The sequence below is a fragment of the Podarcis raffonei genome, chromosome 13 (genome assembly GCF_027172205.1).
Source record: "Podarcis raffonei isolate rPodRaf1 chromosome 13, rPodRaf1.pri, whole genome shotgun sequence".
Taxonomy (NCBI): domain Eukaryota; kingdom Metazoa; phylum Chordata; class Lepidosauria; order Squamata; family Lacertidae; genus Podarcis; species Podarcis raffonei.
In genome coordinates this window covers 3,708,045-3,768,992 of record NC_070614.1, presented here as the reverse complement: position 1 = coordinate 3,768,992, position 60,948 = coordinate 3,708,045, and the positions used below count along the sequence as shown (strand labels likewise).

General features: G+C 43.8%; 1 protein-coding gene across 1 annotated transcript; it reads left to right on the top strand.

The window, feature by feature from the left end:
• The first annotated feature begins 3,730 nt into the window (after positions 1 to 3,730).
• TPPP (tubulin polymerization promoting protein) lies at positions 3,731 to 56,805 on the top strand. Its single transcript, XM_053361495.1, has 4 exons — positions 3,731 to 3,859; positions 21,674 to 21,988; positions 50,150 to 50,300; positions 55,429 to 56,805. The coding sequence occupies exons 2-4, from the start codon at positions 21,678 to 21,680 to the stop codon at positions 55,621 to 55,623; spliced, it is 657 nt and encodes a 218-aa protein (XP_053217470.1). The 5' UTR covers positions 3,731 to 3,859; positions 21,674 to 21,677; the 3' UTR covers positions 55,624 to 56,805.
• Positions 56,806 to 60,948: the final 4,143 nt, after the last annotated feature.

Genomic DNA, 60,948 nt, shown 5'->3' with positions numbered 1-60,948 from the left:
AGCCTCTTGCCCTGCCCTCATCAGGGTGTCCCACCTTTACCTGCCACACAACTGGCATTTTACACATTATCCTACTTGTGTAGGGCAAGTGAATGTGGCCTGGGATGGATCCATGGAGCAAATTATGACTTTGGATAGGACTAATTCAGTCCACAGGGTGGCTTTGCCACACTGGTGCCTGGGATATGCCTTGGAAACTGTGTATCTAGATTAAGGAGGCAATAAAATGGGACACCATTTTTATAAACACCATGCTCGTGTGCATGCAGGAGCCAGACTGAAGGCACATAAACTGTCACATGGAAGCACCCACAGATAGTTATCAAGTGTTAACTGGTTTAAATTGGCTCCTGATAAATGAAGTAAAGCTTTGGGCAGCAGCAAACAGGCCTCCATCACCCAGCAGATGAGCCAGCTTAGAATGCAATGGGCCTTTTGCTGGTCCAGCTCTGCCCACTCCCCAACTTGTTTCAGTGGTTAATAATGGCTTTTGTTCGTGGGGATACCCCCAACAATAGCTTCCACCCACCATTCCAAAAACTGCAGCAAGGAGGGACAATTCTATCTCATCCAAACCTGTTCCAACATTTGCTCTACCCATTAAAAAAACTCATTAAAACTGTGCTTCTCTTCAGATGGGACAGAATCCTAGCTTCTTTTTTTTGGGGGGGGGGTGTCCTGTGGTGACTGAACAGAAGCTTAAAGAGTGCTAGTAATCATCATCATCATCATCATCATTTATTATTTATACCCCACCCATCTGGCTGGGTTTCCCCAGCCACTCTGGGCTGCTCCCAACAGAATTAAAAGCACAATAGAACATCAAACATTAAAAACTTCCCTAAACATGGCTGCCTTCAGATGTCTTTTAAAAATAGGATAGCTGCTTATTTCCTTGACATCTGATGGGAGGGCGTTCCACAGGGCGGGTGGGCGCCACTGCCAAGAAGGCCCTGTGCCTGGCTCCCTGTAACTTTGCTTCTCACAGTGATGGAACCGCCAGAAGGCCCTCGGCACTGGATCTCAGTGCCCGGGCTGAACGATGGGGGTAGAGACGCTCCTTCAGGTATACTGGACCGAGGCCGTTTAGGGCTTTAAAGGTCAGCACCACCACTTTGAATTGTGCTTGGAAACGTACTGGGAACCAGTGCAGATCTCTCAGGACTGGTGTTATATGGTCTTGGCGGCCACACCCAGTCACCAGTCTAGCTGCCGCATTCTGATTTAATTGCAGTTTCCGGGTCACCTTCAAAGGTAGCCCCACGTAGAGCGCATTGCAGGAGTCCAAGCGGGAGCATGATAGCACTTTTTTAATCAGTTGCCTCCCCCTTGTTGCTGAGGATTATATGGTAAACTGCCCCATGATCTTTGGATGAAGAGCAATATAGAAATTAAATAAGTAAATAAAATAAGATTGCTCTTCAGTTCCATGTACAGGAGGCTCCCTGTTTTATACCAATGCAAAACTGTATCTGTCTTGATGTCTTCACAATAGCTAGTGCCAACAACTGGGCAAAAAGCATCCTGCTTTAGGATAACTCCCATGAATTTTTATGTATTTCAGAAGTGTTGGTAAGTAAGTAGTAAGCAGAGCATGCATTATGGATGAACTTCATTAATGTTTTCTAATCCCAATGGACCACAGTGAATTGCACAGTTAACAGATGAGTCACAGCAGGTATGGAAAACACTGATCAGATTTTTGTTTGTTTTAGTGTGTTTTAGCGTTCTCACTTTGTATTTTTATGTTGTGAACCACCTTTTGATCTTTGGATGCAGGATGGTGTAACAAACAAGCAAACATATACTGTAGGTACAGGCAACGCCGTTTTTATGCCAAGCAGGGAAATTGGCATTACTTCAGGGAAAACTGAATACTGGCTTATAGAAAGTAGGCATCGTGGCCTACCAGTGGCATGAATGAAATTATGTTTTAAATTTTGCCCTGTTTCCAGGAGGAAAACACTAAATCATGTGAAGCCTGTTATCACTCCTCCCACCCCCACCACACACCACTGGATACCCTTGTTTAAAAGGTAGAAGTGATTCTGGCAAGGATTCACAGGAGGAGGACACAGTTTTTTTAGTTTTTGTAGAGAGGTCCCAACTGGTGGCTACTTACCATTTCCTGCCTCCTTTCCCACGTGTGTTGATGGCAGATTAAAAACCATGTTCAATTGGTTTTACAAAGTCAATAAAAGTACACCATGTTGCATAGAACCTGTAGATCCCCCCCCCGCTCCCCACTCGGGACGTTCGCTTTGTTTGTCTGGACAAATTAAGTGTTTTGCAATGTTGCATTCCTGCAACCTGAGAGATTTCCATTTTTTTGCTACCACTAACTTAGCTGCTGTTAGCAAGTGTAAGAGAAGATCTTTCTTGCTTGAATAAGAGAGGCGGTTTTGGATCTGGGCTGTCTTGTCGTCAGGCTGGTTTTTGCGGGGTGGACCCAGTGGCGTAGCGTGGGGGGTGCCAGGGGTGCCGGCCGCACCGGGCGCAACATCTGGGGGGGGCGCGAGTCCAGAGGGAAGGGACAAGTTCCTTCCTCCGCCGGGCTCCCCGCCACCACCGCCAGCCTTGCGCCACTGCTCGCAGGAGCAGCCGCTGCAGCAGCGCCGACGCCGCCACCGACGCCTGGCCGGGCACGGGCAGCCTCCGCACCCCGACGCCGCTGCCATCCCCTCGGCCCAGCCACAGGCGGCGGCTGCTTCTGCAGACTAGAAGGGAGGAGAGCTCCGAGGGGCCTCGCCGCGCCCTGCGCTCCCCAAAACCCTCCAAGAGGAAGCCGGCGGGCGGGCGAGGGTCTCCCGGCGGAAGGGGGCGCCGCTGGCTCCGGCTCTCAGCGCAAGTCTCAGCCACGGGGGGAGGCGCCCGAGGGGAGGGGGCTTCGGCTGCCTCGGCCCGCGGGGGCTCCGCAAATAATAAATTTAATAAATTCCTGCTGAGCCTTTGGGGGGGGTCCTTGGCTCCTTCGCTCGCCCCCAGCCCCAGTGGTGTAGCGGGGGGGTGCGGGGGGGGGCCGGGCGCAACATCTTGGGGGGGGCGCGCTCGCACTCGAGTGCTAAAATCCACAGGTTAGGGGGCGCAAATTACTTGCCTTGCCCCGGGTGCTGACAACCCACGCTACGCCACTGGGTGGACCTTCCCTCCAAAGGGGATGGCCCAATGGTTGCCATCGGTTTGACTTGACTTAATTTTATAATGAATGATTTTAGAGTGTTGTACTGTTTTATTGTTGTTAGCCGCCCTGAGCCGGCTTCGCCTGGGGAGGGCGGGATATAAATTTATTATTATTATTATTATTATTATTATTATTATTATTATTATTAAATTCGGGGCTGCGCCACCACGCAGGAAGCCAAGACCCAGGTAGTGCGGTATGCAGGTATGTATGTCTATGTAGTCTACCGCCCTATCCTCATAGATCTCAGGGCGGTTCAGGACATAAAATTACAATATAAAACGCACCCCCAAACCTTCTTGGGCCTGATGGCTGGAGAGACTGGAGACGCTCCGTGCCGCAGCCCCCTGCTGCCCGCGGGGAGAGCGCTCCGGGCCGAGCTCCCCTGCCCGCCGGGCCGCCGGGGGCCGCGGGAGGGCGCGCCGAGGGCCACGGCAGGCGCCTGGCTGGGCGGAGTCCCGCGTCCGGCCCCTCGACGGCCCTTCGCCAATGCCGGGCGCGCAGGGCGGAGCCGGCCGGCCGCCTCAGAGCCGCGCTCGCCGCGCCTCGCTCAGCCGCCGCCGCTGCTGCCGCGGACGCTTCTTCTGCCGGGGGCTCCGCGCGCCCGAGTCCGGGGCCGAGAGGGGGCAGCGCGGACGGGCAGGAGCCGAGCGGAGCGGAGCCCGTCCGAGCGGAGAGGTAAGCGGGGCGAGGAGCGGGGCTCGGCGGGACTGCGCGCCTCAGGCAGCGCCGCCTTCCCAGGAGCGCCCGCCAGTTCCGGGTCCCCGGTGGCCTTTTTTGGGCTGCGGCGGCGGCGGCCAGGCAGCCGGCCCCCCACAGCTCCGCGCCCGCCCGCGGAAGGCTGCCGAGTCCGACCGGCGGGCGGGCGGGAGGGAGAGGCGCCGGCAGCCCCAGCGCGCGCGGGTTGCGCCGGCTGCTGCTGCTGCTGCCTCTGGGCGCCCGCGCCTGGGAAGGCGCTGCTGGCTGGCCGCCTCCCGGGCTGCAAAGCGAAAGCGCCGAGGCGTGCCAGGGCCGGCGAGGGAGGGAGACGGCGCTTCCCCCTGCTGAAGTTGGCGTCTAAACATTGCCGGGCTTTGCCTCTGACCGCCCTCTTCGAAGAGAAATCCCGGCTGCCTGCTCGCTGCTGCAGCCCTGCCGGCCCCGGGCGAAAGGCTCTCGGAGCTCGTGGAGCGCTCGAAACAAACAGGCGCCTGCATGCGAGGAGAGAGATGGCATTCTTTGAAATTGCATTTAAAGGGACGGATCCCTGTGGACCTCTTGCTCGGAGATGTGCACCCTTCTGCTCTAATAGATCTTGCTTTAAAAAACCGACTCCCTTTCTGCCCCTCAACCCCAGAGAAATCTGAAAGATTTTGCTGGCAAATAAACAGCATCTTCCTGCAAACAGAAGCTGCACACCTACACGAGGGGGGTGGAAGGTGGCACCTGGGGGGGGAATGTGTGGATGTGAAGGGGGAATCTTTAGGTTCTTCCTAGTTACGGCTTCTAGATTTTTCTGGTGTTTTTCTAGGTGCTTCAGTGTTACGTAATAGATCTTGAAAACTGGAGTCTGTGTCAGACTCGCTGAGGACCCCCTTCCCTTTCCCCTTCCATTGCAGTGTTTATCTTTCATTTTCTGGGGAAGAAGGTTCCTGAGAAGCGGTTGTCAAGCAATAGCTGGGTGGCGGCAGCAGCAGCAGCAATTGAGGATCCTTATGCATGTGTTTCACTAGGGAGAATAAATTATGCACCTTCCCTGACGGTAGCAGGTGCAATGGAAATGATTCACACTGGATCCTTCGGTTCCACTTTCTGATTTCATTCCCGCCAGAGGGAGAGCAATATTTACTCATTTCCTCAGCATGTTGCTGTCTGTGCACAGCACCTGATCTGGCCTGCAGTCCTCAAACCTGGCCGTTTCAGAGCAAGCCCCTTGCGTCAGGCAGGGAGATTGCAGAGAGAGGGAGCTGGAGGACTGGGACAAACCCCCAAAACACAGGGGCTCAGGTGGTCTTGTGTCCTCTGCAGGGGGGGGGGAGGCAAGATCTGTCGGCACACAGTCCCTGAGGCCCCTTCCCTGAATTTTCCGCTTTCATTCTTTTACAGCCTTTTGATTTACACAAGTCAATACATAGAAGGGAAAGGCAGGCAGGCAGGATTCTACCTTGTTATACGGTAACACCCCCCCTTCTGCCTTCTAGTATGCTGACCAGTGAGGACAAAAGTACCAAGGTGACTGGAACTATATCTTAGTAAATAACTGTAAAGGGTAAATATATCTTGTGTTTTGATGTGTCATGCCCTATCTGGGCATGAACCAAACCACAGTAAGTGTGTGAGGGGGGCTGCACATGTCTGCACTGTGTCCCAGCAACCCCCTCCCCCCAAAGTGCTGTCTGTGTCTTCAGTGAGCAGCCATGTTGGGTCTGACCCTCTGACTTGGAGGATCTTTGCACAAGTAAAATAAACGGTGGCTGGTTGCAGTGATCTGGGTGCTAAGGAGAGCCACTCTGTACAAGCTCAGAATCTTTTTATTATTATTTCAGGACAGTTGCAGCACTGGAAAACCTCTGGAGATTAGATTATTTTTATTCTGCCTGTTACAGTTTTGGCCTGGTTCTTGCTAAGGTGGCGAAACCTGTGCCTGAAGGGTACCATTTTATAGTGTAGGTGGAGGCTCGTTAGAAGGAATGCATTACCTGCACATAGAAAACTGGTATATCAAGGAGAAGACTAGCCTAGAGCCCTTCTCTCGTTGGCATGTTGGTTTTCTGTGTGCTATTAACCACCTGCTTGGTTTGTTCATAGGGAAAGAAGAGCAGTTTCTCAGAACTTTGTAAAATTAAAAACTTTGTAGTTGATGAATCTATTACTAGGGAGATCTAAGTAACCAAAATTACATTCTTATGCCATTTCCATATGATCTTAATACAGATTAGTTTTTGTCTACATGGACAAAGTGGTTCCTCCACTCTTTCAAATGACACTCAAGTGTGGTAGTTCTGAGTTCTATTGTCTATTGTGTTCCGAGACAATAGTTATTTCAGAGAGCTGAAGAGTGATCTAAGATAGGCATCATTGCCAATGGTGTGCATGCTCATCCCACTGTAATGTCTCTTCATAGGTTTGTAACTTTTTGGGGGGTAATTCAGAAACCTGCAAACTCTTTTTAACCAGAGACAACACTGGGTGCTTCCATGCCTGCCTTTCATGTGAAATTGTTATATGTACTAACTTTTAATGAAGTATCCACACAAAGCCTTCATCCAATCATTGTCTTCCTTCATTTTCCCATGGTGCTTCCACCTTTTCCCAGGCAGAAGAAGGTCCTCCTTTTCCCAGAATGGAAGAGTTTGTGCTGTTTACGCAGTTCTGGATGCCTTCAGTGTTACTCCTCCATACTTTTAGAAGGGGGGTGACACATCCAGAAAGGGGGCCTATTGCAGCTCAGCACACATTCATAATAGGATTTCTGGCAGGTGCCATTTCATGACTGTATCTAACTAGGCCTAAACGCATACCTCTCTGGTCTCTTTAAATGAATGAGAAAAACCATAATGCCTTCACATTACGGTAGTGCACTTGTGTATGTGAGTTTATTGTGGGTTTGTTGCCACTCATGCTTGCAATTTAGTTTTTGCAGCATCTCTATGATGTCCTGCTCATCAAAACGCCATCCCACATCTCCTCCCTTTAATTCGGATTTATCATTTCTGCAGGTTGTTTTTTAAAAATGTGTTAGGTATTCCTCATATTTCAATGGGGAAGAAAATGGGGTGCCATTTTGATGAGGGTGGTACTGTGTGGACACTGCAAACAAACACGACTCCAGAGTACTGATGAATCAACAATAAACTGACATAGCTGTATTCTTATTTTTATTTAAACTATTTATTCCATGCTCTTGGGTCCATAGCTCCATCAGTGTTGGTGCTGAGTCTCAGTGCCACTATAGAGAATGCCCTCTCATGTCACCTTGTACTGTATCTCAGGGGATAGAGGTGCAAGCTTTCAATCTCCTCTGGCAAGCAAAATATGACGAACAGCACATGCAAGCTTGTTAATGTGGTGGGAATCCATAATCTCCCTGAAAAACTGATCCATAGGCCCAGGAGCTGCTTACCCACAACTCTCCTCATCTGTGGCCGTTGGCCATGCTTGCTGGGCAGCAACATCTGAAGAGGCAACTTAAGTACTGGCACTTAGTGAGACCATATGAATGTTTGGGCTCACACCCGCTTTGCCCTGGCCAGTCCTTTTTGCTGCTGCGCTGTGCTGTACCAAGGTTTGGCTTGGCTCATCTTCCAACTAGGATTCGTGGTTAAGCTCTTGCCTCACTAATTGCAAGCAAGAACAAACGTTCACAATACTGTCCAGCAGCAAAAAGGACTGGGCAGGAGCAAAGTGCCTGCAAGCTCCCTTCCAGGAGTCCTCATGCTCCTGTAATCTTGCTAAGCTGCAGTTTGGTGTAGCTCAGTGTGCAAAACAAGCCACAGAGTAGCTATAAGGATAAGAGGAGAGATGCCCACTTTGGCTGCTTTGCGCTTTATGGTGGTTACCTGGAACATTATTCTTTGCTTGCTAGGACAATGCAGACTACTATTTTGCTTTGAAGTACTCGAAATGAGTTTTTGCAGGAGCCGAACAAGCGTTGCCTGGAACCAAACACAGGATGTTAGCTCTGTACTGAAGATATTTTGTGCTCTGTTATCTCAGCCTCAGAAAGGCACCCAGCTAGAGAGGATGGTTATGTAGGAGGGGAGAAGTGATGCAGCATGTGAGCATGAGACATGTACAAACAAAATTGTTTAGAGAAAGCTGTCATGACGAGTTCTCCCGAGAGCAGGGAGCCACCTACCTGCCCATCAGCTGATATAGAAATAACGTCTGATGACTTTCCTGTCCTACATGTGTCTTGCATAGTGCTCTGTGAGACCCTCTGAAGAAGCCCCTTTCAAAGGATGGCAGAAGCACTCTGAAAGGGGCTTCCCAAATCCCACCCCTTAATTGTAGTCTCTTCCTAAGTCCCTTTCCATCTTGGCCAGCACCTTGAAAGGGACTTAAGCAAGACCTGACAACCAGCTGATCCTAGAGAATCCACTCTCCATTTCTCCCCCTTGTTTTGTGTCTCTGTGTGCATCTTTTTTCCTCATTGGTTATCTTGGTGCTGAGATTTGCTAGGTAGATGACTGAATATGTAATTAGGATTGGTGTCTTGAACTGCAAAACATGGCTTGCATATTCTGCATCCCACTGCAGCTCAGTGCACCATTTGATTCCTGTTTTCTATAAAGTCCTGAAACATTTAACGCTATCCTATATTAGAATGCTAACAGTAGCAGTTTGGAGACTGAGGTCACATTTACCCCTGTGATATTGGTATCTATCACAGGATAGATGATCCATCTGTACAGTACTGTTGCTTGTCCTCAGGCTTGCAAATAACCACTAGCCTGCCTGCCTGCTGGAGTGAAAGAATATTTTCCAGCCAACCAGGTTGGAAAGCTTTTGCAAATGAGAGGGCAGTTTATTCTTCTTTTATTTCGGGCTGTCAAAAAGACCCAGCATAGGTGTGCATGAGCTGGTGTGCTAAGAAAGCTGCCTTGTTCCTTTGCATTTACTCCTGAGAAGAGATGCAGGCCTTTGCTATGTTTTGCTCTACCTTGGTCTGACCATTGGAGTTGTTTTATATGTCATTATCAGCACCATTTCTGTTCCTCCAAGCAGCTGAGAATATATGGTCAGGTCAGCTGATTTATTTAGGCAGTTTGAGCTTCTTTCCTCTTGCCTCAGAATAATTCCTGTGAGTTTTGGAAAGAGGCCAGTAAAGCCCATATAGCAAATTGTTTTGATGCTGCCATTTTTACTCTTATTTGCAGTGTCCTTTTTAATTTACTTGATATATTAATGTGCTTTATGTATTATTAGCTTGCTCTATCTGAAAGATACTTTTTATAGGCATTTATCAGCATAGATACTGTATGGTGGAGTTTATGTAGGTTGATTTTTTTTAATTTTAAAAAACAACAACATTTAACCTGAAATTGATTCCACAGATTTTGCATGTAAATGTGTTATATAATTTCAAGTTTTAAACAACATTTCCATTTCTATTTTGTTGGAGGCCTATGGGGAATGTGTAGCATTTGAACAGTAAGTTATTTATTTTAATTTTCTAATAATTTCTGTTACAAAAATGAGAGAAGACTGGCCAGTTTTTCAAGGAGTCCTGTAGCGCCTTGAAGAGTGAACATTTTTTTGTGGCATAAGGGTTTTATGTTTTCTACTTGTAGGGTAGAGTCTACTTCTTAGATGCAGCTTTTTCCAAGCTGAATCAATGAAGCTTCTGACTGTGGTTTATTTTTGATCAGAATTCACCACAAGACCACATTTTAGGCATGTAGGCTCCTTGGTTTAAGATAGTGACTTGTTTCCTATTTCCTTCAACAGCTTTCATGACAAACAATCTGGCATGATTATGCTAAAACAAGAAAAACTACTTTGCTCTTAATGCCTAATGAAAAAACCCAAAATTTGGCAAGATAAAAAGTTCATGTGGATTGTTCATTAACACTTCCATAAGCTCAAAAATGTTGGGGTTTTTTAATTTTAAAAAATGAACAAATGTTCACAAGGGCAGGTTGTGGAAATGCTTGTGTGTGAAATCATATGAATCACCTGAAAACTACATGGATTGGTAGGGTAGCAAGCTAGCTGGGCCAAATCCTTATTCCATTTGCAGACAGGAGATACAGAAGAGCCCTAGTGACCACAGTAAAGCTGAGGTCCAGTTCACACATTGTGGTTTTTCTGGTGTACACCTAAGATGCTCAGACTGTGCACCTATTGCCTGATGTGTTTCTGCAGACACATATGTCATACATTTGTCAGATTGCAGCTCCCTTTTGAGCGGCAAATCCAGGTTTGTTTCTTTGTCAGACATGAAGCTGCCTTGAGTGTCCCTATCGGACTTCCAGACGTAGATACCAAACAAATGCCACATCCCCTGGGACTGTAAACATCAACTATTCAGCAGGTTGGATTGTGACAACCAGTATACTTATCCAGTGGCCACTGGTCACAGACCTCATGCAGTCGAACCCATGAAGAATTTTGGCCTCCACCAAAGAATGGCTCCCTTCACTCTTGCTTGCAACAGCCGTGCTCAGCACAGAGTGAGAGAAACATCCCAGGCAGAGGCAGTCTTCTCTTAAGACTATAGGAACTTCTTTGCTGGATCACATCAAGGTGCAGCTTTGAGAAGAGATCTACTTTCAGCAGTGCCCAGATGTCTAGATGCTCACAAGCAAGGCCTCCACTTACTGCTTGCCTTCAGTATCACCCCTGAAGATAAGTCAGGCATGTCCACTTTCAACTTGGCAGCTGCAAGAACAAACAGGAATAACAGACTGACAGCATTAGCTGGGTTTGGATTGCAGGGACCAGACCTGAGAGTCATCTACCTCAGCCTTGGGTCATCTGGAAGGGCCAAATATTCCATCAGGTGATAGGCCACCAAACCATTAGAAACATTTCCCCATCTGACATTGTCCCACAATGTGGTGACTCTGCAAAACTGACTTCTCCCTTGGAAAGCTGGTTCTTCACCCTGGGTTCACCCCAAGGCACCCTTCATGCAATCTTGTCAAGCTTCACCAAAATTTAAATTTGGGTATCAGCAGGACTTTTTTCAGCCCAAACTCACTGGAAGTCAGTTTGGCACCTTTCAGAGAAAAAGGGAGTCAGTCATGGTGAGTTTTGGCGTGTCTTTTTCTAGAAAAATAGCGCTAGATATCAGAATTTTATGGTTTTTAGCCCCCCACCTCAGCTCCACAATTAGAAAAAGGCTTGCAAACAGGCACTTGCCTGGTCACCTGTGGTGAGTAAGGATCAGTGGCAAGTACACGATCAGGCAGGGAAGTGCTGCAGATATTGGTGGCTCTTCTTCTTCAGGCTGATTAAGGTAATCACACTTCAGCTTTGTATTCATTTCCACCTCAGTGTTGAAATGGGATAGAGCACAACTGTTTAATTAACTTGTAACAATATTCCATAGAACTGAATTTAACAAGGTGGGGACGGAGTGGGGGATTAAACGGTCAGATTGCAGAAATTCAATAGAGCCAGGAAAGTGAAATTGACACCCTGAAATCTCTCTCTGATGTCTTCAAGCAGTCACCACCTCTTCAATTTGCCTCTGACACACACACACACACACACACACAAATGCAGCAGCTGTGCAGCACCCTAGAGCTGTACAGGGCAGCTGTTCAGAGCTCACTAAAAGAAACAGTGATCCTTTTCTTTATCAGTGCTAATGTTTACTACGAGACCCAGGGATGTGTTTAAAGTCATCCATGTAAATACTGATCCTTTGTGACACCATTTGGCTGCAACAGGGGATGATGGCCTGGCTGCTCTTCAATAGTCCAGGGCACACACAGCATCTAGTTTCATGCAGGATTTTCAAGCAAATCCTGAAGGCCTCTTGCTGGTTCCTTTCTAATTTGCCATCTAATAAAAACCAAAAACAGATTATGTCCAGTTTCGGCAATGCCTTTATCTAGAAGCTCTTGGGGGGGCTGTGTTCATACAGAATGAGTGACCAGCCTTCCCTCTTGGAGCTGGGCAGGGTTTACTTGCTGCTCCATTCGTCTGCTGCCATTCCTCCAAGGAGCGTGCACATTTCCCCCCTTTCATTCTCACAACAACCCTGTGAGGTCGGTTAGGCTGAGACAAAGTGACAAACTCAGCTTTACAGTGGTACCTCGGGTTACAGACACTTCAGGCTACAGACTCCGCTAACCCAGAAATAGTACCTTGTGTTAAGAACTTTGCTTAAGGATGAGAACAGAAATCGTGCTCCAGTCGCGCAGCAGCAGCAGCAGCAGCAGGAGGCCCCATTAGCTAAAGTGGTGCTTCAGGTTAAGAACAGTTTCAGGTTAAGAACGGACCTCTGGAACGAATTGAGTTCTTAACCTGAGGTACCACTGTACTAGCAAGTGACATGGTTAAGCAAAGATATTAATCCTGCATTAGCAAGCATCCGCACTGGTCTGCAGTAGCTCTCAGGATCTTTCGTTAAGACTGGTCAGGTTGTTTCTTATTGAGCAAATCTCAGATTCTTTGCCTTATAGGCACTTAGGCTTTTGTCACATTCTGTTTGGTGCTATTTGCTAAACTGCATGGACAAAAAGACTATTCAGACCGATCTCAGATGGACCACAGTTTATTTGCACAGATCAACCGATCCTTTTCCCTTGCATGAAGCACCTCTGTTAACGCCACATAGGTAGCTCTCTTTTTTTTTTTTTTTATAATATTTTTATTGAACAATTTTTTATATAACAGAAACAAAACATACATGAACAAACATTCAACAATAATAAAACATAAAACAAGTACCATTTCATAACCCAATTTCTAAACCTTACTTCCTCGACCTCCTCTTACTTCCCGTTTCTGTATTCCAAATTCTTACAATTATTCAGCGAAATCTTGCCTTATTTTATTATAAATTTATGCTAATCACCCTTATTCTCTTTGTCATAACCATTACTAATAGTAACCATTTGTTTTAATCCAACATCATTCTAACTGTCTCCAATTTTATAATATTTCTTTAAATAGTCCTTGAACTTTTTCCATTCTTCTTCCGCCGCTTCTCTTCCCTGGTCTCGGATTCTGCTCGTCATCTCTGCCAAGCTCATATAGTCCATCACCTTCATCTGCCATTCTTCCAGTGTGGGTAGATCCTGTGTCTTCCAGTACTTTGCAATAAGTATTCTAGCTGCTGTTGTAGCATACATAAAAAAAGTTGTATCTGTCTTTAACACCCCCTGGCCGACAATACCCAAGAGAAAGGCCTCTGGTTTCTTGGGGAAAGTATATTTAAATACCTTTTTCAGTTCGTTATAAATCATTTCCCAGAATGCCTTAATCTTCGGGCACGTCCACCAGAGGTGAAAGAATGTACCTTCCTTTTCTTTACATTTCCAACATTTATTATCAGGCAAGTGATAGATCTTTGCAAGCTTGACTGGGGTTATGTACCACCTATAAATCATTTTCATTATATTTTCTCTTAGGGCGTTACACGCCGTAAACTTCAACCCGGTGGTCCACAACTTTTCCCAATCAGCAAACATGATGTTATGACCAATGTCCTGAGCCCATTTAATCATACTTGATTTTACCATTTCATCTTGTGTATTCCATTTCAGCAGCAGATCATACATTTTTGACAAATTCTTAGTACTGGATTCTAACAGTTCAGTCTCTAATTTTGATTTTTCCACCTGGAAGCCTATTTTTCTGTCTAGTTTAAACACTTCATTTATTTGGTGATAATGTAACCAATCTCTCACCTTCCCTTTTAATTTTTCAAAACTCTGCAATCTCAGTTTGTCCCCTTCCTTTTCCAAGATTTCCCAATATCTTGGCCATTTCGACTCCATATTTAGCTTTTTAACTGCCTTAGCTTTCATTGGTGATAACCATCTTGGAGTCTTATTTTCCAGCAAGTCCTTATATTTAACCCAGACATTCAGCAGTGCTTTTCTGACAATATGGTTTTTGAAACTTTTATGCGCTTTAACCTTGTCATACCACAAATATGCATGCCACCCAAAAATATTGTTAAATCCTTCCAAATCCAAAATGTCTGTGTTTTCAAGAAGCAGCCATTCTTTTAGCCAGCAGAAAGCTGCCGCTTCATAGTACAATTTAAAGTCTGGCAGGGCAAACCCCCCTCTTTCCTTTGAATCCGTTAATATCTTAAATTTTATTCTGGGCTTCTTGCCCTGCCAGACAAATTTAGATATATCTTTCTGCCACTTCTTGAAACAGTCCATTTTATCCATTATTTGTAATGTTTGAAACAAAAACAACATTCTTGGCAAAACATTCATTTTTATAACTGCAATTCGACCTAACAAGGAAAGCTTCAAGTTTGACCATATTTCTAGATCTTTTTTCACTTCTGTCCAAGTTTTTTCATAATTGTCTTTAAATAAATTCACATTCTTAGCCACATAGGTAGCTCTCAGGGTACTTTGGGATGTTTAGCCAGGTATGGCAATGGGAACGTGCAGTCACACTCACAAAGTCCCACAAGCTTCAGTCTTGTCTCCAACCTTTAGCATCTCTATGACGCTTCTGGGTGGCGGGGGCGGGGCAGAATTGAAAATTGAAAATAACAACAACGGTGTTGTTGTTGTTGTTGTGTTGTTTAGTTGTGTCCGACTCTTTGTGACCCCATGGACCAGAGCATGCCAGGCACTCCTGTCTTCCACTGCCTCCCGCAGTTTGGTCAAACTCATGCTGGTAGCTTCGAGAACACTGTCCCACCATCTCGTCCTCTGCCGTCCCCTTCTCCTTGTGCCCTCCATCTTTCCCAACACCAGGGTCTTTTCCAGGGAGTCTTCTCTTCTCATGAGGTGGCCAAAGTATTGGAGCCTCAGCTTCAGGATCTGTCCTTCCAGTGAGCACTCAGGGCTGATTTCCTTCCGAATGGAGAGGTTTGATCTTCTTGCAGTCCATGGGACTCTCAAGAGTCTCCTCCAGCACCATAATTCAAAAGCATCAATTCTTCGGCGATCAGCCTTCTTTATGGTCCAGCTCTCACTTCCATACATCACTACTGGGAAAACCATAGCTTTTAACTATACGGACCTTTGTTGGCAAGGTGATGTCTCTGCTTTTTAAGATGCTGTCTAGGTTTGTCATTGCTTTTCTCCCAAGAAGCAGGCGTCAACAGTGTTACCAATATGCAAATGACCCCCAGCTTTATGCCAGCATTTCATCAGAATTAGCAGATGCTGTTGAAATGCTGGACCAGCTTCTGGTCTCAGTTATGGGCTGGATGAGGGTCAGTAAGCTGAAAGTAAATCCCAGGAAGTCTGAGGTTCTGTGGATCAGTGGTTTATAGGTTTGGGAATTAGGGAGTTGGTCAGTTCTGGATGGAATAGCGCTTTACCTGAAGGACCAAGTTTGCAGCTTGAGAGTGCACCTTGGTTACACATTATTGCTGGAGGAATGCCTTCCCATATCCAGCTGGTCTGTCCAGCTATAGTCATTCCTGGAGTAGAACATCTTGACCTCAGGTACCCATGTACTAATATCCTCCAAATTTGATCACTGCAATGTGCTTTACGTGGACTGCCCTTTCTGGCTGCTTGACAATGTGAGACAGGGCATTGTTAGGGGTGGCCCCCTGATTAGGAAACCATGACCTCATTTAGCACAAGATGAAAACTGTTTTGTTTACCCAGGCCTTTGAAATGTAATCAGCCTTATTGCTGACAGTGTTACTAGGAACATAATCAGCTGCCTCCTGTAGAGTCGGACCATTGCTCTGTTTGGCTCAGTTTTGTCCACACTGAGTGACAGCAGGTTCTTCAGAGTTTGTGACTGGGTTTCCCCCCTGTGCTGCCCAGAAATGCCTAGGATGAACTGTGTATAAAGTAGATGGTCTACCATTGAGCTATGGCACTTCCCATCATGCATGTTGTTTTTGTGTTAATGCTAGTTTGTATTGTTGTTCTGTGTTATTTTGTGCAACCGTTGGGAGAAAGGGTGGGAAATAAATACATCTCTTGCAAAGCAGATAGAGTTTCATAGTTCTTTTTTGCAGTGTAGGGGAAAGCATGTTATGTAGCATTTTCTTATTTTTGATTACTCTCTGCAAATGTCTTATAGAGAACTTAGGGCAGCTGCAGAGCTAGACTTGCTTTGCCCTCCCCAGAGTGGTAACAGAGACAAGGCAATTTGGAAAGAGGTTCTGTATGGAACTACAAAACCCCTACGTAAACTAACATGTTGTATCCCCCCCCCAATCTGCCCTCTGAAAAATCAGTAAATTCTCTTTAGGATTTCCTTTCCTAAAGGCAGCCTTGGATAACCTGTGTTCTGAGAAGAACTGCAGCAGCTGACAGTAAAATCAACTGTGTGTGTAGCGTAGAAACATGTCTCTTAATTCAGCCCTGAGCAGAACTGAGAAACAGGCTGCATTAACGCTGATTCTTACTGATGCTTATAAAAATTGGGCCAGAGATGCATTCACAGTGATGGCCTTAAGCTAATCATCATCTGAATTAAGAGAAAACAACTATTCTCCTGCGCCTGCCCAGCCCATCCAGTTTTTCTGAGTATGCTTTGTCAAAAGATGGAATGAAAATACCAATATACTGTTGTTGTTGTTGTTGTTGTTGTTGTTTAGTCGTTTAGTCGTGTCCGTCTCTTTGTGACCCCCTGGACCAGAGCACGCCAGGCACTTCTGTCTTCCACTGCCTCCCGCAGTTTGGTCAGACTCATGTTTGTAGCTTTGAGAACACTGTCCAACCATCTCGTCCTCTGTCGTCCCCTTCTCCTTGTGCCCTCAATCTTTCCCAACATCAGGGTCTTTTCCAATATACTGTAGGATACTGTTATCAGGAAATTTCTCTGTGCAAGACCTCTATAAAATGAGCAGGAGCTGCTGCACAAGGACACACAAACGGTTGCTGATTGAATTTGATGCCCACATCTGCATTGGGTGGGAATGTCTGTTCCCATTTAGTACTGCAGGAACACATACAGTAGTAGTAGTGGAACCCTCTCCCCCCCCCCCCCGTATTCTCAGCAGCCAAAGCAACGGTGGGAGTTTTCACTGGAATACGTGGTCCAGGCTTCCTGTGTGTTCGACCACAAACTTGAGGGGGAAATTGCCAAAACTGAGCAAACTGCTCATTTTTCAGAATTCCCCATCTCTCCCGCCTTTGCATATTGCAGAACTGGTACAAATCAGGGTGCAGCTCTTATTCTCATAGATGTCTGATATGGAACTTTCCTTTATTGTGCATTTCCTGGTACGTTCTTGACTATTGCAGACTGACATTGAGGATGGCAGTTCAGAAACTTCAGCCGGCCCCAAATGTAGCAGTGTGGCCTTGTCAGGAACTATCTATAGAATCATAGAATCATAGAGTTGGAAGAGACCACAAGGGCCATTGAGTCCAACCCCCTGCCAAGCAGGAAACACCATCAGAGCACTCCTGACATATGGTTGTCAAGCCTCTGCTTAAAGACCTCCAAATGAGGAGCACACTAGTGAGTTGTGACCACAGAATAGGATTATAGGTTTGGTGCTAAATTATAGCATCTGAGGCACAGTTGACCTGTTCCAGAAACAAACTTAGTTTGGAGGCGGCTCCCCTTCTTGCGAGTACTTTCCCCAGAGTAGATTTCCTGGTTGATTCAATTAGTGCTTTAAGAGAGACATTAAATGCATTTATTTTCTACCAGGCCTTTTAAGATTTCAACTGAGTATTAGTTTTAAACATGGGATTTGTAACAAATATTGGCATGTGGAGTGTTCCTATTCAAGGTTTCCTGACAGTGAGCCAGCCCTGCTCTTTTCCAGGATACCCTTTTTTCTGTGTTTTGTGGCCAAAGCATGCTCAGCCCTCGTGGGTCGCTGGGGTCTTTTTGCCCCCTTAGGTCACCCCAAAAACTTTTGCACTTCTTCAAACCTTGGAGTTTCCCTGAGCCGCCTGGTCTCTTTCTTAGCTAAATAATAATAATAATAATAATAATAATAATAATAATAATAATAATTTATACCCCTCCCTCCCCAGCCAAGGCTGGGCTAAGGATCCACACTCAGAGAATGTGTTTGCTACTAGCATATACAGGATCTCCCGTTTTTATGATATATAGTGTCCTTCCAGCTGCATCGTTCGCTGCTTCTTGGCAGTTTTTATTTGTATTTTATTGTGCTTCTTTTTATCGAATGTTGTGAGGCACTTTGAGGACCTTGGCTGACAGAAGGTGGAAATTAAAACCTTTGTATATGAACCATTTCACTTGCAAAGGTTTGTAATTCTTGTTGGTTGAGTAATACTGGGGAGAAAATTGTGTGACCCTAAATTGCTGCAGTCTCAGCAATTGACATACATTGTGCTTGATGAACCCTGGCTGGAACAAGTATCTGTTGTACAGTGACTGGAATAAATTGTACAACCACTATCCTTACCCGGCCGTTACCCACTTCCACCCTTATCTGTCCTGACATGATCTCTGTAGTTGAACTGTTGATGGACTGGTTGCCCTCTGTGCCTGTCTATGCTGAAAACAAGACTTCCATTGTACTCCTGACTATGCTATGTCTGCTCTGTCTAAAATGGAAGCCTGTCACTTGACAGGTGTCATCAGACGTGCCATCTGAATGTCTTCTTCTTGGGCAGAATGCTTTGGGAGGTTTTAGGTTTTAGGCACCAGGAAACCCATACTGTTGAACATTAGGATTACTTCTGTTGCTGGTTGTGCTAGCAAAGATGATGGCAACAAAATTTAAAAGCAAGTGTCATGGGAAGATAATGTTGCACACTTCTTTTCATGCCTGACGAACTTCTGGGATTTAAGGACACCAAGGACCAGAGAGCTCTCTGGGCCAGATTCCAGCCTCAGACCCTGAGCTCCTCCTCAGAAGCCCTGGCTGCTGGACAGGAGGTACATTGGGGAGACAGAATCTTCCATGGGTGATAATTTCTAGGATGAAAAGCTCCTGGAAGAAGTAGCAGCTATGGTGAATCAGGAGTACACCATTCATTATTAGAGCAGAGAGGTGAATTAGAGCAACTTCCGAGAGTTTGTGGGAAGAAGAGTGATAATTACCGTAATTTTCCGTGTATAAGACTAGGTTTTTTTCTTTTTAAAAAATGTTTAAAATTGGGGGTCGTCTTATACATGGATACAATCTTCTCCCATTTTCTTTATTTGGAGACCCCTAAAACAGGGCATGTCTTATACACGGGAAAAATATGGTAATTGTGGTTGATAAGGTACAGAGACTAGAAAAATACACCAGGCCTATAAACATACTGTAATTTTAAAAGCCTAAATAGCTAAAATAGCCATGCAGAATACTTGCAGTAGGTGCACATACGTTTTTCTTGCTTGCCAGATATAGAGGAGGGAAGAGTAGCTCAGAATAGCCACTTTCAAAGTGGCTAGAGTTTTGGGGAGGGGTTTCCAAAGCAGGTGGGGATGTTGTGTGGCTCACCTCGTAAAACTGACCCCTGCTTAGCAAGGCAGATTGCATAACGGTGGTTTACCTGAAGATCATAATTGTTCTAATGTTGGGAGACACTCAGGTGTAAGTCCTGTTGAGTTTTGCATGGTGTACTCCCTTGGATGTGTACCCAGGATAGTAGCACCTACAGTTTTTGAAATTTGCTGGGGATGTCGGTGGACCACTTAAACTTTTCGTTGTTCAAAAAGATCAAAGTACAGATCCAAGTACATGCTGTACATAACACACTTTCCCACCCCACTCCTTCAGTGCTGGCATTGTCAAAACTAGTGATGCTTTATGAAAGTGTGGGCTGGTAAATGCTTAGGGAGAAATTGGCAGACTGTTCCAGTGCCATGTTATGAACATGACAGGCCATTGCCAGGACCTTGACCTGTATTTTCAGAAAAATGAATTAAGTGAGGGCAAAGTGCACATATTCTTGACTGTTCTACAGCCTTCTTAGGTTCCTGAATAGAATTTGCAGGATAGAGCTTGCTTGAGAACTTCTGCTTGAACATAACTAGTTTGAGACAGTGGTCAGATTGCTGAATGTTGCCTTCATCTCCCCTATGGTTTCTTGGGCAGTGAAGCATTTTTAATGGGCTAGTAATGCCTGTGGATTTATTTTCCAGGCTATCTTAAAAAAGAATAACATGCCGATGGTAATCTTACTGTTGCTCAGATACTGGTATGAATAATTTGATCCAAAAAAATTATCCTTTTTTATATAAAAAAATACATTTCTTGTAAACAGATTTTGTGGTTTGGACAGCTGGCATGACTGCCTCCCCAGAGTCATTCAGTGCCACTGTCACCTGTATGGGTGGCTCTCACTGCCACCGCCTCCTCCTGCTGCTGCTGCTTTTGCTGTTCCCTACTTGTCTGGGAAAGGCTGCTGTGCCATCCATGGCTTCCCCCCTTGTATTTGGAGAGTACAGGATGAGACCCCATGGAGCAAACTGGGAGACGGAACAGGGCTTCCCCCTCCCTTCTGTTCATCTGCCTCATGGGCCTTTGCACGGGCCCCTATCCTGCACTCCCCCCCCCATATGCTGTTGCTCACACTGCCTCACCTGGTGCAGGCGCCTACTTAAGACTGTTTGCTTGGGCTTACAGAAGTAGAATAACAATTCCCTTGAAAGGAGCTATTGAAATTTTTTAAAATATGAATCTTTTTCCCAAACTGCTAATGATGTTCAAAATTTGCCCTAAATGCCATCTTAGGCTTGACACTCACACATACATACTTTGCCTGATCTCTCCTTGCTTGAGCGCTCAAAGCTTCCTGGTTGGCACTTGAATGAAAAAAGGAAACTGAAAAGCAGATAAGAGATATGAGAGTTCTGTCCATGGTGTTAGGTCTCTGAAGGCTGAGGCCTAGTCTGCATATCTGGCCAAATAAACTAGAAATGAAGATTTTAGCCAGGGTGTGCATGCCTTTTTTATGTTGTTATTTTTCAGATTACATTAAGTACATTTGAGAAAACAGCTGTTCCAACAGTATACAACGAACAACTTGACCTGGTCTTTTTACAGATTTGTGTCATGCTGGATAATAAAGTTTCATCTGATTATTCTAAAAGGTCACACCATATTTTTTCATGGGTAGTGCATGGTTTCCTGCCACAGTCCAAATAATTACCCTATTCAATAAGTATTTGCCATGTCCTGTAGAAAGAAAATGGATTATGCTTGCCTCTGGCTGCTCCAAGTTGTCATGCCAGCTTCTCAGCCAGTGCTATGGACCACACTCCAGCATACCAAGAGCCCATGCTGCTCTCAGGGAGTGTGACCGGCGCAGTTGTACTGGGCATGGTGCTTCTGAAGCACCGGAGAGGCTCCACCACTATTGCTCCAATGGGAGGCGGAACAGGGGCACCAGATTTTGGGGCTGCACAGGGTGCCTCTGAAATTTGAGACGCCAAGGTCCGCCACAGAGACCAGTCCCAGTTCGCCAGCATCTGGCTATCTCCATTTGTGCTGCTGTTAATAATAATAAAAAAAGGCTAAGAGAGCATTGTGGGGGTGGCGGCAGCTCTGGATGTAGAAGACTAGCCGAGTAGGCAGCAGCCTAGTTTAGGACATTTTGCGCTTGATATGCTGGTTTTCTTCTGCCTGAAAGTTTTTACACAGGGAAGTATGCAATAATGTCCTTCTGTACTGGCATCCTGAAGTGGTGCAGGCCACTCTACTACCTCAGACTGCAGCATGTGTAGACTGGGCCTCATTCACTCATGCCAACAAGCCATCCCTCACCTGACGTTGAACATCTGTTTTGGAATTAATACTTTTCAGTTGTGAGAGCAGTTTAAGAGAAACAGAACAAAAAATTGCATATTGGTTTATTTTCTGAAAAGGCCAAAAGCAGGGCAGTTCTGTTTAGATGTGGTCTGGTTTTTGTTTTAATGCAAGCAGTGGCCTACAAAGAATCAACTTCCTCTTCTCCATCTTCTCTTTAGCACAATGGCTGACAACACAAGTAAACTCACCAAGCATGTGAACAAAACACCTCCAAGGTCTCCTGCAGATTCCGCAAAAGAAAAAGCAGCCAAAAGGTTATCCTGCGACTCAAACAGCTCCCACGACGGGGCCAGTGGGCCAGAGCTAAGCGCTCTTGAAGAGGCTTTCAGAAAATTTGCTATCCACGGGGATACAAGAGCCACGGGGAAAGAGATGCATGGGAAAAACTGGTCCAAGTTGTGTAAGGATTGCCACGTGATTGATAGCAAGAACGTGACTCTCACCGATGTTGACATCGTCTTCAGCAAGATCAAGTAATTTCTCCCTCTGATTCTTCAGCCTTATCTTACATCTCCCCCCCCCCCCTCCGATATTTGTATTGCTTAGTCTGTTTGTGAGTAATAATAGGTGGAATATGTTGGTTACATATACCCCAATTACATCATAAACATTGTTTTTAAGTTCTGTAAAACAGGGGGAACACCATGCTATCCTCAGATATTGTTGGACTTCATCTCTCTCCAGCCCCAGCTAGCATGGGCAGTGATCACAGGTGATGGAACTTATAGTCCAGCAGTATCTGGAGAGCACCAGGTGAGCTCTGCCATGCTTTACAAGTTTAGATTGCACACCTGAGTTTCTTTTTCTGTACTAATTAGCATTCACAGGTTACACATTCCAGGCTAAAATACATTGAGTGATAGCCAACAGTCATACTCAAGAGTCGACACATTGAAATTAATGGCCTTAAGAAAATTAAGTATATTTTAATTGACCAAATGTATGTACTGTTTTAATTAATAACATCAAAGCATAGAAGCATATTAAATTATTCATTAAAATACCAATGAAATCAAGCATTAACACCATGTTGGCGTAACATTTATTAAAATATAAATAAAATAAGTAGTTTTAAAACAAATGCACAAAGTTAAAATTATTTGTCTGGATAGACTTGTCTTTAAAAATGCTTTTAAGAGGTGCCAGAAATAATTCTCCGAAGTGTAGTTGCTGCTACACTAAAGCATCAGTTCCTTGCAAGTGAGGAACATTATGTGGCAGTTGTAAAAATGTCAGTTCTGCAGATAGAAGCAGTTGAGCGGGTGCATACAAGGTAAGGCAGTCCTTCAAGTCAACTTAAAGGCTTTATATACTAATAGCAATATCTTGAATTTGACTTAGAACTTTAAAAAAAAATTAAATTCAACAAGACTAAATATAACTAACCTTGTATATTGGTCATTATTAGCTTCACTTCTGAAAATCTCCCTAATACTATTTTTATTCTGGGACAATTACTGTGCACTGGATATTTGTGTGAGAAAAACTGTTTTGCAGATTAGATGTATGGTGCCTGGTATGTACACTTCTGAAATGTTTTGGAGTCTGGCTTTTGCTGAATATTGTTACCTTTCTTTAAAAGAAAAGGAGAGATAGTGAGAGCCTGGCTACCTGATGCCATGCAGAAGGAAGGGCAAGGGGAGCCCAGCCACCGCCCACCCCTTCTTCTGAATGCGCTACTTGAACACAAGGCCTGGTTACAGTCTGAAGGTGCTTGATGGAGCAACCTAGCTGAAGCTCAGCAGGCCTGACTTTGGACAGGGCCTCGATGGGAGTAAGTTGGGGGACTGTAGCTTAGCAGCAGAGCAGCTGCTGGGCAGGCAGCTGGTATTGGGTTCAATCCCTGGCAAGTTTCCAGGTGGAAGGTGAAAGAACGTCTGAAGAGGCTGCTGCTGCCAGCCAGAGAAGATGGACCAGTGGCAGGGCTCCCCCCCCCCCCCAGCTGGAACTCAGTTCTGGCACCTCTCAAGTGGGCGCCATTGCCATTCTAAGAGAACAAGGGAGGTACTTGTGGCAAGTTCCAGCACTGACCAGTGTTCTGACCAGCTTCCTATAAAGGAGAATGAGGTAACAAAATGGACTGTGCTGCCCCTGGCTCTGTGCTAGGAATGGGTTGCCTGGATCCCATTTTGCCATTATAATAAGAAATTGGGGGGCAGTAGGTCCTTGGGCTTATGGTTAGGAAATAGTTCCTTGGGTTGAAACTTGGCAGTGTAGGAGAGGCGGGTTGAGAATGGTCCATGCCAAACTTGGGTAGGACATGACTTATTCTGAATGAGCTGAATGTTTGATGAGTGATTCTGGCATTTTGACGGGTGATGTCCGTTTCTGCCCATAGAGTTTGCTGAGGTGGACTTAGGAGAAAATGTCTGTGTTTTTACTGGGTCTTTTGGGGAAATGTTTTGTAAGGTCAAAGGGGAACATTTGGTATGTGCTGTTACCTAGTAGCAGTATAACATATTTGTAGTTTTTATTTAAAAGGTACTTTCCCGGCAAATGTTACTCTATGCAGGCAGTAAGAAAATTCTCACACATGCTCAGTATGAACCAGTGTGGTCTTGCAACAGCATATACTTCTGAAAATGGAAATCTGAGTCAGATTTCCTCTCAGAGCTAATGCCTGTATTTCACTCAAGGAAAGCTGAATTAGGGAACTCCTTGCTGCAAGGAAAACACTGTTTCACTTCTCACACCTTGTCATGAAATTTGTTCCAGGCTCTGTATACCCTTATGCTTTTTCCCTTAGCCTGTTGAAGATGATAATATGACGGAGATCAGGATTGCAATGAGAAGTTTATTAAGATAAATGCTTGCTGCTTATATAAAAATATGCAGTTGTTTGGAATCCCTTATACATATATTGGCTTACCTAATTACTTAAAAGGCAGGTGTTTTTACTAAATGCTAGTGACATTGTGGGTTAAACCACAGAGCCTAGGACTTACCGAATCCCCACGATGGTGAGCTCCCATTGCTCAGTCCCTGCTCCTGCCCACCTAGCAGTTCAAAAGCACGTCAAAGTGCAAGTAGATAAATAGGTACCACTCTGGCGGGAAGGTAAACAGCATTTCTGTGCGCTGCTCTGGTTCGCCAGAAGCGGCTTAGTCATGCTGGCCACATGACCTGGAAGCTGTACGCCGGCTCCCTTGGCCAAAAAAGCGAGATGAGCACGCAACCCCAGAGTCGGTCATGACTGGACCTAATGGTCAGGGGTCCCTTTACCTTTACCTTTTAGTGACACAAACTAACACTGCAGTATTATGCAGAACTACTCTGCCTGGACTCCAGTCCTTCCATAGTTTGGCTTGTAGTTAACTAAGTTTGCAAATAGTTACAATGCATTTCAGCAACCTATTAAGTCCAAAGCATGAATCCTATCTGTGCCATAAGCTCAAAAACTGTTTAAAAGGAAGGCACTCTTTTTCTCTCTTTCGCTGATTCAGCACTATGGAAGAGTATTAACCTACTGGACAGGATTTTTGTTTCACGGTTTCAAAACTAATCACATCCCTGTGTGGGAGAGGTACAGGAGGAGTACAGAGGAATGTTTCACCTGCGGCTGTCCTCTACTAAAGCAGGGGGCTGGGCTAGAATCACTAGATGGCCATCAAGATCTTTCCCACCTTACCATTATATGTGGATGGTGGTTATTACCAGTTAGGCGCCTGCAGCATGGAGAGAGTGGCTTCAGTTGCATGGGCTCAATGAGTTAGTGCAGTGAAGAGGCAAATCTGGGACTTGAGTTCAGTCTGCCACTATCAGCCATCTAGCTCCAAGGTGGTACAGAAGCAGGAACTAAACACAGGCCAGGACATCATACCATATCTCCTGAATAACGCATTTTTCTGTAATTTCCCACCATTTTGAAACAAAAACAAAGAATATATATTAACTAGATGTTGAAACTATGAATTCGCATGAGTCTCCTTTCTCTCCTATTGTAGTTACTCCTTATATGGTGAGAGAATCACATGCTTAAATGCCCCTCCCATGGAAAAAAGCACTGCACATTGAAAACTAGCCTGTCAAGAGGGGGTGGGAGGGTTCTGGCCTAGTCTCTATCCTGACATGCTAGCTTTCTATCTGCAGAGCCCTTTTATATGTGGAGAAATATTCAGATATACCTACAGTGTAAAATGGCGCAGCCCAGTAACAGCTGGTGCATATGATTCGCCGAAAAGGTTATTTTTTGCTTTACTCCTGCCCTTCCTCTTGTCATCCAGTGTGTAGTAAATAGTTGGATTATGTTGCCATCCTCCGTTTAACAGATGTCAGCAGCCTGGATTAAGCAGTCTCAAAAAAGTGTTAAAATAGCCGTCTGTAGCGATCAACAGATTGAGGTCACATATTTTAATATTACACCATTAGTGCCCCATTAACCAACTTCATCCATCCATTGTAAGATAACACAGTATATGCTTCCATCATTTCCCCTCTCTTAAAGCAACAGTCAATAAAACCTCACTTTGGGTTTTCTGGTTTTACTCTGTGGAAGGAGAAATAGGCAGAATCCGACTGGGTTTTTTAAAATAGTTGTCAAGGAATAGCAAGGAGAAGAGGTTAACAAGGTAATACACAGCAGATTACAGGTGATTTGTGATGTTGTGTGATGCTGAATGAGAACACCTGTGCAGGAGAAGAGAGGGCCACCCAAAGTTATTCTAACCCTATATGCCCAGTGCAGTCCTGTTGCTCAGAAACAAGTGTGTAGACAGTATCAATAAATAGTTGTGTCAGGGTGGAGATAGGAGTTTCCTGTTACTGTTCTTGTTTAAGAGAGACAATAAAGTTCTTGTTCAGCTTCCTCACTGGTGTGTCCTCTAAATCTTCCATGACAGTAAATCCTCCTTGTTCCCTGATAAGTGTGCTTATGATTGCAGACTTCGTTGTTATTTTGATTGTGCAAACAATGAATTTGGTACTAGAGAGAGAACTAGGCATCCTAAGAAACTCAACTTTCCTTAAAAATAATATAAGTTTCTAGTCCCTAAGGTTGCAATGATGAACATTTGACCATATCTGCTGCTCTCAGAAGGAAGGAGATGACTCTGCACATCTGGAGGGCACTGGCTTCAGGGTTTTACATGGTTCTTTCCATCCCATAACTAGCAAAATGTGATACAAATATTGCAAAACAAAATATGTACAGACACAAATGTATGGAAAACTTCATGCAGGTTGCCAACCAAGCTTTACTCAGAGTAAACCCATTGAAATTAATGGAGGTGAATTAATTATGGCTATAAATTTCAGTGGGTTTACTCTAAGTAGGACTTGCATACGATACAATCCTCGGCTTTCCTTGACTCAGTTGTGCACCCCTGATAATACACTGAAACTGACCATGTGTGTATTTTATATCCTGATAGGGGAAGGAGGAGCCAAAATTTTCTAAGAATAGATACGAGGAGCCTATGACATATTGCTTTGGGCATATAAATTTTCCTTTTTATCGGGGTCAGCAACTGTTTGCGGGAATTTGATACTGCAGATATGCCATAAGTCATGTTGCCTGGCTGGTTGTAGTAATCAAATAGCCTCCTGTATAAATACTTTTTTTATTTTCAAAGCCACAGCCATGGTGGATGCCACTGAAAAATATGGCCATAAAGTTACTCATTTGATGCCATTCCTTGACAGAAAAAAATCCAAATATTGCTGCGCATACTGGCATGTTGCTATGGCCACAGGAGGCCTGAATGACATCACGCCCTGGATCTCTTGTGAGCATTTATTTAGAAAGATGTCTCCATAGAAACATTTGTTTGTATATGTGTTTTTCTCTGATGTTACCAAGTGTTACATTTTAAATGTGGGTTTCTGTACCAGATTGCTAGCAACATTAATGTTAACATAAAGAGACACTATAAATACACTTAGGTCTCTTCACACCCCAAATTAGATAATTGGGGGAAAGAACCCATCAAAAGAATAAATACTGGGGGTTTTTGGGGGGGGGAGAAGTAGTTGTTGGTTTTCCATGGAGTGCTCCTATGGCACACTGTGTCTCCACTTGTGAAAACTTCCACCCATGTTGTCAACAACTCAAGTTCCACTTGCCAGCTGTTGTAGCCTGGTTCCCACTGTACAGGTCACACGGGTCTCTCATGTGAGAGGCAAGCATGTCTGCATCATGCAAGTAGCCGCAGCAAATCAAGTAAGCCAGATGTAGCCGTTGTCCCTGACATCTGGGTAGGTGGATTTTAGGCAAGGAAGCCTCTTCTGCCCTCCTTCTATCTTGTTGCTTAAGACTTCAAAGGGGTGATCATTTCACACTTGCCATTCCTTTAAAACAAGTCCTTTATGAAATTAGTTGTTTGAGGAAAGCTGTGCTGGTTGAATGCTTCCTTATGATCTCTGGAAGCTCTGTAAATGCTTCATCTAATAGGGTGAGCTTTTCTTGTGGCTAATTGACATACACTTTCAGCTCTTGAAATGATGTGCTAACAATGTTTTCGGTGATCAGTCACCTGGCTTTCAAATCAATTGATCATTAAACAGATAATCAAAATCTTAGTAGAAATGCATTTTTAAGGAAGCATGAGAAATACTTTGGATGAAGTTGCACTATACCTTTTTAATGTGTTGGGGCTATAGGTTTGTTTTTTGTTTCGGTCTTCTTTTTATTATGTATTTTGAGTTCTCATTTTGTATCTTTATGTTGTAAAGCCACCCTGTGATCTTCAGATGAAGGGGGTATACAAACCTAATAAATAATAATCATATCCCTGAAAGATCTGGTCTGAGATTGGGGGTACTTTTAGAAGCCCAAATGGCCTGAATAGCTGCGGTTTTTGCACCAGATGTGGTTCTTCCTGAGAAAATTGGATCTTGCCATAGTTATACCTTTTTGGCAGGGCCGGTCCGCTTGTGAAGCAAGGTGAGGCAACCGCCTCAGGTGGCAGGAACCTCAGGGCGACAGATCTGGCCTCAGCTTCTGTCATGGTGGCAGTGACAGTTGTGGCCCGAATATAAGCCGCACCCACAAATAAGTCACACCTTTAAAATTCGGGGGGGGGGAGAGAAAAGAGACAATACCTGAATATAAGCCGCTCCCTTAAAATTGGGTTACAGGCTGAAAATTGCTGCGGTTGGTAGTATTGTAACTCTGAGCCAATTTAAGCCTTTGATCTTGCAAGCCCGCAAAAGTTATCGTACAGTCGCTAAAATCGCAAATTGCTATTCAATTGCTACAATTCCACAAGCACTCACACCCGTAAATGGCAAACGAACAGTCTCAAGCTTGCAAATTGGCAATAAAACATTACTACTACACAGTCCGGTGAGATCTTTCAAAAGCTGTTAGACAAATCAATGGGTGCGAAGTCTCTCAAAAGCGATTTGCCATGATAGGTAAATGGAACCTTCAGGTTCAGAGGCACCATATCTCTGGGTGGGCGCTCTCTAGTTTGTCTCCAGAATCTACTAATCTCCTTTACATCCTGCTAGTCAACCTTCCAAGAGTATCTGGTCAGCGGCTCTTGGAAACAGAATTCTCAAGTATCTGTGTCTTAGATTTGATCCATCAGGAAAGTTCTCATGTTAAGGAATGGCTGTTTATAATTAATTTTTTTATTTCTGTATTAAAATGGTGCTAAAATACCCAGTAACCCTGGCCCACCTCCCAGCTGATCAATTTAAAGCCTATAGCTCTAGTTTTAATCCCAGAGATCCTGGGTGATCGTATACTGCCTTGCTATAGTTGGCACCTGCACAGCATGAGAATTGCTTTTGTGTTCTAACCTTGGGCTATACAGTAAATAGATGAGAAGAAGGCAGTGCGTCTCTTGAGAGTGTTTGCCTTTTGTGCCAGATACTAAGTGGACTGTCTTTTATAGGGTCTATATTCTCTCCTGGGCTGTGTCTGGGATACTGATGTATGTTGACCTGAATCCGGGAATGTCTGTGATGCAGCTGTTCATGCTATCCAAAGCTGTTTCATGTGCATATAAATCAGGCCTGGATGATCTGAATGCCTGAAAGCAGAAAGCAGGCTGGTCAATTTGCAATTGGTTTTCCCTGCTGTAACCAAGTATATAGAGAACTAGTCCAATGCCAGTTTTCAAACACATTTGGAGCGCCTGAGCATGGGGATGCCAAGGAAAAATATCCCCGACTGGCATATTTGCCAGTTCCAGGAGAGGGTCATTAGCAACCAAGGCTGCAGTCAGCCCCAAATTTTGTTGCTGGAAAACAAACTGCCTGGACTTCCACATGTGATGACAGCAGGTTCTGATGCTGCGGTCCAGCAAAATAAGTGCAACATAAAGAAGGGTATAAATACAAAATTTATAGGAGAATTACCGTATTTTTTGCACCATAACACTCACTTTTTTCCTCCTAGAAAGTAAGGGGAAATGTCTGTGTGTGTTTTGGAGGGAATACCTACGGGTGGCATGCCTACGGATTTTCCTCCTCTAAAAACTACGTGCGTGTTATGGTCGGGTGCGTGTTATAGAGCGAAAAATACGGTAATAACAAGAAGCCAGCCAACCTTCAGCCAGTGTACCGAATCCTTTGCTAAAAGGCTGGCTGTGCCCTGGAATGGGTAGGCTTCCCTCACTTTTTTGATAAATTTTCTTCCACACTATTTTGTGGATGATTCTGAAGAACTGCACTCATTTTGGGAGATCTGTTTGTTGGCTCACAGCATTAGTTCTTGGACAGAACCTGGGTTGTAATACTGACCATGGAAGCTCAAATCAGTTTCCCTGTCTTCTTGTATTTTTTAGAGTTTAAAATCCATAGTGGGTGCATTGGAAAGGATCACAAGGGTCATTCTAGTCCAACACAGGAATCTTTTGTCCAACGTGGGGTTCAAACCCATGACCCTGAAAATAAGAGTCATGACAGAGTTACTCTAGAGTTACTCGTAGTCACTCTACTGTGACAAGTATAATTGGGGTGGGACTTTTTAATCTTTTGCTTTTAGTTTGCAGATGACAAAGATGTATGTGTGGACAAGCTGGCTAGTTAAAAAAACACACAACACCTTGTATGTTACCAACTTTGGGGGACTAATTTGTGAGGCTTCCAAAGAGCTTTGCTCAGAATATCGTGGGGGTTGCACATTATACTGGGTTTTTTGTATCAGTGATGGCCAGTTTTATTTATTTGCACTGCTGTCGTTATTATGTGGTAAAGTGAGGTGAATTGGATTGTGATGTGCTTCTTATTTTGCAGCATATTTCAGTGGGGGGTAAGGGAGCATGAGTTGTTCAGACCAGCACATCAAAATTGCTTCTACTCGTGTAACATTTGCCCAGCAAATGTGACGCTGTGTTGTGGATACAGGTTGACCTGAAGGCTGCTTTCAACTGCAGAGAGAGTATCCATTAATCGCGATGCTAGGCTGCAACAGCTACATGCCAGGCAAACAGAAATCCTGAGAGTAGAGTTACGGCACAAGAATGGAAACATTGGCTTGTTAAATGCTAACCAAGCAACAGATGAACTGAGCACTTGGAGCTGCTTGGGACATGATTAAAAGAGGTAGCAAGGGATCTGGGCCAAAAGAGTACAGTGCAACTTATTAATTGCATCTTGTTACAGAATGGACTGCCATCAAAAAACAGTCTTTGCATGCTTTGACAGAGACGATAATTGGTGTGAAATTTATGTACTATATATAGATAAAGGGAGACTTGTATTGCTAAAGGAGCCGAAGTTGATGTTACATGAAACCATTCCTCTTTTGAGTTTTCACGTTGACTTCAATGATGTGGTTAATATCTAGGATTTTATTTTGTTTTTAACTCCGGAAGGGGTAGGAAATGCAGGCATGCACCTCTCGCCCTTTTTCATCTCTTGGTATTTTACTTATCCCATTTGAAAGTTGTAGTGATGTGGGAACGAGATTTTAACTTCTAAAACTATGTACGTAGCACAGAAACTTAGTTTTATGCACTAAGGCCTATTCTGAGAAAGAATAGTAAATAGGACACCTCTAAAATATTGTCCAATTTTTGCCATTTCTACTTGTTGGGCAATTTTGTGAAACCCAGGTCCTCATATGTAAGATATGCAGAAGTAGCCCATAGATCAGACCGTAATCCCCTGTTGCTCTCTTCTTTCTGCTGGGTGCTGGTTTGCATAGGCAGTAATTGTGCCTGGGGTCCACCATTGGCCAGGCTGACCAGGGTTGCTGGCAATCCAATGGCCACCCCTACCCTAGAGCACCACTTCAAGACCCACTGGAGACCAGGGTGTGTGGGGTCTTCACTCATTTTCAAATACAGTATCCTATTTCCCTGACCTCCAGCTGTGGACACCAGTGAATGCTGGAAGCTCTCTTTGTTTTTGTCTCTGTTTGGACTTTCCAAAGAATAACTATGTGGGGTTGGGTGAGGTGAAGCTCACAAGGACATGATTTTTTATTTTTTTAAAGAGCTCTTTAATTATAATCATGTTTCCTGCAAAACACTCCCCTGCAGAACAACTGTAGAAAAATCACCATAGCGACCAGTGCCGAGGTGAATTATAGCATCTGTTTACATTTTTAGGTTGCTAAACAGGAGATTAATATAGGAAGTGAAGGAAGCATGGCTGAACTTTTCCTCAGTGGGAAAATGAAGAGGCTGAATACAACAATGGCAGAAACTGAATTTAGCCAGGACACCTGAGTTAGTTTAACTTCCCTGTTTCCATCACAGCATTTGCCTGGAAACAAAAGCTTGAGGATCTGAATAACAACACTATTGCCTAACTTTTTATGGGCAAGGTGATTTTCACACTACAATGCACTGGTAATATTTGAGGGCTTGTTCATATTATTAATGGTGTTGTTTTTTAAAAAACCAACAAAAACTTACGCAACTTTCAGTGTTGTAGTTGAATATTGTTTTTCTCTAGAGAAACCATTTGGTTTGTAAAAAAATGTTGTTTCACATTCTCTACTTCCCTGAGGGACAGGAAGTTTCAGTGAAGCTGTTTTAGAGGCTCAAGTTCCTTGTGAGGACTTTGTTCTGGGACATGTGCTGCCTTTTGTTATAAACTACTTATTTACAAAATGTGTGGGTCTCTCACATGGGCAACTACAAGTTTCAGAGCAACACCAGCCAGCTTGCTACCCTAATGTTTCTAGAAGTGGTTTTTGCCCCCCACAGGTCTCTTGGCACCTTTAATAAACAAGCTTTACTCTCACATTACTTTTGTTTGTTCCTGCCTTGGAGTCAATTAATAATTTACTTTATTGCAGGAACAAGTGACAGGAAAGATGCCAGTTTGATCCGAACAACCCTTTATGTGTATGCTTTATGTGTTTTTATCTTAAGCTGGTCTATCATAATTGAGAGAATGGGTATTTGTACGCCCAACTTTTACAGTTGCCCTATTGACTATTTAGCATGTGCTACTTATGGATGTAGGGACGTGGATGGCGCTGTGGGTTAAACCACAGAGCCTAGGACTTGCCGATCAGAAGGTCGGTGGTTCGAATCCCTGCGACGGGGTGAGCTCCCGTTGCTCTGTCCCAGCTCCTGCCCACCTAGCAGTTCGAAAGCACGAAGTGCAAGTAGATAAATAGGTACCGCTCCAGCGGGAAGGTAAACGGTGTTTCCGTGCGCTGATCTGGTTTGCCAGAAGCGGCTTAGTCATGCTGTACGCCAGCTCCCTCGGCCAATAAAGCGAGATGAGCACTGCAACCCCAGAGTCGGTCACAACTGGACCTAATGGTCAGGGGTCCCTTTACCTTTACCTTTACTTATGGATTTAGGTGCTTTTGACAGAATGTCTCCTGATACAATGGGGCAACTCTTTGGTGCAAGATTAGCTGCAGGTCTCTAATTGCCACACTTTTACCTTATGCTGACCTATGGCCATAATAAAGATTTCTCCTCCTCTTCTTTCTTCTTCTTCATCTTTTTTTAATGCTTCCCCAATTTAAAGCACACATGCGTGTGTCCGTACACCCTTCATGTAGAAATTTATTAGACCAAGTAGAAGCATTATTGTAATCCTTAATACGCTAGTTTGTACATAAGAAAGGTTTTCATACTGTGTTCTCTCCCCAGCTTCCCGCCAGCCTGAAGTGCACAGCCAGAATTTTGATCCCTCCTTTAGCACAATTTGTAGAATGGCTCTTAAAATTTCCAGGCCCCTGCATTGCGACATTGGCAACTAACTCTCTCATCTAGGCCTGCCTGCTAGAATACTGTGGGTCTGGTTCACTGCGCTCCATTTTTAATCTTCTGGGTGTTATAATTTCACTGGCCTGATAGATGTTCCTGCCCTGTGGGTTCGTCCCACTGTTATGGCTCCACTATTTTTAGAAGATGTCTGAGGCTTCTCTTGGTGTTTCTTGCTGCTCAGAATGGATGAGTACTTGTCTTCTAGTTGTTTGCAGATTCTTCCTAGGCTCCAGCTCAAGATTAGGATGCAGCTGGCCTGGTTTATGCTAGGTTCTTTCTGGGCTCACTTAATAATGCTGCTCTCTTTAATTAACAATAAAGCCATACCAGCTATGGTACCCTGCAAAAGTTACTTGGCATCCCCACTCCAAAACAAAAACCATCCAGGTATTCATATATTTAGAGAGTCTTTAATTAATGTTCATTTTCCTTTCCTCCTTATTGGAGATGTCTTTAACTGCTACTCACTATGGCAAATGAGGAAAGGTTTATAACCTGGAAAAGATTCCAGTTCTTCTTTTATTCTTTTCTAGGCTCTCAGTGTGCCAATGATATCTGACATATTTATAGGTTAGCAATGTTTGTGGATTCTGGAGCACTTTGCTGTTTCACAGAGGAAACAGCCCTATGTGTGCTGTCATCAGCGTATTATATCTCATGGCTTCCTGAATATGTACCTCTCCAATAAATGTGTTTACAAATACACCAAGGGTTTTTGGAAACAAATATTGTATTTTAGGTGTACACATAAAGCATTTAGGATATGTACACCTTAAAAAAATGTGATGTGCAAATCAGCTCTTATCCGCAAGATTGATGGAGAGGCTCAGGAAAAAATAATGGGTCTAGCTCAAGAATCAACATCTTTAACTCGAAGGGCATGTTGGAACTGTTAGCGTGATGAGTACAAGAGGCTCAAGCAAGTTCCTTGGAACACTCTCATTTGACATTTATGACCAAGAGCTCCCCAGGTTTTACAGAAATGAACTGCCCTCACTGTTGGAGGCAGTATGCCTCTGAACTGGGAGGGAGGAGAGCGCTGGGGCACAGACATCTGGTTACCGCTGTGAGAACTGCCCTGTGATCGGACCAAGGGCGGTATAGAAATGAATTAATTGAATTAGTTAAATAAATACTGGACTAGATGGGCCTTTGGCCTGGTCTAGCATGTTCTTTTCTTCTCAACTCAAAATTTTATATTTATTTCAGAGATTTATATCCCACCCCAGGCAGCTTCTACAACATGGTAAAACAATGGAAACAGAACAAAATGGAAAACAGAACAAAACCCATGTATGTTTGTAAACACCCCTGGTTTGAAATTTTCTGCTGCTCCACAGAATAATGTGCCTTTTGCTCAGCTGAAACGAGTGCCAGCTTGTCCCATTTATGGAGGCTATCAGCTTGTGCTAGGTAGGCATCTAGCATAGCAGTAAAGTGCTGTTCCTTGCAGTGATTTGTGGTACCAGCCAAACGTTCATTTTTTTATTCTGATACACTCAGCTGTAAGGATTGTAGGCTTATTAAATTAAAGAAATCAGTACATGGATTGTTTTTTTAGTCAATGGCAGCCTTTTTCTTATTCGTTCATATTTAATATCAATAGAACTCCTAATCTAATGTCCCACAAGATAATGCCTCTCTTACGAATATATAATAATAATAATAATAATATAAATAAATAAATAAATGGAAAGATGAAAATGATGAGCGAGTGGCCTTGTAACAGGACAGCAGGTCATTGTGCTGTTGTTAATCCTGTTCAATTGCTGACTTGCTCTGTGCTTAACAATAGTGGGAAACTATGTTGTTTAACGAAATGCTGCGTTGTTTGGATGTACTTCTCAGTAAACACAAGAGGCCACAGGGCAGTGCATATGAGGCATGGCTTGGACACTGTCAGCACTCCCTCCACTGGCCTGAGAAATGGCTTCATAGCAGGAAGACGGGCTGGCTGCCACTTGGATGGTAGCTGCCATCATCAGTTCACGTGCTGTTGCATCTTACAAAGGGATGTGGCAGAGAAATGTGAAGGGGAAAGGGTGCGGTGGGGGTGAGTTAGGAGGGTCAGGAATGGATTGTAGTAGCAGCTTTCCCCCCACTTCCTTCCTCTCAAGGGGTGCAAATAGCCAACGGCCTATAACAAGCCAGTAGTGAGCCACAAAATTCCCAGTTAGGAACAACCTATTTAGATATAAAAACTTTATCAAATAATCGTTATGCTAACAACAACGATAACATGACTGAAGACTCTGAAATAAGATGTAAAAAGTTAAAGGTAAAGGGACCCCTGACCATTAGGTCCAGTCGTGACCGACTCTGGGGTTGCGGCGCTCATCTCGCTTTATTGGCCGAGGGAGCCGGCGTACAGCTTCCGGGTCATGTGGCCAGCATGACTAAGCCGCTTCTGGCAAACCAGAGCAGTGCACGGAAACGCCGTTTACCTTCCCGCCGGAGCTGTACCTATTTATCTACTTGCACTTTGATGTGCTTTCGAACTGCTAGGTTGGCAGGAGCAGGGACCGAGCAACGGGAGCTCACCCCGTCGCGGGGATTCGAACCGCTGACCTTCTGATCGGCAAGTCCTAGGCTCTGTGGTTTAACCCACAGCGCCACCCATCTGCAAACTCCACCATGATTAGAGTGTTTTCAGTACTAGAGTACCTGAGAGCAAACCATTCATCTGAGAAAGTGATTTCAAAAATGAAGAAAGTATGGATAATTTAAGAGTATACAAACCAAAATATGAGAGCAAGCCTGAGCAAATGAGCTCAATATGTTGGACATATTATTTCCATAGAAGTCTGAGAGAAACTCTGGAAGCAGTTCTCATTTAAATGCAAGCTTAACAGAAAATTGCTTTAAGGTAATGTTGAAATGGTACCTAATTCTAGTAATGACCAATAGAAGAAATAGCAACTATCTAAAAACATGTTGGGAAAGAAGCAGGAGGCTAATGTTATATGTGGTGGAAATGCTGTAGAGTGCAGAAATATCTAACAGGAATCAGAAGTAGGGAGAGCGCAGATGAATACAGGTCCTGCTTGCAGACATCCCGTAAGGATCTGCCGTTGGCCAATGGAGAACAGTGGTCACTGGAGAACATCCTGCTCGACTGGATGGGCCTTTGGGCTGATTCTTCAGGGCTGTTCTTAGATTTCTATGTTCCCAATGCACGTGTTTCGGATAGAGCATGTTCCACCTCCTCATGCACTTCCAGAATGGTTGGTTGATTAGGATGGGGAGCCTGTGGCTGGAATACATTTCCTAACATCCCTGACCGTGCTGGCTGGAAGTTGCAGTCAAGCAACATCTGGAGGGCCACTTCTGGAGGGCCATTCCTGGCTTGAGCACTTAGTGGCACAATGCAACAGAAACAGGCAATATCCATCTACAATGCATCTCTAGACTTCCTGCTGGGAGCCCCTTTCGTCCTCTGTTGGGCTCCCTCTGTCGGCAGGGCCCACCTGACACCCGAGCCCCACTGGGGCCCTTGCAAGAGCAGGAAGCCCTTTCCACCTCCCCTCCTCGCAAAAAACCCTGTGTTGCTGCCCAGTCCTGCCCTGTGAACGGCTGCTGCCCTCAGCCAGGGCTTGCTTGGAAACCTCTAGTCCTGTGAAAAATAAACTGGGCTTATTTACTTCTGAGTTTAAAAATAAAAATAAACCTTGCCCTCTTCTTTAAGCCTCTTCCCTCCGTTCTCCCCTTCTGCATGTTTGTGTCTGTTTATGTCTCCCTTCTCCCTTCTATAGTTTTGTTCTGTAAAATTTTATCACATTCTTTCTGTTTGGCTTGGTTTATAAAAGAAAATAAACAATCAAATAACTGGTGTTGTGGGATATACACACACATTCAACTAAAACTCGATAGTGAATTATATTTAAATATCTAAAAGCACCACACAGAATTGGCTTCTTGTTTAGTAATGTAATTAAAGTTTTAGGGAACATCCTCTTACATTAACTTTGATATCTGTGCTACTAATTACTTCTGCAGCTTTAATTTTAGAGAAAATGTGTTAATTTAAAATTATCTCTATTATAAAATTACAGTTGTAGTAATATGCTAAAGGTAATTTAAAACATTATCAGTTTTAGACTCCTAAATATTAGCAGCTGCCAAAATATTACCCTGTTCTACATAGATCCATCCTTATTTCAAACTTGTAATATATTGGTATATCACAATGTTTAGCAGGTGATATACAGTGGTACCTTGGGTTACAGACGCTTCAGGTTACATACGCTTCAGGTTACAGACTCCACTAACCCAGAAATATTAACTTGGGTTAAAAACTTTGCTTCAGGATGAGAACAGAAATCGCTTGGCGGTGGCGCAGCAGCAGCGGGAGGCCCCATTAGCTAAAGTGGTGCTTCAGGTTAAGAACAATTTCAGGTTAAGAACGGACCTCCAGAACGAATTAAGTTCTTAACCCAAGGTACCACTGTATCACGATGTTGAAAACCAGACATTGCTCAGTCCTAGCATGAAATACGCGTTTGTGCATTTTGGCAGATGTTTACTAATAAACAGCTGTGGTGCCTTAATAGCAGCAAATGCGTTGCAAGTGAATGTCAGGGTCTCCCCCCCCCCCATGTCATCTCCCCCTCCTCCTTCATTCCTTTCATGTTCCTCCAGCAAATTATTTCTCTCCTCCTCCTCTTCTTTTTTAAACACCAAACAATGTGGCTTCTGAGGAGCAAAAGCATTGAAGTTTATTGAAGCTCTAAACATTTTCTCCCCATGGGAACCAAACTGACTTCTTTGTCCTTTGACAGTAATTTATGCAAATTGCCACAGAGTTGGACATGATCTGTTTGTGTATAAACTGGGCCTTTAACGTTATATTTATGAGCGAAATGAAGTGAAGTTTCTCATGAACTGAACTACTTGAGGCGAGAGAGTCACAGGATGCTCCGCAACCTCCATCCCCCTCTTTGCATGCAGAAAATGTCCGGGAGATTTCTGGGCTGCACCTTTTCCCCTGGTGCATTAGTTTTCTACATGCAGAGAGTTGGGAAACATCCAGATATGCGGTCTGAAGTGATGCAGACCAGGAAAAGCTGTATCACACAATTGCCATGTTCCTGGATAAATGGTCCTCAGTCTGTCAGCACTACAAACAAGACAGATTGAGGACCATGAAATTTAAGTTCCCATCACTTCTCAAGGTCCAGTGCTCCTGGCTAATTAGTTTGTGGCCCAGTTAGCATGTAACATTAAGCCAAACCATGGCTTTAGCTGCAGGTAGCAAGGCGACATGACAACCAGGGGCAAATTGAATTTGTCAATTTTTTTACAAGTCCCCACATGTTCGTGCATCACCATAGTTTGGCTTAGTGCTATGTGCAAATCAAGCCGATATAACTCCTGTTTGAATGTGTTATACAGGGAGCAAGTAAATGAGGAAATGGGGTGCAGTTGGAATGAGGTAAGATCATGAAAACTGAGCTGTATTCAAGGTGCATGATATATCTACCTGCTCTTCTATCCTACCTTGTCTGTAAAAAGCATACCTGCTGTATGTTACAATAACCTGACTAATTGCCCCTGGAAGATAATCAGTCTTGCTGCAGGACTGCGCAGGAACAAAGATGGAGTAACTTCTTCTTCTTTGTTTTTTTTTCTTCAATGTCAAAAAGTTTATTGTGAGAAAAACTTAAATGGGTTAATTAGATGTGAGCTAACAACTATGGCAAATCCTGAAGCTGAGAGATGTTTTGCCTGCCATATGATATCAGTATTGACAGGGTCACTCAGCTGCCCTTTGCTCCAAGAGGCACAAAAACAGGATAGCTGCCCTGATCCAGCCCTTAATTCTCTCTTTTTTTTAATTATGTTTATTGAAATTTTCAAAAAAGAGTATAAAAGAAAAACAGAAAAGAAAAAAAAGAAGAGAGAAAAAAGAAAAGAAGAAGAAAAAACAACAGTTAAAAAAGTTTACCTTAATTACATTCCATACCCAATTTCCTTGACTTCCCCACACCTACCCTTCTTGTATTCCAATTCCAATTTTTAGCTCAGCAATTTTTATCCCTCCCACTTTACCTTATTTCCTCTAATTCAATTTACTTAATCAAATTTTAACTTCTAAACCTCAATCTTTATATTTCAAAACTTATTCTTAACCTACTTTTCCTAAATTCCTCCATCAATTTAATTAACCTATTTAAACTTAAAAATCTCAGTCTTTATGCACCAACACTTAAACTTGACAATCTTTAGCTAAGGTCGGCCCTAAATCTCTCCCCAAATTCCCCATTTTTGTGTTAGTGGCAAAAACCAACTTAATTAAAACAGAATTATATTTTTACACCCTTTGGATTCCCGAAGCCCTACCACCCCCTTTCCCGGTTTGATCCCCAACCAAAGTCCATCAGTCCATCCAAAATCAGCCTGGCGATCTCACATCCGAGGCACTTAACCCTCTCTCAATTTCTCTCTGCCGGTTTTCTTGATAGTCCTTTATTTTAAATTCCGAATCTCGAAGAGGCTCTGTTCCAATAAGGTCCATATTTCTTCCAGCCAGACCTCCATATTTAACAATGGAGCCAAAATCTTGTTTCTTACTTCTCATAAGTCCAGATGTCCCAAAGGCTCCAAATTCAACATTGGCCATATTTATATTCCATATGTCTTCAGATCCCCATAAGAGGAGATCTCTCCAATTTCCATTCTTCACTTCCAACCAAACTTTCATCGTCATGTTCTTATTTTCCATTATTTCCAACTTAACAGGCCTCTGGCTCTCTTTAGTCATCTGCAACATCCCAGCGCCTCCTTCTTTCTCATGTTCCTCTTTAAATGACTCAGACTCTTTCTCCTGTTTGGCTATAAGGATTTTTGGATCAGCAACAACACTTCCCTGTTCATCTGCAGGAGCTTGAGTCATATCCTTTCCAGGTTCAGCAATTTTGTTTACTGTTCCCTTCATTGTTATTACATTCATAGTCAAAACATTTGTCTGCTCCTGTAGACTTCCCAAGAGACGAAAGGTCTTTTCCAGTTCAGCCAGTATTTTTCCACTTACAGCCATTTTTGTAATGTCCTGGACCCCCTCTAGAGGGATTCTAGTTACTTTATGACAAATTAACCTTTTCTTCTTTATTTTTAACAATTTGTTACCAAATTGTATCAAATGTAACCAGCAAAGACAGCAGAGACACAGTTCTCCTTTTTTTCCCCCAACTTTGACAGCTAGTTTGACAGCTGTCAAAATCTATAAACCTCTTCTGCAGGCTCTCTCCCCGATCGCTCCCGGGTTTTGGGGGAGGGGTGAATTCCGTTCTCTTATCCTCCAGCACAGTCACTTAAATTGGCCCAATATAAAGTTAATTGCTCTTTTCCACAAAAAGAAAGGCGTTCACACAACCTTAGTAATAAAATCCTTGCTTTACGATGTTTACAAGGCGGGTAGGCTGACTTCCTTTTAAGCACCTTGCCCGATCTTGCCGAATTCCCAGAAATAAATTTCCCTTTTAAGTCCAATTACCGTGTTACTCACGGGTCGTTACTTTTAATCCAAATGTTCAAAAGAAGAAGTTAGCGCTCTCCATCCATGGCATGCGGCTTCACTCAGCAGGGGAAGCAGTCGAACTCTCAGCACCACGCCACTCCCGTCCCCCGTTCCGAAGCCTTTAAAAAGGCTTCTTTGCGGGTCGGGGGGGCGCGCAAATGGTGCCCACCGAGTCACCAGGTCCACAGGCTTCAGCGCCTGTGGTTTCTAAGGGTCCCCGCGTCGCCGCCGCGGCAGGACCCGACCCCTGTTGAGCAGATTCCCTCCGGAGCTAGGAGGGAATCCGCCATTAGACGATGGCGCCAACCCGGAAGTCCGAGTAACTTCTTCTTCTTTGGTTCCACATTGGGGACATAGGTTTCCGGGCAGGAGTTGATCAGGGTGAGGATTTGCCAAACGTGACTTCCTTTTAGCATGTTTCTCCCTTTCATCCTGAGCTAGAGCATCTTCAAAGCCCATGACACCTTTGGTAAAGGCTGTAACAAGGGGGTTTAACAAGGATGGAGTAACAAGGGGGAAACCACTGAGCCTCTTGGCCCGGCTGATCGGAAGGTTGGTGGTTCAAATCTGTGGGACTGCGTGAGCTCCTGTTGCTCTGTCCCAGCTCCTGCCAACTTGGCAGTTCGAAAGCACACCAGTGCAAGTAGATATATAGGCACCGCTGTGGCGGGAAGGTGAACAGCATTTCTGTGCACTCTGGCTTCTGTCATGGTGTTCCGTTGTGCCAGAAGTGGTTTAGACATGCTGGCCACATGACCCAGAAAGCTGTCTGTGGACAAACGCCTGCTCCCTTCGCCTGAAGCAGGATGAGTGCTGCACCCCATAGTTGCCTTTGACTGGACTTAACTTCTTCTTTTTTTACCTTTAAGAAGGATGGCTTTAAAATCTGACTCTTGGACCAGTGGTGTGGAGTCACTAGTCCAGGTCATTCTCCTCTTCATTTTTCACTCTCATGTGCAAAATAGTGAGTCGATAAAGCAGCAGAAAATTATTGAAAACAGCAGCTGTTGATGCTTTTTGGTTTGGAGAATTTTTTCTGCTTTGTGTTTACTTTTGGGGATGTTTCTGTGGTCTGTTTATATCATAGTTCTTTGTTGCTTGGAGTGACAACACATTCCATACTAGTTGGAGTGCTTTGCTTGGTTATTCTAAATTGGCCTTTCTTGGTTAGAGGTTAATATTCCAGATAGATTCCTTCCAGCACTGTTTCTGTTGAACATGCTGGTGTGTCCACAGGGCCCCTTTAATTTAAGACAACAGCCGTTTGCAGGCTTTTATAGGAGGTGGGACAAACTGCCAGCTAGGTTCCTTTTTCTTTTCTTTTCTGCCACAACAATGTGATTTACCAACCAAACAGCTTTGGCTGGGGGTTGGGGGCAGCTTTGAGGGTGACTCCCTTAATGCCAGCCTCTGCTTCCTTCTCTTACATATTTGGAACTGGAATACTTGTTCAGCTTGATTGGCAGACAAAATACAGATGTCGTTTCCTGGCTCTGCCGTTTGCCTTTGCAGGCAAAGAAAGAGCAGTTGTGAGAGCAGTTGCAACCAAGCCAGTTTCATAAGTTACAAAGAAATGCAGCCCATAGATTGTATTACTGTAGCCTGTTCACCTCTTAGCTGCAAGATGGTTGACAAACTTCAGCTGGTGCAAAATTCATTGACCAGGTTGCTTACTGGGACAAGATGGTTTGAGCATATAGCACCAATTCTGGCCCAACTGCACTGGCCGCCATTCAAAGTGCTGGCTTTGACTGATGAAAGTCTTAAAACCTCAAGGACTGCCTCTCTCCATAAGAAGCAAACTGGACCCTGCGATCCTAATCTGAGGCCCTTCTTTGTGTGCTCCCCCCAAGGAGGCGCTCCTGGCATCTTCATTATACACCTTTAGGCGCCAGGCAAAAACTTTCCTTCATAACGAGGCCTTTAGCGGATTAACATTCTATGACTTTTTTAATGTGTTTGTGGGTGAGGGTTATTGGTTTGCTTGTTTGTTTGTTTGTTTTCGTTATGTTACGTATTTTGTGTTTTTGTTTTGTAGTTCGCCCTGCAATCTTCAAATGAAGGGCAGTATATAAATGAATAGGGGACGCGGGTGGCGCTGTGGGTTAAACCACAGAGCCTAGGACTTGCCGATCAGAAGGTCAGCGGTTCGAATCCCCGCGATGGAGTGAGCTCCCGTTGTTCGGTCCCTGCTCCTGCCAACCTAGCAGTTTGAAAGCATGTCAAAGTGCAAGCAGATAAATAGGTACTGTTCTGACGGGAAGGTAAACAGCGTTTCCGTGGTGCTGCTCTGATGCGCCAGAAGCAGCTTAGTCATGCTGGCCACATTATCCCCAGGTCATGGAAGGAGGCCGTGATCGTGCCAGTCCATAAAAAGGGTCCCCCTGCTGACCCGGAGAACTATCGGAACATCAGCCTTTTGTCTATCATCGGGAAAATCTATGCAAAATTTTTGCTGTCTAAGCTATCCCATTGGGCAAACGACTCAAATTTGATTGGCCATGAGCAAGCGGGCTTTAGGAACAATTATTCGACCTCGGACCATATGGTAATCATGTATCATCTTGCCAGAAAATATTCTGCCCCGAGTCGGGGGCGCCTATGTGTCGCTTTCATAGACCTAAAGGCTGCCTTCGACAGTATCCCAAGAAACTGCCTATGGAAGAAATTAGAGAGATGGGGCATAGATAGAAGGCTGTTATGGCTTATAACCCAATTACACCATGGGTCGTCGGCTAGAGTGAGACTCACACCGGCGGGAAACCTATCCAACGAGGTCCCAATAAATAGAGGTGTGCGCCAAGGCTGCATTTTGGCCCCACTCCTCTTCAACTTGTTTATTAGCGATATGAAGCTCTTTCTGAATGAGTCTCAAGCCAACATTCATGCCCCCCGCCTAGCTGATTTTCGCTGCCCTTTGCTCCTATATGCCGACGATACAGCGATCCTTTCCTACTCTAGAGTCGGTTTATGCAGAGCTCTAAAGATTTTTGCGGCTTATTGCAAACTCAACCATTTGACAATTAATTATGGGAAATCTAAAGTCCTGGTCTTCACCAGGTCTCGGAAAACTTACAGCTGGAAGTTAGATGGAGTCCAATTAGAACAGGTTTTCAAATTTAAATACCTGGGAGTCTTTTTTCACTACAATTTAAGCTGGAAGCCACAGATACAGTATTTACTAAACAAAGGGAAAACAATGCTTTATACTCTACTCCAATTTTTTGCGGCCGACGGAGCCTCTCACATCCCTTCTGCATTGAAGGTATACCACGCAAAAGTGGTCTCCACCCTCTGTTATGCTGCCCCGCTTTGGGCCCCAGGGTCCAATTTAACATTACTGGGGACATTGCAGAATCAGTTTCTCCGTCGCCTTCTGAAACTCCCCATGTGTGTGAGCAACGCAGCCATACGTCTGGAGTTAAGGATTGCATCATTGGAGACTGTCATCTGGAAGCGAGTCTTTGGCTATTGGCTGTCCAGCTGGCATAGGCTTCCCGACCATTATCTTTTTCAGTGCCTCTGGCGGGACGTCTTTGTCAATCCGTGGGTAGGAAAAATCCATGCCAAACTTCTGAGCATCGGAATTTCCCCAGCGGACTCCTTAAAGATGAACTTACGCTCAGCCAAAAGCCTTATTGAGCAAAGATTAGCAGACATTGAAAATCAACACAACCTCGCCAGTGGTGGGGGTGTCTGCTCCCCCAGGTATCATGGAATAACCCCACCACTTGGCCTTCCATCATACATGTCATCTCTTTCATCAGTACCACACCGACTCGCATTTATTCGTGCAAGGTTCAATGTCTTTTCATCGAACCTGCTGAGCCACAGATTTTCCAAGGGTTTGGTGTCTCCGCTATGCGTGTGTGACGGGAAAACTGTTGAATCTCTTCCACATATAATGTTCAACTGTCCCCTACATAGCATAGCCAGGACTAAATTCCTGGGTCCTGCTTTACTGCGCTTGGTTGGCAGGCCTGTTGAGTTACACGCCGCACTGCTTTTGCAGGATACAGACCCTTCTGTAACTCTGCAGGTGGCGAGATTCCTGAATGCGGTTATCTCACACACAAAAACCACCAAAAAACAACAACAACACCAAAACTAATCGGACTGTTATGATGAGAGTGCATGTCAGATCTCGTCTTCAGTTTTTTTCTTTTTCTGTGAACCGTCCCTTGGAGCTCTCCTGGCCCCAAGCTGTCATTTGGCTCTGCTCAATGACCCACCCTTGCATCGTGGTGTTCACCTTCTGTTGTCGGATATATCGGTCTTTATGTCTCTGTGTTTTTTTATGTTTGTACATATTTTATGGGCTAATAGCCGTAAATAAATAAATAAATAAAAAATGCTGGCCACATGACCTGGAAGCTGTTTGCCGGCTCCCTTGGCCAGTAAAGCGAGTTGAGCGCTGCAACTCCAGAGCCATCTGCAACTGGACCTAATGGTCAGGGGTCCCTTTACCTTTACCTTTATATAAATGAATAAATAACAGAGAGGTCATGGTTGATTTGCCATCTGACCCTCACTGGCACAGTGAACACACAGAGAGTGATAGGAGCAACATTCTTGTTTTGTTAATTTTTTATTTACCATTTAGGATGTGTAATATTTTACTCCCCAGCACTGGAAACCTCTTCTGCTTAAAGGCAGCTTTTCTGGCCCTCTTAGCCATGGGGGGAGACAATTGCCTACAAAAGCTTCAGGCTGCTCATTCATCCTAACTGACTTCATTTAGCACTGAAATTGGTCATGGTGACTTCTGGCATTGGCTCTGGGTTGTTTGGGATGAGAATTATGTAGAGGTTTCTATACCTACAAAGCAGGTACAGTTATCTAGCGCAATTGGCTTCCCTTGTTGACCCATATAGACTTTGCCATTTTCCCAGAGGCCAGGCATTTCCTATTATTACAGTTGACATCTGAACACAGTTGAGAAAGGTGCTGCTGTTTGAGTGCAGGAGGTGTGGCCTATCTTTTTAGACTGTTTTATTACTTTAATTTCTAACCTGGAGGAACTAAAATAAATATTTAAACTAAAATAAGAATCAGCTGATGAAAACAGATTCTGAAAGCAATGCCTAAATTGATTCAGCATCATAAAGAAGACCAAAAAGTAATCTATCAAAAGCCCAGCGGAATAAAAAACGTAACCCACTACCTAAAAGTATTCAAGGATGATATTCAGTAGGTATCCTTAGGAAGAGAGTTCCAATGGGAGGGAGGGGGCCATAGCTGAAAAGGCCCTGTTCACAGTGCTTTCCAAGCTGACATCTTAGAAGTCATAGTTTTTCCTCTTCACCGGAATAGATTTATGCAGTCTATGCAACTGAAGCCATCAAGCATCCCAAACTATTTTACCACTCCAAACTACCCTACTAGCAGCCATTACCATAAACAGGGAATGACTGAATTGGAAGGAAGCCTGGTGGTAACCTAGCCCAGCACCCTGCAAACAGATAAAGAATATTTCTTTTTAGCCAATTAAGAGAGAGAATTAACAGGGTTAACTAATATGCCAGTGTCAGCACAATGTCATACATGGATGTATCATAATGCAGACATACACATTATTTGGTGCAGAGGATGATATTTTATATGCCAAGCAGCATATTCCATAACCTCTAAACCTTTTTATGTGACTGTTGAATATATAGATTTCCCCCCCTTAAAATGACAATTTTCTCCCAGGGGAAAGAGGGGGCGGGGAATCTATCTTCCCCACAGCTTCAGAATTTCCCAGTTTTATTTCTCTTATTCACACAGCTTTATTCATTTTGTCGTGTTGTGGTGCTTTTCATCTTGATTTTCATTTTCTGGTCAGAACTACTGACCATTATCGCTGAGTTTATATCCTCAAAGCTTGGTTTAGACTTTCTTTACACCATAATTGCTTTTGTTTTCTTTTCTCCTGTATTTCCATTTCTTCTTCACAATGTGGTACATTTCTTAAATAGCTTATATTTGAATTTTGTGTTTCTGACTGGCTCTCTAGTTCCATTCATTATTTTAAAGGAAAAAACACAGGCGAATGCTCTCGCCCTTTTTGTTTTGTTTTGAAAAGCAGTCTACATGTGATCTAGCATTTCCAGGCTGGAGCCTTTCTCGCTGTCATACTAGTTCTTGTTCCTTCTGCTGCAGAACTATATGGTGTGTTTTTCTGAACATTTAAACCTGCATTTTAGGAAAACATAATATTGAGAGATAAAAATACTTTGATGAAAATGGTGTGATCTTCTTCTTTTTCCCACTCTCCTCTTCCTCCTCCTCCTCTCTCTCTCTCTCATTTGTACAAATCACACAGAATAGCCTGAATTTAAAAGCATTAGCAGGAGACCTCAGGACTGATCTGCCAGGGTCTTTGCAAAGTTCTGTTCACATTAAACTCTGTTCAGCTATAGCATTAAGCCTCGCTTGGATGTATTTTTCTTAACCTGGTTGCTCTGCAAATGATCCAGTTTTCTTTTATCTTTTCTACTTCCCAGCAAGTCACTAGATGTTCTTCCACTCGGTTTTAGCCAAGGTTATGTGCAATCACTCCTTAATTCAGACAGGTTGGTTTAATGAACTAGAATTAGCATCTTCCCTGAATGGATAGCCCACTTACAACCTAAGTGTTCTCCAAACACCTGGGTGTTGTTATGTGATGTAACATTCAGTCCAGTTTGAGTAAAATAAATTGCCCTAAATTAGAGATGTATGTAGAACCATGGTGAGTATTTGGTGAAGATATTGCTCAATATATTTTAGGATTTATCTTAGAAACTGAGTAATTAGGTCAGGCAGTCACTGCCTAACTGGCTTATGCTCGTGTTTCTATGTGGTACGACTATTGACGAATAATTCTGAGCCTGAGGCAGATTCTGCCTCTTTCAAATCCCTGAAAGTGTAGAACTGGAACAGAGTATTCAGCCTTTGCCTGTCCTCAGTTCACCTTCAGTTCCACATCCTATAGGAGAGTTGGATTTTAGCTCCACAACATTGGGGAGGGGAGAGCATGGAAGGCTGAGAAGCAGTTTGTGAATTTGTGTGACCGTGTTAGAGTCACACAGAGAAGGGAGATTCCTACTGAGAGTGAGGAGAGATGTAAGACCATTTGGAAGTGAGGCCAATTTGGAAGTCCCCACAATAGTATTTATTATTATTATTTTTAACTTCCCACTCCGGGGTAGAGGAGAGAGGGAGGGGAGCTATTTTAAGTTTCCAGGAAAATGGACTAAGGATGGCACAGATTGGTTTAGCAGTATGCCCATAAGCTGAACCACAGCTTAGCTGTGGGAAGCATGGAAGCAGCAGGACCAAGGAAAGGGGTTTGTATGCATTTGCAGGAAACCATGGTTTGGCTTAGTGTTCATTATGCATGAGTCTGGTCTGATCATTATGTTTGTGGGTGGAGAAAAACCACGTGTGTTGAGTAAGTGGACATACAGAGCAGTCAGACTGGTTTCCCCTGAGTTTTGAGCTGAGAAGTGCAGTATGTTTCAGATACTTTTCAAAAGCCATTGAAACCAGAGAAATGACAAGGAAGAGAATATACAGAGGACTGATTACTAAAGTAATAACTCAGCTAAAATAACTGTCAGTAGCTGGTAATGGATTAACTGAATAAAATGTGTAACAAGTTTGACAAGCTCATGTGTGGCTCCTTGGTGCGAGAAGAGCAGGGGTTTTAAAACTCCTCTGTGAAGTTGGAGAGTTGTGTAGCTGCAGCACAGAGCAGGGGCACAGCTCCTCTGCTGAAGTCATTGCTCTAAGACCAAGGTCATGACTTAACTGCTCCTCGCAGATCTCTTGGCATCTGCACAAGAACAGGGATGATACTTGATTAGCCTCAGGGCAGATTTCCAGGTGGATAAATTACCTGGCAGTCAGTGACGACACAACAAAAAATTATCCTTATGCGTTGTAATTTAAGAACACAGCAGAATGGGAAAGGTGTGACCTGTATGTTTTTTGTGTGAACACTGTTTGCTTAAAAAAATGGTCACAAAATGCTCAATATGACCATTTCTGTTGCATATCAAAAGTCTCCCCAAAAGACCTCCTGGCACCCTCTTTTATTGCTGTCATCTTGCCATTTTACTTTCTTAAAAGCCAGTTGCCCCAATTCAACTAAAGTTCCTTGTGCCTAAGTATCTTCTTCTCATTTTTTTATAGTAAGCCCTCCAACTGAGCATTGCGGAACTAAATTCTAAGTAAACCACCATAAGATTGTGTTGTAGGTCCCACTGAAAGCAACGGGATTAAGAAAGTTGCAACAAGCTTGTTCCTTTGGACAAGGTTACAATCCTATGTCTCTTACCAGTAAGCCCCATTGAACTGAACTCACTGGAATTTATTTTTCAGTGGACAAGAATAGGGTTTCACTGTAAGGCCTGCGATTGCCTTTAGCTAGATCAAGGCCAATATTCATGCACGTAGTTAAGATAAAAGAATGATCCAAGAGTAATACTAAAATAGTAATACTATTTAAGACAGCTAAAATAAGTTCTTTTTGAATACAAATTTGAAGCTGAAGTTGGAGCACTGATGTTTTCCCTCTGAAGGGCAACCCACAGACTGAGGGACAGTGGAGTGGAGTTTGTGTGCGCTTGCCCTTGCCCCTGTTCCCATACTAAGACCTAGAGCCTCCTGCAGTTTTGAGAAAATTAACAGAGCAGCGACGTCTTCCCAAAGTATTCCTAGAGTGGCACTACACTGTTAATAACAAAGATTGATAGCAAAGGGGGAGGTGCCTCTCACGATCTACTCTCTTTCTGACATCAAATGGATCTTCGACTTCTCCAAAGCATTGAAGGCAACCTGTGGGGACAGTAAAACTGTTTTAGAGCCGAAACCTAAGTTTAGATGTTCTGTTAAGAGTTGCATAGTACATGAAAACCGGGAGATTTAGTGGCCCACATGGTAAATATTGTTTGTGCAGTAATTCTTACAGGTACATTGAGATGTTTCTGTAACATCTCCCATTTTTGTTTTGTCTGCTTTAGGGGGAAATCCAGGACAATTACTTTTGAGCAGTTCAAGGAAGCACTTCAGGAGCTGTCCAAGAAGCGTTTCAAAGACAAGAGCAACGAGGAAGCGGTGCAAGAAATGCACAAGCTCATTGAAGGGAAGGCCCCCGTCATAGCTGGAGTCACGGTATGGGAGCCTGATGCTCAGTAACTCTGACATTCTTTTCTAAGGCCTCTCTTCAAATCATAGACTTCTCATTTTCTCTCACAAGAAGAGTCCTGAAGTTTTGATCAACGCAGCAGGATGCTCATCTGGTTTCACTCTAATGTTCTCTGTGGCAGCTTTTGCGAAGCCAGAACATTCCATAAGAGATGTAGCCTAATGACCAATATTCCTGTTCACCTAATGCTTAAAGATTTTGATTTCTGCTAGAAACTTCTTCTTGTTTTCAGTTAAAATGTGCAAAATACAGAAATTCTGTCTTTTCTACTGCATAATTCTCAGATTGTGGGCTTTCTGGGTCGTAGGACTTTGATAACATGCCACTTGCATATGAGCCATGGAACAGTTCAGAACAAAGATAGCAGCCTTCACTCTGCACCATGGCATCGTGTGGCTCCCACTGTACCAGCAGATATCACCCCCACCCCACATGTGGCTAAATGAAATAAAAAATAAAAAAAATAGTCCAGTAGCACCTTAGAGACCAACTAAGTTTGTTCTGGGTATAAGCTTTTGTGTGCATGCACACTTTTTCAGATACACTGAAACAGAAGTCACAATTTTTTTTAAAAAAAATATTTCAACTGCGTCAGACCAACATGGCTACCTATCTCAATCTAGAATCGTGGCTAAATGAGTGAATGATGCAAGGGTGGAAATGGATGAAGCCAGCTTCTGACTGTCTTCAGCGAGAATAAAATCAGCTCTTTCACTCTTGCATCTTTCCCATTCTACTCCAAGCTTAGTGGCGTGTGTGTGTGTGTGTGTGTGTGTGTGTATATATATATATATATATGCTGTCAGTGATGTCAAGGGGGGCATGGTGCAGTCTCCAAATAGTTGGATTTGGAAAGATTGAGCTGCCCAAGCTTAGTCAGTTGATCATTCCTTTTTTTAGAACAATACTTCAGCCATTTAGTTTCCCTTTGCCACGTGTATAAAGACTTTTGCTGTAGTCTGCATAGTGCTCATCAACATACAGCTAAATGGAAAGTGAGAACTTTGAACTCTTTCCAAGATGGGGCAAATTCCATGTAACCTACTGTATATAAGTACGAAGGGGCAATCACTGTGGCTTTCTTTGCTTACCTATCCCCCACCCCCCAAAGGCTGCACATTCTGTTACATTCTAAGCCACACTGGGTATTTGATCACCAAACTGCAGCCCAGTCCTAACTGTGGAAATGAGTTGCTTGCTTCTACTCTCAAAATCCAGGGCTAATTCTGAAGATTAACAGAGCCAGGTGAGCCATCGCCAGCCCATGGCATTGCCAAGTAAGCAGTGGCACTACCTCTTTCACACTAGCTTTATCAACAATATTATGGGTTTAAGGGCACCAAAGGCTCACTTACCAAATACCGTGATGGTGTGGGGAGTAAGCAGCAGTGGTTTGCCACTGCTCACCTGACCTCTGGTCAGTTGTGTTTCTGCGACATACCAGGCGGTAGATGAGGAGAAAGGTTGGCACAGTACAAATATGCCAGCCGAGCTGAGCCAGTGCACTGATGTCACCACTGACTCCATCTCCTGGTAAGTGGTAGCAACCAACTGGAGGTTAGGTAAGCCGTGGCAGCCCACCCACCCACCCCCATCCGCTACTGGGAGAAAGCTGTGCCATTATTCCTGGTTGAAGACCCATGGCACTTTATAGAAATTGAACTGAAGCTGAGAAGTTTGCTGAGGTGATGGTTGAGCTGGAGGGCCACGCTCTGCGCCTTACCTCAGTGGAACTTAATATGATGAAAGCCTAAGATGGATCAATGAAGGAGGACAACCTGTTCCAGTGCCTGGGAATAGAATCCCCCTAACTCATGTAATGTGGTCAATGCCTCTTAGGACCTGTGGACTTCAAAGCGTGATGTGTACACAAAGGTGCCCCAAATTCAAAATGCAATCTTGAACAGTGTTTTCTGTGAAGCAGGCACTCCCACCAGAGGCCTCTGACTGCACAGCTACTGGACAAGCTGAGATTTGACTTAAGAATAATGTGACATGTACATGGTTGATTGCTATGGATTAGGAAAACTGCAAAGAACTGAATCTGTGGTTTCTTAAAGGCTGACCCCACTGTTGTATCAGAGACCTTTGCTGTTTCTTTGATGCCTTGGTTGATATATATGCAAAGCATGGTGGACATTAATCAAGTTTAGAACAGCTGGCACTTGAACTCTTCCATCCAACCTATAAATTTCACAGCATCCACAATGAGCGGTGAAAAAGAAAGGAATGGAAACTCTTACGCCATTTGAATTGTTATCTCCAAGGTTCTTTTGAGCACGTCCGGCAGAGCCATGGATTTTCCTAGCTCAAATTCCATTTTTCTTTTGAAGTAGATGCCTTTAGAGGCAGAATGTTCAATCATCCTGTCTCCCAGAATGATTTGTGCTAAGAGGTGGCCAGGAAGGCTTGCAGCCACCAGCTTTGAAAAAGGACGTGGCAATGTTCCATCATGCCTTTGGGTGGACTTTGGAAAGCCCAATGTTTACTCAGTTAGGAGCAATTTGGAAGGAATCCCCAGTCTTTAGGGCAAGCCCAAGACATTTTGGCATCTGAGGCAAACCACAAAAGGGTGCTCCCCCCCCTGGCCGGGCAAGAAGGGATGAGTGAAGATCCTACATCGGGAACAAGGGGGGACTAAAGATTTATATATGGTATCTGCTGCCCCATGGATCCTGCCTCCTAAGCCAGTTGCCTCGCCTGGCCTCATGGCTAGGTCGGTCCTGCATCTCTTACTGTTTTCTCAGCACTGGCAAAATCTCTACTGGCACCAGTCCGCAGTGAAAATAATAGCATTTGCTCAAGTATCAGATATCCCTCTTAAATTTCTGCCACATGCTAAAGGGGAATTTTTTAAAAGTTTTTTAATAAGTTAATTATTTTAAACCCAAATAATGACTTTCCTTTTCAGTACTGAAAGCTGTAGGGGAGCCAGCCTGGACATATTGGACTATGGTCACCTCCCATAAATGCACTGAAGACAAATGCAGTGCTTTAATTCAAAAACCTTTGAAGTAGCCTCCTATATGATGGTCAGATAGTAAGAAAATGCTGTGGCAAGGCGAGCTGTACCACACAGGCAGGCAGGGCTGACCCACCCGTGAGGCAAGGTGAGGCAGACACCTCGGGCGGCAGACCTGGGCCCAAGGAGCATGCCGCTTGCTGACTCCTCTGCCTGTGCAACTGTGCTTCCATCTCTGCTGCCACACCTCCACCACCAAAGCCATCCCCTGTGGCAGTGGCAAGGGGGTGTGCGCGTGGTGGCAGGGCACACCCATTGTGGAGGAGGCAGGGGCGTGGCAGCAGCATGATGTGTCCGTGGAGGACGAGGAGGAGGCAGCAGCACATGCTTGCAGTGGGGTGCAGTGGCAGTGGGGTTTGCCTCAAGCAGCAAAACGTTCTGGGCCAGCCCTTCAGGAAGGTTAGTCTTCCCCCTAGGGCAGGATGGTTAAGGTCTAGCTATCAAGCTGGAAGTAGTTTCCTTGTCCAAACATTCATGCTTAGACGTGGCCAGCTCTCCCTGTGAACTGAGAATGTGTCCCACCATCCTCTGCAGTGATGTAGAAGCAAACTCTGTTCACATTAAAGTCCAGTCCTAATACCCTACTGTAATTTAACCTGTTGCTGTTGCTGAAATAATAATATATTATTCACACAATTCCATCTCCCACTTTCCTTTCTGTCTATTTTTAGATAAGACCTTTCAGACAGAGATCTCATCACTCATTTTATTCTACATAGATGACACTATGTATTTTTAAAAAAACACATTTGGATTGATTGCATAATTTGTTGTATCAATCTATTTTTTGTTGTTGTAATTCTCCAAATAAAGTCACAGAAATAAAAATTCCCAAGGATGACATCATTTGGAAGTAAAGGTGAATAAATTAAAATTGGGTTGAGAGCTTTCCAACATAGTTGCCAAGAGGTCAAGAATACCTCAAAGTGTAAAGAACATAACACTTACAAGAACAATGTCAAGATTTTTACAGTACCCCTTTTCAGGGTATCCAGGGCAGTTTACAAAAGAAAGATAAGACATAAATAAAACATAAACATTAAAAACCATTATTACATTAAAATATATTCAAAAGCCTGTGCAGATAAAAATGCATTTGCCTGGTGCCAACAATGTTAACTGTTCAGCATCTGGCAAATGTGTGTTTATTTTCCCAGGCCCTCTGGTTTGGGGTGCCACCACTGACAAAGCTCTCTGTCTCTGGTCACCTTGCCTTGGGTGGTGGAGGGAGCTAGAGGAGACCCTTAGACAATGACCTCGGTACAGGGGCAGGTGAGTGTGGGCACAGCTGTTATTTCAGGTACCCAGGTCTTAGGCTGAGTAGGGCATTAAAGGTAAGCACCATTGCTGTAGTTTTCTGCCTATGCTTTGACCACAGAGAGGACACCTGACCCATTTCTTGGTGCAAGCTGGGTTATGTTTCAAAACTCATCCCAGAGGTCTATTGATTCTAGACACAGGTCTTCTAAGGAGCTAAATCTCTTGGGATGTTTACATCACGGGTGGTTCAGCTGTCAAACAACGTGGGCATTTCAAGAAGCACTGCCTTCTGTATTTGAAAGCACCAGCAAAACTGCTGACTGCCGTTTGATCAAATGTTTTAGAAGTGCTCATGTAGACCACGGATAGAATTTACTCCCCCAAAAAACTTAAGAATATAAACATCATTTCCCCACCACCACCACCAGATTTAGGAGGACGGCTGAAACATCACATGGCAATTCACATCTCATTATGCTTGAGGAACTGCTGGAACATGGAGCTATAGAGGATTTGAATAAAACCTGTCAGCAATGTGAGGGTTCATTTGATCCCAGTTATTGACCAAGCATTAAAAACCCCCATTCTGTCTTGTTTAGGGTAGCCAAAACCCATGAGCCAGTCATGGTTGATGGTCTGCAATGAACAAGCAAAGCAGAACAGAGGTCCTCAGGACCATGAAGTTATAGTACCTTGATTTACATATATATTCATGCACGTATGTGTGTGTGTGTGTGTGTGTGTGTGTGTGTGTGTGTTATTTACATTGTTAATGCTGTCTTCTGTCTGTCTTTCTCTCTCCCCATTAATAGAAAGCCATTTCATCTCCAACTGTCTCACGGCTTACAGACACAACACGTTTCACTGGTTCCCATAAAGAGAGATTTGATCCCACTGGGAAAGGCAAAGGCAAAGCAGGACGTGAAGATCTGGTGGATACGTCTGGCTATGTATCTGGGTATAAGCATGCTGGCACATACGATCAGAAAGTGCAAGGAAGCAAGTAAGCCTGAAGGTTCAAAGCCAGAAGGTTCACCTGTGAGGGGTGAGCAAGACGAGCCTCACCTGTTGCTGTAAATGCCAAAAAGACTATGTTGGAAAGCTGTCTTGTAGGATCCACTTTTGACATCGACTGAGACTCTTGCAGTGAAGCACCACTTCATTACATTCCTCATGCTTTATGGCAGTGAAAAGGAAGCAGCAGAGCAGTTTGATCAAGAAACCACACCAAGGGCTCTCTCACCACACCTCGTCTGTACTGGTAGCAGATCGCAAACATTCCTATATGCCTAATTCTCTGTCTTGTTCTGCTGTCTTTTTTTCTACAGTGGAGGCGACATGTGCTAGTAGCTTTGCTAAAAAGAATCCAATTGCTCAATTTGATTATTTGTTACTGAACAATGTCTTAATATGGAACAGATGCACCTCAAACGTAAGAATTCAGCCTTTAACTGAAGGGAATTAAATGGCTATTGACTTTTATTTTATTTTTGAAAAGGTGCTATCCTGTAAAAGCCAATACATTGATTTCAACCATTTGCGAACAAGAGCAGAAACAATAATTTAAAGCAACTTTCCCCCTCCATTAGTAGAAAACTGAGACTCCACTTGTCCCTGTTCTCAAAGAAAAGGGAAATTGCAGCTCTCTCTCCTGGCCTCCGCAAATTTTCTTTAAAGAAAAACAAAAAACAAAACACTATGTGTCATTGAAGTTATGTATTACTATTTCTTTAAGATTGCAACAAACATGAAATATGGCAGTTCAAACCCCCACCCAAATATCTATTTGAAATACTACCAGTTGAAATTATCTACTTTGTCTGGATCATTACCTTAAACAACATTTTGATTCATTATGTTGGTTAAATAGTTCCAGAATAAAGGAAATTTGTTGTTTTCTTGTTCACTCAGTGTAAAGCAGACATAATTTAATTGTCAGATTGTTTGCTGATGGAAAACAAAGGTAGAAAAGATTAAATACAGATTCGTTGTTTTACAAATGATGTCATCAACCATCATGTTCCAGTGAGCCACAGTCTAAATAGTGCTGAAATGTTGCTTCTTTTAAGTGAGAAAAAGGATATAATTAACATATTTCCTGAAAAAGGACAACATACGTAATGTATTTATTTATTTGAAAGATTTCTATGCGTGTATGCTGAAGAGTAACTGTCTAGTCAATAAGGTGATTTTTATGTGTCCTGTCTTTATTATTGAGTAAATACCATACTGTGTTGAACTTACAATCCAGTAAAATAATAGCTGTAATCTTCACTTGGAGGTTTGCCAGCAGTTGAGTCCTCAGTCTTGTTTTCTGTGGAATACAGGTCAGCTGTATCTCCTCTGTAGAAGAATAGAGATTGATCAATTTTACTGCCATTCTTAATAGCTGTCTCTTTAACAGGCCCAGTAAACGCTAAAGAGTTGGCTGCACTGATTTGCTTACAGTAACTCTGACTGTTCCTTCGCACAGGCCAGCACCTTGAAGTTGGCCCTTGTCCGAGCACTGGCCTTCTGTCATTTGCAGTTGTCTTTATCCTCATTGTTAAGGAAGGTATTTATTGTGACTTACAACCATGCATTCTTCAGCATGCACTACAAGCATGAATCCAAAATAATAATGTTGTTAAGCACTGCCGTTGTTTGCCTGGAACCTTTGTTTTTTATCAGGTTTGGGGAAAAGGAAGTCTATAGAATTTTCGGCATGTTTTTTGCAGGATGGTGGTTTTGGTGGTTGCCAGAAAGGGTCTGTGAGTGTGCCAGGCCTGTTGGTATTGAAATAGTGATAGTTGGTATTAGTTATATATCCATCTGCTTTCTGGGGACAAGCTCAGTGTCTAGAGTGTTGATCATAGGGCTGTTTGCTTTGATGGAACAATGAGCACTGAATACTTTAATGCAGACCCTCTGGAGCCCATTTGTCAAGCTTAAAGTGAGGCTAGGCTTATGGGGAACCCCATGTTATTACACAGAACTTCATTACACTAAATACAATATTCAGAACAAATCCAGCTATGTCCTCCAGTGGCAGCTAATTAACACAGTGGATGTGAAAGACTCCATTGATGTAATATGAGCAGATAAGCACACCAGGAAGATACCTGATTTGTTGATCCAGTCTAGCATGTCTCTTTCGGACATTTTTTGTCTGAAAACCTAGCAGCTATTTGCTCACATGAATTGGCCATGCACACTGATTGCTCATTGTAAGGAGGAGATTAAGGTAACAATAATGCCACCATGTTCTGGGCAAATAGTAGTTTTCCTTTTGATGGAAACTTCCTTTAGCACTAAAGTCTACTGCAGAACTCTCATCAAAAGATTTTAGAGCAGGCATTACATATCAGGTGGCCTTCTAGAGCCAGGGAAAGCTACTTTTAAAATGAGCGATCCATGTTCATTTTTCATTTATTTTAAAACAAAAAGACAAGAGATGCCACCATTGAAGCGTGGATGTCTAAAAAGCAAGCAGTTTTGTGAAACAATGACATGCTCTGCTGACATCCCAGTTTCTCTTCCTTTCCCCATTCCTTGTTCTGAAACTGCTGGCTTTTTCTATCCCTTTTTCTACCACTGTGCCACTAAAGGAGGAGGCTGTGTCAGAAGAAGCAAGGCCTGGCTGTCCGTGCATCAGACCGCAGTTTATGAAAACAGGACTACTTCTTCCAGTCCAGTCACCTAATAACACAATTCCATTCATGTCTACTCAAAAATAAGTCCCACTGTGTTCTTTGGGGTTTGCTGCTGGGTGAACGTGCATAGGGTTGCAACCTAAGTCGCTGTTTGCATGCAACAGTGTACTTGGAATATTCTCACATCAGCTACTCTCATCCCTGTATATTCCTTGTCAGTGACTTCTGCCCCCTCTAAGTATTTATTTAAGTGCAAAACATACTGTAAACTTGCGGTGATGCCGGCTCTCGTTATCTCCTTTCCATACAATAGGGTATCATCAGGCCCTTTTTGAATAAATAGGGGGAAATGTGAAACAATTCACCAAATGTGAAAATGATAGAGATCTGTATATGTAGGTTTTTTAAAAAAGCTATTTTACTACCACAATGTGTTTACAATTATTTGCTGATTGAATAAATCACATTAAGCACATAGTGTTCTTTTTGCTATGTGTAAATCACTCCAGGGTATATTATGTATATATAAATATGCATACGTGCAGTTTTATACAGCCTCTTAAGGGTGCACACTTTTGTAGCATCATGCACACTGAGACTGCCTTGTTATCTGCTGAGACCTGGAAAAAGGCTCCATGTGGCCAGAAGGCAGCCCATTCCTCACCCAAGAAGGCAACCCAGCTGTCTATGTGTGCAGCTGCATATGTATATGGGACCCTCAATGAGTTTCCGATTATTGCCTGAATTTCCCTTCCAATTTTATAGACATACAATTTATGGACTCAAGTCAATCTTCTTTCCCCCCTGTTGCATTCCTGTGCATGTCACTGGAATTTGTACTGGAAGCTGTGGGCTGAATCTGACTGACCTGCACCCTCCCCCTGACTTCCTTTGTGTTTAATTGACATCTGAAACAAGTCTAGAATAAGGTGGGCAATTTATCTGGCCTCCTAAGCCCATGCATAGCAATTCAGGCAGAAGGGCAGGACTCAGGGAAGAGCAGGGACACTTGCCTTCCCAGGATCAGGGCAGCTGCCTCAGGTGGCAGAACCCCAAGAGGTGGCACCCTCATAGACTCTCCACCATGTCTGCCACCGCTAGAGAAGTGGCGTTGCGGCAGTGGCAGCTCCCAGTGCGACCTTGCAGAAATCTCACCAGACCTTGTGTGCTCTGCAAGATCTTGCTGGAACCCACCGTTCTTGCCGCCGCTTTGTGGATGCTGCCACACAACCCAGCCGGGTGGCACCTTCCTGATTTGCCTCAGGCCAGCCGCCCCTGCCCAGAATGGAGCTTTTTATTACCAACTCTGCCTTAGACCTTGATGTATGAAGTCGCCTTATCCTGAGGGAGACCATCAGTCAGTTTGGACTCCAGCCCACAGCAGTTTACTTTGATCAGGAGGCAGCTCTGTAAGCTCTCGGGCAGAAAGTGGCATTTTCTACCATTGCCCAAAGATCCTCTTAGAAGGAGATGCCAAGAAACAAACTTGCATCGTTTTAAATGTCCAAAGCAGATGCTATCCCAAGCTTTAGCTTCCTCTATAGGGGGGATTCTTAGCTATGCTTTTGTTTTTGTGTGTGTATATAGTTTATTCTTAAGCCTCCCAAACGAGATTACTTTGCAAATGACTTTGAAGTCTCCCAAACATAAAACTATCATTCCTGTCTCAGTTTCCAGCAGTTTCCCTTGGGCTTCCCCAGGGAGTAGCATCTTACGCTGTTTGACCCTGTCCCCCAACATACAGTAAGCCACAACTTAGGCACATTTAACTTGTGTGCATTCAGCTTTACACGCATGGCCAAAAATGAATAAATGAAAGGGGGTGAGGATCCAGGAAAAATGACTTTGGCAATCCCAGCCATCAGTGGGTTTTGACTATAAGTGATTTTGTCTTTAGGCACGATCCCCAGAACACATCCCCTGCATAAGTTGTGGGCTTACTGTATCTTAAATCAGAATTTTTTGAAATTCCCGTTTACTTTGTGGGATATTGTTATGGAATAAACTTTCAACTCTTCGTGCCTGAGTGTACTCTACAGTGTGTCTTGCTTCAAGTCTCCCTATGCCTTACATGTGCAGCTGCGAAGGACACTTGTGTTTCATGCCTATAGATAGGTTCTGCCACTATTGGTTTAGAAGCCACTGTCTCAAACTTCACAAAAAGGAGGAAAATGTGCAAACTGTGGTCATGGTTATCCCAAGCACTCACCCCTTTTTTGTATGTTAGGCTTGCATTGCGAACTTTTAATGTTGATTGTTAGCTACTCAGTCGTGGCAGCCAAGATGTATCTGTGTGCCTGCAATTGGCAATACAGTACTTGCGTATGGGTGATAAATGTTAAAAACATCGGTAGACTACCTAGAACAGATCTTAGTTACGTGTAAGTGGCTTGTCATAGTCTATACCTCCTTAGATCATCATTTGGTTAAAAATGAGAGTAGAGTACACTGTACTTGCCTTGCACCTTTAATTCACTGGAAGTCCAAAAGACCTTTTCTCCCTCTGAAAGGCCTCGTCTCCTTCTGTTTTCTGACTATGTATTGCTGTTCAGGTGGCATCTCAGGGTGAATAACCAAATGCCCAGAGGACCTTACTCTGCTAGGCATATTTTGGATTGCAAACCGGGCTACTTTCTAAATCAGTATTTGTATGTTTTAAATTCTGATCCAAATCAGTACTTGGCGGGGTAGGAGAGCTGA

Coding starts and splice junctions, on each gene's coding strand:
- TPPP (XM_053361495.1), top strand. CDS start 21,678: ATGGCTGACAACACAAGTAAACTCACCAAGCATGTGAACAAAACACCT. Junction 21,989..50,149: donor ATCGTCTTCAGCAAGATCAA/GTAATTTCTCCC, acceptor TGTCTGCTTTAG/GGGGAAATCCAGGACAATTA. Junction 50,301..55,428: donor CCGTCATAGCTGGAGTCACG/GTATGGGAGCCT, acceptor CCCCATTAATAG/AAAGCCATTTCATCTCCAAC.